The 71,929-nt window shown below is 34.6% G+C and overlaps 5 protein-coding genes across 10 annotated transcripts; 3 read left to right on the top strand and 2 right to left on the bottom strand.

Moving 5' to 3' along the window:
* The first annotated feature begins 8,264 nt into the window (after positions 1-8,264).
* LOC140880431 (small RNA degrading nuclease 5) lies at positions 8,265-14,126 on the top strand. 2 transcript variants are annotated; one of them, XM_073284865.1, is made up of 14 exons: positions 8,265-8,412; positions 8,998-9,054; positions 9,141-9,206; positions 9,786-9,919; positions 10,012-10,124; positions 10,309-10,434; positions 10,542-10,612; positions 11,141-11,200; positions 11,874-11,929; positions 12,420-12,480; positions 12,596-12,863; positions 12,950-13,131; positions 13,238-13,530; positions 13,870-14,126. In XM_073284865.1, exons 1-14 carry the CDS (start codon positions 8,317-8,319, stop codon positions 13,988-13,990), a joined length of 1,704 nt encoding a protein of 567 aa, XP_073140966.1. In that variant the 5' UTR covers positions 8,265-8,316; the 3' UTR covers positions 13,991-14,126. The 2 variants fall into 2 exon arrangements, with proteins under 2 accessions (XP_073140966.1, XP_073140965.1); XM_073284864.1 differs by having other exon boundaries at positions 10,306-10,434.
* A 1,640-nt stretch (positions 14,127-15,766) lies between these two features.
* Positions 15,767-20,186, top strand: LOC140881996 (ras-related protein RABC1). The gene is made up of 7 exons (XM_073287701.1): positions 15,767-15,948; positions 16,036-16,196; positions 17,345-17,413; positions 17,749-17,814; positions 18,801-18,922; positions 19,123-19,251; positions 19,625-20,186. The coding sequence occupies exons 2-7, from the start codon at positions 16,058-16,060 to the stop codon at positions 19,730-19,732; spliced, it is 633 nt and encodes a 210-aa protein (XP_073143802.1). The 5' UTR covers positions 15,767-15,948; positions 16,036-16,057; the 3' UTR covers positions 19,733-20,186.
* An 11,725-nt stretch (positions 20,187-31,911) lies between these two features.
* Positions 31,912-35,796, top strand: LOC140883007 (chaperone protein dnaJ 10). The gene is made up of 11 exons (XM_073289295.1): positions 31,912-32,114; positions 32,267-32,390; positions 32,708-32,767; positions 33,062-33,144; positions 33,240-33,393; positions 33,890-34,019; positions 34,150-34,308; positions 34,569-34,747; positions 34,867-34,947; positions 35,178-35,312; positions 35,580-35,796. Exons 2-11 carry the CDS (start codon positions 32,304-32,306, stop codon positions 35,658-35,660), a joined length of 1,149 nt encoding a protein of 382 aa, XP_073145396.1. The 5' UTR covers positions 31,912-32,114; positions 32,267-32,303; the 3' UTR covers positions 35,661-35,796.
* A 97-nt stretch (positions 35,797-35,893) lies between these two features.
* LOC140883042 (inactive protein kinase SELMODRAFT_444075-like) lies at positions 35,894-46,289 on the bottom strand. Its single transcript, XM_073289340.1, has 10 exons — positions 45,621-46,289; positions 44,948-45,087; positions 44,578-44,675; positions 42,519-42,871; positions 38,491-38,934; positions 38,134-38,294; positions 37,645-37,718; positions 37,419-37,566; positions 36,937-37,086; positions 35,894-36,374 (listed from the first exon to the last, which is right to left on the bottom strand). Exons 1-10 carry the CDS (start codon positions 45,826-45,828, stop codon positions 36,297-36,299), a joined length of 1,854 nt encoding a protein of 617 aa, XP_073145441.1. The 5' UTR covers positions 45,829-46,289; the 3' UTR covers positions 35,894-36,296.
* Positions 46,290-47,981: 1,692 nt separating this feature from the next.
* On the bottom strand, positions 47,982-57,906 carry LOC140882103 (uncharacterized). Of its 5 annotated transcripts, none has more exons than XM_073287864.1 (12): positions 56,873-57,906; positions 53,996-54,132; positions 53,232-53,329; positions 51,435-51,455; positions 51,100-51,347; positions 50,432-50,629; positions 49,988-50,359; positions 49,710-49,870; positions 49,228-49,304; positions 48,962-49,115; positions 48,668-48,817; positions 47,982-48,424 (listed from the first exon to the last, which is right to left on the bottom strand). In XM_073287864.1, the coding sequence occupies exons 1-12, from the start codon at positions 57,078-57,080 to the stop codon at positions 48,308-48,310; spliced, it is 1,941 nt and encodes a 646-aa protein (XP_073143965.1). In that variant the 5' UTR covers positions 57,081-57,906; the 3' UTR covers positions 47,982-48,307. The 5 variants fall into 5 exon arrangements, with proteins under 5 accessions (XP_073143965.1, XP_073143964.1, XP_073143963.1 ...); XM_073287863.1 differs by having other exon boundaries at positions 51,100-51,455; positions 56,873-57,111; positions 57,203-57,906; XM_073287862.1 differs by having other exon boundaries at positions 51,100-51,455.
* Positions 57,907-71,929: the final 14,023 nt, after the last annotated feature.

Genomic DNA, 71,929 nt, shown 5'->3' with positions numbered 1-71,929 from the left:
CCATAAATAGGGATCTTCAGATTCATTTTTGATTACGAAGTCCGACTTTCCTTCTTAAGTTATATAGTGTGAGATATACACTTGAGTGCCCTATCGGTTATTATAGAAGTTCTGGAATAACAAAGGTGTTGTTATAGTCATCCGGAACTAGCGACTCCAAAGGGCTTACTACGGATGAAGGTATGGTCCGGGAATCTATTTCAGTTTTGGGGGTACTTATTAGCTTAGTTAAGGATTATAGAACTTGCGTAGTGATACGGTGAACTTTTGAATATAGGCTTGAAACCTAGGACCCTACTAGACTTGAACTAGCCTAGAGGTACGTACACATTGACTGAGATTGCCAGCGAGTATGCATGTTTATATGTTGCATTTAGGGCTAATTGCATCCACACCCCTTGTGAAAAGTCTAAAAGGCATAAAACCCCTTAAGAAATATTAATAGACTAATGCATCCCTCAGTTTTTTAAAATATAGCACATTTCACCCCTATGTTATACAAACTCGGGCACATTTATACCCTCTCATAGGGGTTTTTATGCTAATTTGTTTAAAACATAGGGTCTAACATGATATTAATTTTACACAGGGGGTTTTATGTCTTTTAGACTTTTCACAGGGGGTGTGGATGCAATTAGCCCGTTACATTTACTTGATATTATTATGTGGCATGATATATGTTTTACCGTTTTCTATATTCATATGTCATGTGCACATACACGTTGATCCTATACCTTGTTATACCTTGATTATAGAGCCGCTCAGCTCTATACTTTATAGTCTGTCACTGGGAGTACCACGACGGCGGGGACGTGTATGTCTAACTACTCCGGTGTACTAGACGAGTGTGGTTGTACCCAGAGTTTGATCCGTGAGGTTACAACACTCATGTGGCGCCTGTACTGAGCATGACTTATCAGATGGCTGTAGTGACCCGTATCCGAAATTAACGATTAATGAGTAATTAATCGCATGATCATGTTTATATTAAGTAAAACATGATTAAGGAAATTTCAGATGAGTTAACGGAGTTTGGAAATGGATCCAGAATACTCGAAAAAGGTCCGAGGGGTTTCGGGTCTCAGGTGAGATCGGAGCTTCCGTTGGGAGAACGGAGCTTCCGTTCTGTGCAATCGGAAGCACACCGGAAGCAGGACGATCGGTGCTTCCGATAGGCGATCGGAGCTTTCGATCTGCCGTCGATGATAGGTGTGTGGTTTCATGTAATTGGATTGACACGTGTCCATCGAAGCTTCCGTTGCACCATCGAAGCTTCCATTGTAGCGAGAGATCGGAGCTTCCGGTGAATGAACGGAGCTTCCAATCATGCTCTATAAATATAGGTGCGAGGGCCTCATTTCAAACCGTATCAGTTTTCCTATCCTTCGCCCACGTGGATATATTTTAGGGCTTTGGGTACTCTTATTTTAGATTTGGAGTAGGGAATATATTTTAGAATAGTGAGACAGTGTCTGACATAGTAGCGGAGCTGTGCTCGTGTATCAGAGCCGTGCTCGAGACTATGGAGCTGCAGTAGGGGTGTGCCCCTAGTTGCGGGAAAGTCTCCATCGTGGGTTGACGACGGACGCAGGTATAGCTATGGTCTCCTTAAATTATTTAGGAGTATGCAATAGCTTAGTTAAAACTCTTAGAGCTTGTATAATGATGCATGGGTATTTGCATTGTAGAATTGATGATAGACTTGGAACCTAGAGTGGGACTGCTAGGACTGCCTGTAATAAGGTACGTAAGTAATGACTGAGATGATCAGCATGATATATAGTGTATGTGTTTCATGAGTATGTGCTACTTGTTTTATATCTTTTACGGCTTTAGCACATGCATGTTTTTACGGTAGACTACATCTGGTATGATGTGAGTCATTGACAGTTTCCATCGGTGAGGGGTTACTCCTTATGGATTCGTGTCTGGAGACACTCAGCCCCTGGTTTTGCTATCACTAAGAGCGGCCACGACGGTGGGTTTTGACGCTATAGTTTATAGGGGAATATAGGAGTGGCACCGCGGACTAGCTATCCGGCATTGCCCTGTATATTCATGGCACCTCTGAGTACTATTTTACTCTTGATTTAAAGTCATTTATGTGCTTCATATATTTTATATATCATTTCTTCCGTATTGAGCGTAGTCGCTCACGTCCAGTATTTTTTGTATGTCTGGACACCCCATTTGATAAGTGCATTTTGTGCACTTAATTTGTATTGATATTATTGGATAATTGTTTGGTTTCGAGCGGAATTATGTGGAATTTGTTGTTGTTTGTGTTGGATGTCAGGAGATACAACAAATACTGAATTTCTGATGGATGGAATCAAAGGAGTCAAGGAAACGGCGAAGCAAGCGAAGATGGTTCACAATTTGAAGAATAGATGAAGATGGACCAAAACTCCATGCGCGCCCGCGCGTGATCTGAAGAAAAGTGAAAAATATTCCAGAACTCTATGCGCGCCCGCCCTAGGAATGACGAGCGCCCGCGCGTGACCGAGATATTTGAATTATTGAGGCAGAACTCTATGCGCGCCCGCGCGTCGCTGTTTGTCTGACGAGGTGTTTTTGTAATTTTGGAAAATTTGGGATATCTTTGGTATTATTTTGGACGATTTTTAGGGGAGTATTTAAGGGAGTTTTCAGACTGAATGAAGGGTTCTAGCCGCCAATACACAGAATAAACTTGAGAGAAAATTTGTGAGAGTTTGGATCAAGATTTGAAGCTTGCTTGGAACAAAGACGAAGACTTTTCAACCGGACACGGAAGAAAGACTACGAATTTGTTATTCCTTCTTTATTTATTTCTTTTGATTGTTGAATTATGTTTGAATTATTAAACATGATTTGGATTGTTATGAATTTGAGTATGAACTAAACTTTTTAAGTCTAGAGGTTGATGTAGCCTGGTCAAGACATGTTTATGAATTATTGATTTTAATGATTTGAGTTCTTCTAAATTAATTGTGATTTTGGTTTTGAAAGCCTTTTCAATTTACTGGCCATAAATTGATTTGTCATATTTATTTAGAATCCGGCACTCGGGAGAGGGGATTTAGAATAGGATCGATAGAATTCACACTATTAATTGTTTATATGACTCGAAAGAGCTTATAACTTTAATAGAGCCTAGAAAGAACATTGTTTTACACATATCGTTACAAGTAGATTTTTAATAGGGATATTGGAATCGATCTGTAATTGATACACTCTATTTGGCACTCGGGAGAGGGAAATAGTATAATCTATGTGTTCTTGGTTATTAATTGAAATGAACTCATGAAAATAGATTAATTAAGAATGAATATTGTCGAGACCAGGTGAAATCTAAACCTCTAGACTATTTCTCTTTGATTGATATTCTCTTAAGAATTTTGTGTGTGCGTGTTTTTCAAACTTTATTATTTACTTAAGTTTTCAGCAAATCTTTAAAGCTTAATTTTCTAAATAAAATTAAGACTATTTTAATTACAAGTATTAAATATCTTCAAATTACTTCTTGTGGGATCGACACTCTCTTTATCATTATACTAAAACTTGACACTCGTACGCTTGTGAGTATTTTTCACAACACCATTCGACGGGTCAGGTGTAGGTGCAAGATTGAGAACCAGGAGCTTGGAGTAGCCAGTTACCCTTGAAGACGGCACGATTAGCTGTAGGTTTTATTTGCCCATAGGAATTATTAAATTTGATTGAGTTTTATATTGGTTTATTTAACCGGTTGTATTCTTCCAGTCCGCTTTTGTTTAAGTCTTCCGCAGCAATTTATTTAATCCATGCTTAGTTATGCTCTAAACTCTGATTAGATAGTGGATTCGGGTTGGGTCGCTACATTGACCCTTTACCAGTCATCACGGTTGCATGCATTGTATACATATGTTTACTCATGTTTATGTACTGGGCGTTAGCGCTCATGTTCTAGTTGTTATCTTGGGCACCCCATTCCACGGGGCTAGTCGCAGGATGGATGGGGTCGGTAGTTTGAGGCAGGACTAGGGATCTGGAGCTTTTCAGGGGATTTTATTCAACAAGATTTTTTTTAGCTGTATAATGTTTTATTTTAAATTATTTCAATATGGTTGTATCACTACTGGTAATAAGCTTGAAACTTTTGTACTAAGCTGATATGTAAATTATGGGTTATGTTTCCGCAACGTTTTACTTTGTTAAGTATTCATACTTTATTAAGTTTAATGCATGTTATAGTTGCCAGTTAGTAGGTGATTCATTGCAGGGTCACTACAACTGGAATCCTGGGAAGCTTGATAGAAAGGACCGGAGGGGTGGAAAGAAAGAGAAAGCGGTGCCCCTTCCTCTGGGTCGCTCAGGACGACCATTTCGGGTTCCTCTACAGCTTTTCTTTTACAAGAGAGAGGGGACGAGGGCTCAGTCGCATCCAGAGTCGGTTGGTCAGAGGCCTTGACCCCTGAGGCAATAGGCGCTTCGAGGTCAGGGGAAGGTTGAGGGGCCGGAAGGGCAGGGGCCACGGTGGGAGAGGAAATTTATGGATTCTAGGCCCCCTGAGTCCGACGCTCCTCAGCCAGTTGCAAGACTCGGGCTTTCCTCTTCGCCTCAGCAGCCCGTGCTTTTTCTTTCTCTTTTGCAGCCTCTTTCTCAGCTGCTCGCTTTTGTGCAAAAGCCTGCCTCATCAGCCCGAGTTTCTTATTTTTGGGGGCCGGTTCTGCTGCAAAAAAAAGTGGTGAAAATAACATAGGTTAGGGCTTAATAATGAAAATAAGGTGAGCAAAGTAAAAATAGTAAAGCGTACCGGGAGTTGAGCCCGGGGCTTCATACTCATCGATTATCCGGTCCAGCGGATCTATCACTTGGGCACCTAGCCCATAAGCAATCAAGTTTTTTTCTTCCAAAAGGGGGGCTGAAGGGAATTTTTCATTTTCCACCAGTTCTTGACAACAGCGGTATGGTTCTTCGATTTTGTAGTTCTTGGGGAGTTCAGGTTGGGGCGGAAGGGCTGTCAAGAACTTGGTGGGTTCGGTGCGGGTAGAAGGTAGCTGGATATAAAAGAATATTTCTTTCCAACCCTTCCAAGAGGAAGGAGTGTCCTCCAGAAATCGGGCATTCTGCCGGGCGTTCAGGGAGAAGGTCGCTTCAGTAAAACGGCAGGCAAATTAATAATGAAAGATAAGAGGGGTGATGGACAAATTATTCATTTTGAAAAGAACATAGGTGGCAGCCATCATGCGAAAGGCATTAGGGTGGAATTGGTTCAGGGGCACTTTATAAAAATTGGAAACTTTATAATAGAAAGGAGGAACCGGGAAGCGGAGCCCATTCCGGAGCGGCTCCCTAAAGAAAGTGTAGAAGCCCTCAGGAGGCTGGTCAGCCTGGCCCATCGGACCCGGGATAATGATGGAATAAGATGGGGGAATATTACCCATGACCCGGAGCTCTTCTAGGGAATCCGGGCGAAGGGTGCTGGTGAAACAGGAAAACCAGGGACCTTCGGGGTTTGGTTTGCGTGAGGGTGTAAGTGGTGGGGTGTGAGAAACCTTAGCCTTCCCCTTGTCCCTAGAAAGCCCAGTTTGGGTTTTCTTGGGGCTAGAAGAGGAAGGAGCCACCACCACTTGGAGGAGGAAGACACAGGGGGGGAAGAATCGTGATGTAATGCACCAGACTCAACACTTTGTGAGCCTCGTGCATTAGCACCCGAGGTAGAAGATGCGGATTCAGACATGGTAGAGTAAAGAGATGGGAAAAATGAAAAGGTAAAGAAACTTACACTCCCGTGAAGGGATCGCGGAGAGGAATGGAGGAAACTAGCCGGATGATGAATGAAGGAGCAGGAAGAAGGCACGAGAAGCAAAATGCGATAATGGTTAGAAGCCATAAAAATTGAGAGATGGTGAAAAGGAGGAAATATATATAAGTAGGGAAGGGAAATCTGAACCGTGGATTCCAGGATAATCGAATGGAGGGGGTTAGCATGGGGATTTGGATCGGGCAGTGTAATGATGACCCGGGCAGATGAAAGGACATGTAGCGTACTCTGATAGCTGCCCGTCACTTCAACTTTTAGGGTTGGCGTCACATGTGACATCAGCCCTAATGGGTTTGAAATTTGAAATTCAAGGTTTTACCGCCGAATAGGTAGGGATACCAGGGCTATCATTCGGGACAGCGAGCAGGGCTACTCGGGACAGCGAGCAGGGCTCTAGCCCGACTATTTTAGAAAGGAGTGGTGATACCCTGGGAAGGTAGGGGTACCAGGGCTATCACTTGGGACAGCGAGCAAGGCTAGTCGGGATAGCGAACAAGGCTACTCGGGATAGCGAGCAAGGCTCTAGCCCGACTATTTTAGGAGGAAGTTGTGATATCCCGGGAGAGCAGGGGTATCAGGACTGTGGCTCGAAGAGAAAAATTAAGGGTTGAAATGATTGAGTCAGTAGCTCAGGGCTGGGCTAATAACTTATCTCGGCTGGATATTTGAGGAAGAAAAGGCTGGAAAGACCAAGTCCTTGTGATCTAGTCAATACCTATTTTTCAGGAGCACGCTCTCCACGTTGTCACGACCCAGGGCATCCCTGCCTGGTCGCCCACGATGCAAGAACATGGTTAGCTTAACCATCCACGATCTGCATCGTGGCCACTATCTGGAAAAGACGGAGCACTCATCTCACTCTAAGGCACCGTTCTGTTCACCATATTACTAATATATGTATAACTCATCACATCACATCTCACGTTCTTTACATCATATTATTTATCCATATATTAACTATTTATTTTACATCAATCAAATCATTAATTATTTATCTCACATCAATCAAATCATTGGATTCAAATTACTATATTATCCTTTATAAATAATATAAATTTTATTTTATTTATTATTAAAAGGACAAAATAGTCATTTAACAATTTTATATAAAATTTAATCAATCAAATCAAATAAACCATAATATATCAATTAAATCCAATACTATTTTAACTATCATTTTTTATTTATTTTTATTACATTATATTACTTATCTATATATTACTTATACCATACCCCAAACCAAACGGTGCCTAAGGCTTATAAATACCTTCCGGCAGGTATTAGCAAGGGTATGTTCACTTTGATATAAAAAGAACTAAATTTTACTCTCTACTCTTTTTAAGCTCACTCCTTATTTGAGTCTGACTTAAGCATCAGAGTGGCCCCGTCGAAAAACCTCCCGGCGCCTCACTAACATGCTTTTGGTGCATTTTTCCTGTGCGCAGGTACCATCACGCAAAGGAAAGTGGTAAAACCAGTAGATCAGCCACCTCATAATCTCATCAGTCCGGATTTATCATTCAGACCCACTTTTCTATCCTGATAGCCCGGACACTCAGTTTAACAAGACTACATCAGTATGTGATTTAGTTACCGAGTTTTAATCTTATTGATTGATATCTAATTATCTTATAGATAGAGAACAAATATAAAAATTTTCATATATTTTTAAAATATATTATAATTAGATATATAATTTATATTAAAAATTATTATACAATATATATAATCATAAAAGAGCATATATACGTATTCATTATAATATAATATAATTTTAATTTTTTTTACAATTGTAATATATAAAATAATCTGGAAACATCTATAATGGAAATTAACAATAAAAATAATAATCGGGTCTAAAAGCAAATATAGATTAAAGATACAATTGATTTTTCAATTAGGTCAAATACCCGTCAGTCTTTTTTACAATAGTTTCTCTGTGACTTATTACTATTTATATTAAAGACGGGATATCATATATATATATATATATATACTAACCACATTGATATGACCTTTTATCAAATTATTATAATTTGACTTTAAATAAAATTATAATATCATCCCTCACCAATTTTTATAATTATGATATTACTATTATTTTAATATAAATTAAATTAACGATAAGAAATATTAAACTCCAAAAAAAGTTATGAATATTTTTTTTAAAAAATGTACAAACATGCAACATATTCGTTCGAATACTAGTTAATTTATAATGGCTCGTAAATTAGAATATTTTTTTACTTTTTTTCTTAAATACTTTTGACTTTTTACTCGTACTGGTATTTTTTTTAAAAAAAATTGGTAGTGAAAAAGGACATAAAATAGTTTTATTTACTATAAATTTATACATTCCTCCTTTTTTTTTCAAAAAAAAAAAATGTTTTTATGAATTCCAAAAACAAATCAATTTTTTTTGGCTTTAAATTATTAAGTGGAAAAAGGCCCTTCGTTTATTGCATCTGCGCTGAGAACCCAAATCGTAAATTCTCATTGTTTTGAGTTCCTCAATAAAGCTCGGCGGCATGAGTTCCACAAACGACGAGCCCGAAACTAACGAAGAAGAAAACCCCGACACCAGTGTTAATGCAAACGCCTTCTTCGATGTCTATGGCCCAGAGGTAATTTATTGTTTCTTAGAAATTGTTGGACTGGGTTTTCGCACCAGTAGATTTGGTGGACTTCTTGCTATGGTTATTATTATTATTATTATTATTATTATTATTTTCTTGTTTTGCATCAAACATTGCTGTATTTACTCAAAGGTGTTTTGCCCCGTTCCCCCTTGTTGTGGGCCTTTGGCTTCTGTTTTAGTTTTTTTGTGGCGTGAGAAGTGAAAGTGTTGTGAAAAATGTGCTGAAAATGGAGTTGAAGAGATGGGTTTTTGGAGATTTTGCCACATGGTCCGGTGTCTTCATGGATGGCAACTTTAAGGGCCTTTTTACGCAATGAATTTGGTATTTAGTTTTTGTTGCCCAGTCTGAGGTTCTGGGGGGATTTTGTTTTTTAATAGGCTTAGTGTTATTGGGGGTTGTGATATAAAACCATTTAATGGTGTTTGTTGGAATCCCTTTGATCATTTGAATTTTAGCTGCATGTGTGAACCGTTGGATTTGCTGTGCTGTTAGATGATTTTCTTTAGCTTTCGTAGTTTCTTCTAATGATTTAAGTGGTACAATAATGACATTTGGCTGGCTGAGATGCAGGCCAGAGCGGACGTTGTTTTCAAGCAGCCTGAAGCAAATTCAACCTTAAATCTACTTGTATGTCTTGATTTCCTGATCTGGAATTTAAATTTCTATGTAGTTTGTTTCAAGGTCTTAAACTATGATGGGCACGGATGTTGCAGGATGTCCAAGGACTTGTCAACTGGGTGCTTGCTGAAGGCTTCATGCCATCGTGGGTGTTTATTAAAGTAAAGGAAATACTTTCGACACCCTTCTTTTCTTGTTAGGTTGTCTTATTATATGTATATGCTCATATATCCGCATCTTGTATGACCATGATGAGAATTGAGGATTTGAGGTTGAATAGCTCATTCCTTTGTGGAAACACTAACGTCTGTGTGTGACTTCTCTGTCTCATGGTTTTGATGGCTGTTGTGCATTTTGTATTTGTGTTATTGTTGGCTTTGGAGAATAAAATAACCTAATTACTCAATACAATGTACTTTAGCACACTGTTCAGATTTAAAATTTAAAAAACTAGCAATTTGAATTTATATTATAGTGCTAAATCAACCCCCCACCATCTACTTGCGGTTCTCTCTTTCACTCAAATTACTATCCTCTGCACGGTTGAGCTTCGCTTTGAACTAATCTCTTCTTGGTTTGGGTTAACTTGTTTTCGCTGGAAACTCTTCCTATTCCTTTGATTTCTATCTTATCATTTTTATTTTTTTTCTATCGTTCAAAGTTCAAAATATTATGTAGTTTTCTAGGGATGAATTTGATTTGAGATTTTTTCACCGAGTTATTGCTCTTTTGATGTGTAGAACAAGCCTCTAATTTCAAAGGTTGTTATGCTTTATGTGCCTGGCCTTGATGCTGCACTGTACTTATCTCAATCCAAAATACTAAAAAGTTTTAAACAAAGTTGTGGCATTCCCAGGGCAGTTTTAGCTCTCAGGTAAGTAGTTGTTATACTAAGTTTATGCAAATGCGAACTGCCGAAGTCAAATTATTCTTACAATTCGGTTTCCCTGTTTCGTTCTGTGCTAGCTGTGTATCAGATGGAATGCAGACTATTGATGCTCTTCTTACATGCAAAGTGAAAAGAAAAAGGGACGAGACTGAAGTTGTTAGAAAGAAAGCAGCCCAAACATCTAATCAAGGTTCGGTTTTGCACCCCGAAGCATCACTACCGTGAATGTTTTATCTAGATTTTACAAAGAACTCTGAGTTTGTGTTTTTGGCATTAACCGCTTTTTCTAATTTTCTAGTTTATGATTTAACCAATATTTTATTTGTGCTTTTACTGTAGTCTTTACTGAAGATTATTTTTAATACATCTAGCAGGAACTTGTTCTCTATTGGAGAATTCATCTCCTGCCGACTTAACAAAAAACTTGCCATTCCCTTTGACATATTATACTCTTACAGTAAAGCAATTGGAAGATAATGGCTACTGTTTCAATAATCCTGGTGATGCCTTGTAAAAGTTTTTTTATTTTATTAATTTTTTTTTTTTGCATTATTCTATTTACTTGGTTTAGACTTACGTAGCTTTGTACGATCTTTGGCAAATGCAGACTTTCCTCCAACCCTGCCTGCTCCATCTGGAGCCCCACCACATAAAATTTTAGCTCTCGACTGTGAGATGGTATGTATGTCTTTATGTAATCTCACGTGTTTTTAATGCTAAAATATTCCCACCAGGAGCTATTACTTATTCCAGGAGTTGCTTATTTCATATATTCAGGAAGAGTCTTAATTCAGTGAGTGCAGGTGCTCAAGCACGCTAAAAGAATGAAATTAGCCCATCTTAATACTAGTTAATCTCTAGGATAGTTCATTTTATCTCTAACGGGTTAGATTCTCAACTCCATAAATAAGAGGAAAGAATCATTCAAGAACGCCAGGGTTTTTATTTGCTGGGTTTTTTCATTGGTCTTGCACTTGGACGGCTCTAGGAACTTATTTTTTCCATGCCTTTTGTACATCATGTGTTTAATTTTTGCTGTAAGTATACATCTTGATCTATTTCTTATTAAAGATATAGTCTCAGGTAAAAAAACTCGACCTAGTATCCGTTTTACCTGTATTCTTGATTTGGAAACTTTATATTTTAATGCCTCCTTTAGTGTTATTAATTAATGGTGCGTTTGTTGATGCAAACTTTGGTTGTCAGTGCATTACGTGTGAGGGTTTTGAGCTCACAAGAGTGACTCTGGTGGATATTGCAGGACAGGTATATTACTATATTCACAGTCAACATTGTTTCAATCTTCTATCATTTGTCGTCTGCGTGCTTTTAATGTCAAATGACAGTTTGTTGTGGTCACTGTAAAGAAAAACACATGTATGCAAAATTTGCAAATTTGGTCGAATGCCATTCCCTCGGACAAAGAATTCCATTTCCTTGGACAAAGAATGCCCTTCTTTTAACAAGAAATTCTGGAGGGCTATATGTTGATATAAAATGGGAAATATGTTGAAGTAGCCATTCTCCATTTCATAAATGGAGATTGAAATTTGTAGCAATTTAGCTGATGTGTAGTAACAATTTAGGCTTCTACCTTCTGTATAATAATATTATTCTAGTATGGAGAAAATATATACTTTGATGATTGAAATATGAAAGCATCTGGAAAACATTTTTTTGGGTTACATTTTAACATAATGGGCATTACACCCTGTTAAGTGGTTATCATCAGTGGCATGATGGCTACTGCTGAGTGCATGTAGTATTTGAGTTTAGGCTCGAGTTTTGATGTCTATATTAAGTGTAACACAACTTCAAATAATAGGAATAGGTCAATTATCTCGAAGATTAATTGTATGTATTTTTTTTTGTTTTATCGATCACTTGTTTTGATTTTCTTTGGTGATGTATAATGGCTAATTTTCTCAAATCTTTGCAGGTATTGCTAGATAAATTTGTTAAACCAGCAAATGCTATCACTGATTACAACACAAGGTGAGGTTCAATGGTTAAAGAAACTTGAACGCCCAGTCGAACTTAATTTGAGCTTAGCTGAGATTTGAGCTGCAAGAATCACTTATTCTCTGTGAATTATTATGATCGATTTATCTTTTGTTAAAAAATACGGATTAGAAACTTTGGTTCTTATTTGAAATTGTTAATTATGTCATTTGAAAAGATGATGTAGCCTTTTGAGAAGATCCCCAGGGCATTTCATGGGATATCATATATTTACTGCTTTGAGAATTTTTTTTCTTTGAATTTATCTGCATGAGTATGCTGCCTTTTGTTCTGTGGACATTGCTTGATCATGAGTCACTTGGTGGAGTGGCATAACAAGACTACAAGAGGGAGGCACGCTGTTGTATTATGTCGTTTGCCTTGAAAATTTCATTTATCTTAGTTTTGGTTGAGAAACCGGGCAGAACCTATTATCAAGGTTTCGTGCAAGGCCTCTACACTCTTGTAATTTTGGGTGTTACAGGTACAGTGGAATCACACGTGAGACGTTGAGTAATGTGACCACAATGCTTAAAGATGTTCAGGTTCAGTTAGAACCCTTGATCTTTTACTTGCCATTCCTATTAATGCAAACTAAAAACTATGGAATTTGACTCCTCGGATACTCTTTCTAAAATTAACAAATGCTTCATTTTTCAGGAAGAATTTCTTCAACTGGTTCACAAAGAGACCATCCTCGTTGGACATTCATTAGAAAATGATTTGTTAGCATTGAAGATTCGACATGACTTGGTGATTGACACGGCTATCTTATATGGGAACCCACGTGGTCGTTCTTATAAACCAGCTTTACGTGTGCTAGCCAGGAGATTCCTTTTCAAAGAAATACAGGATTCAGCCAAAGGGCATGATAGCGTTGAAGATGCAAGATCCGCATTGGAGCTTGCATTGCTAAAAATTAGGCATGGTATATTCAAATACACTCACATTAAGTTCAACCTATTATTACTTTGTGCATCGAGGCATGTGCTTAACGTAATATCCTGGAGACAGGACCTGGGTTTGGCGTACCTTCAACATTTTTAAAGAAAAAACTCCTGACTGTGTTGAGCGAATCTGGCAAAACCTCATCTTTGATCGATAGTGTATCTATAGTGAAGCGATATGCCTCTGAGGCATCTCACTCAATTCCAGTCTCTTCTGACGATGAAGCTCTGTTGAAAGCCAAAAAAGAGGTAAATCTTGACTATTTGTTTCTTACAAGAAGAATTTGAGGTGTATGATAGGACAAGAGCCAGCCCATGGATCATCTCCCTGATTAAATTTTCTGGTTATTCTCAGGTAAAAAACAACAGGGTGCATTTTATTTGGACCCAATTCACAGAATTGTTTTCTTATTTCAAGAAACAAGCGGAAGATGACGAGCACCTAAACTCAAAGCTAGCAGAGATGATATCGTTGGTTACGTGTAGCAAATCTACAAGTCAGAAGAGCATCATGTACAAAGTCACCTCAGAACTGAAAGATATTCTGAGTCGGATTGATAACCGAGTCAGCAGCTTATATGCCAGTCTAACTTGCAACACTATGCTAGTCATCTGTACCGGCCATGGAGATACTGTGATGGTACAAAAGTAAGTTCAAAGTAATTTGTATCCAGCTTAGAAGTTCATAGAAACATCGTCAGATATTTTAAGCAAGTATAATATTATTCAAGCACACAAGAGCCGAGTCAAGCTCGACTCAATTGAGCTGTACCACCACACTAATATTGTATTCAAGTTTGATCGAGTTGTCAAGTGATGCGACTCGAAAACTCTCACATGCTTGTCGAAGTTGTTTGAGCATGAAAAACTAGAAGCAACTGATCTTTATTTCAAATCTTTTATAGAATCAATTGTCAGCATACAAGTATTTTTACTGCTAAAACAAATGTATATTACTTGAGCTAAGTTGGCATAAATTTTGTGAAGATTAAGGAAGATTTTGGAGCAGAAGGAGACAGCAGTTTGCCGAGAGAAGATAGTGAAAGTGCTTGAAGAGCTGCAAGCCCAAGCTGAAGTTGGCTTATGTTTTGTTGGTATTAAACACTAAATTTTTTTTGTAATATAATCTCAAATATATTAGGATTTTGTTTTTCAAAATGTTTAGGTTTATGTTCTACTAGAATAATATATTGTTACTTGTGTTCTCTTTATGGTTCCAAGAAAGTGAAATAACATTCTCCTCTCTATTTCATGCCACATAAATATATATGGAGTAATACTGTTACAGCCACAAATTAAGAACTCAATTTATTTTGCAAATGAAATAGAAATATTTTTCCGGAGCGAGTTCAGTAAACCCTAGCGGAAATGCTAGTATCCTCTAGTAGAAGCTAGTTACAAAATAAGAGCAATAACTGAATGAGAAAAATAACTCCCTCCCTTGTGTCTTTATCTATTGTCTTCTCTCTCGAATCTTCTAAAACTTTTGTGCTATTTGGATCTAGACCCACCATCTAGAGACTATTGGGCCTATTTGGATCTAGTAGGCCCACCAACACAACACTATTTGGATCTAGACCCACCATCTAGAGACTCTTGGGCCTATTTGGATCGAGTAAGCCCACCAATAACAGGTACAAAACAAATACTTTGTGAGATAAGTGCACAAAGCGAGTTATCTAATGTTAATGTTGATCATTCCGTGAGCAAAGCGGCTCGATTTTATTTTTTTTAAAAAAAAATAAAATTTAAAATGAAAAATGATGGTCAAACGTGGAATAAATCGCAAACAAGAACAAACTAAAAAACAAATAATAATTAAAATATTTTTATATAACATAGTTATTGAACTATCTCCTTAATTATTTTTACTTATAAATATTTTTATTGAATAACTGTCCAATCACTTTCATATTCTTAAAACAATTTTTAAAATTTTATATAAATATTTGTATAAAACTAAATAGAGCTTTGAATTAAATACAGAATTCAAGTCCTTGCAATTTCAAATCCATTGATTTCAAAATTATTTTAAAACCAAAACAACTTATTTTAAATCCTAGGTTATAAAAAAAAATTCACAAGACATTGTATAAAATGCGTGTTTCACAACATTTGTTTGTTTGTTATATATAATCCAAATACACTATAAGACTAAATACTGGTAGTATTGACATTAGTTATCACAAGGAAAAATCGTGGTAGCGTGGTAATCTCTCAAGCTACTTCCTTGCTCTAACATAGCAGAAGACCCTCCCTGATAACCTGCACGTAAGGAATAACTCGTGAATGGATATCGGAAGAGTTTTTTGGTGTGATCATTTCGACGCTCAAGTTACTATTAGACTCACGAAATTGAGTATAAAATTCTATAAAATGAGTAATATTGTTTGAGTGAATCATGTATGTATTACGTATGAATTTTGTGTAGGAATGTAAATGAGCCGAATAATATCAAGCTCGAGCTTGGCTCATTAGCTCGTTTATCATTTATACTATATATAAAGCAAGAACACTTTAGTGGTTTTTTTGGTATGCTCACTTCTAATTTTTTTTTCCAAAAAAAAAAAAAAAACCCCATGCAAAAAAAAAAATTAAAATCAAATACTTGAAAAAATCTATACTATATATAAAGCAAGAGCATCTTATTGGTTTTTTGTTATGTCCATTGTTAACTTTTTTTTCAAAAAAAAACCTCATGCAAAAAAAAAATTAAAATCAAATGCTTAAAAAATATTAATTTATATTATATACACACAAAATATAATATTAGACACGCAATACATGTATATTTAGTAATGTGATTATATACATTTCAATGTCACGTCATCATTAAATTGATTTCATATGTTTATCTGTGGTTGTTTCTCCACCGCCTACAAGCACAACAACTAGAAACAATTCTTGGCTTTCTTTTTGACATAAATTATTATTATTTGTAATTAATATTATCATACATTTGCATAAGAAACCTCTACACACATATTTACATTTGCATTTGATTACGTTGGGTACGTTGCGTGTGCGTGTGCCCATTTCAGATCTCTCCATCTTTCTGTCGATCAGGTTCGCTATCTGGGATTTGATTTTTAATGTTTTTCGTTGATGGGTTTTGAGAATTGTGCATCGCCGATTTGAGATTTTGTGTCCCAGGTTCTTGAATATTGACTCAATTATGGATTCATCTTCCGGGGCATCGCCAGAATTTGATTATTTGTTCAAGCTGCTGTTGATTGGTGATTCCGGGGTTGGGAAAAGCAGTCTTTTGCTTAGCTTTACTTCTGATACCTTCGAAGATCTCTCTCCTACAATAGGTAGCTTCTTTCTTTTCTTTTTTTTGTAAAAAAAAAATTATTTTTCTTCTTTTCTTGCGTATCTTTTTTTATTCGTTTGTTCCTGGTTCACTTTTGGAGTCAATTTTGTTTAGTTTTGTTTTTTTTTTCTTTGTTTTTTTTTTGTGTTGTGTGAGGGATTATGGCGAAGATTTGTGGAAATTTTGGTTCATGCATTTTGCGAAGGATCACATCAATTTTGTTCCCTTTTCTTTCTTAGGTTTAAGTTGTTGGATTGTGCGTGTTTTAAAAACGTGACCGCTATATTATATATCATTTCATCAGAACACGAGGTGCCTGCCATATAATGGTAGCATAGGTTTGATTGACTTAAGTTTTATGGAAGGCGCCTTACTGATTTTTGTTTCGAAGTGTTGATGGTTTAATTCTATTTTTTGACATTTTTGGGTATTAGAAGTATTTAGTCTTAAATAACCATCTGTCTTTCGAGGAGGTGGCTTATACGATGGTGTTGACATTAAAACTGATCGTTTTCTGGCATTTTGTTTTCGTCTTAAAAAGCCATCAAGGAAAGCAACCACAACCAGTATGGGTTGGCTTTATGTCCCTGGTTTTTATATAAGATAAATTTTCATATGAGCCACTTAGTCTGGTCATACTCATCCTACTGAGTCTGTTTATCTTGACTTTTTCTTCTAATATGCATGCTCTGGTTTGCAAGCGTAATTCATAGTTTGCTCGCATTTTTTGTGTTTGTATATTACCTCTAATGTGTCGAGGTAATTTATCCATCCTCCCCACTCTTTGATGCCTAATTTGAGTTAGCGAAGATTGAATCAATAACGGATTCAATCTAAGTGGTGAAGCTTTGTTGTTTAATAGTTCTTATGAACTGGTTTTTAACTGACTCATCATTTTTAACTGAAAGGTCACGAGCTTCGTAGTTGAATGAATTAATGTGCAGGTTGGCATTTATAAAAGTAATCTGAACGAGTAACCCCCAATTTATATTCTTAAAAATTAGGTGTATGATGGTGTAGTAGATGTTGACCAATGATAATTCTTATAAAATTATTGTTTCTTCAATTAAACTGGTCCGTAGGTGCTCTGTATTTGGCATTTTTAATTTGTTATTGGCATTGCTAATTTGTTATGTTGGTTGACTACAGGAGTGGATTTCAAGGTGAAGCATGTCACAGTTGGAGGGAAAAAGTTGAAGCTTGCAATTTGGGACACTGGTAAGAGCTGTCATGGCTTTCTGTGTTATCATTTAAGATTGGCTAAAGAAGTTTCCGTTTCAATTTCCTATCTCAAAAGGATCTCAGATTTATTTTCAAATTCGTGTAAGAAAACTGAATGGTGGTACTGTTGGTATTTTACCTTCTTTGCATCAATCAACACTACATAGAAGCTTGTTTTGGACAGTCTATTGCCCATGTGGTTATAATGAACGAACTTAGAATTTTTTGTTTGCGTCTCTTTATGGATGCTTTAGACATGTATTATATGCCGCTTTTCTTAAGTCGTTCAATATGGAAATGATTTGCATAATCAGACACTTCTTATTTTGCAGCTGGACAGGAAAGGTTTAGAACTTTGACTAGTTCGTATTACAGAGGAGCACAAGGAGTAATCATGGGTACACTCTCTTATCTATTTTTACTGCCATTTCTAGAATGTGAATTTTGCAAGGAAATACCCAAAAAATAAGATAATGAGAATGAGTTCAGAAGTTATCGCTGCTTATTATTTGATGCTAGAATTGTGGCTGTATGTGATGGTCCTTTTGAGTTCTTTTGGTTGGATGACAGTTTTCTAGTTGTCAGCTTGTCATGCATTTATAGTCTAAAATTAGGATGTAATATATGTACATTAGAGGATGTTGATACTTTATGATATAGACGCTCTTGCATACTCGTTTTGAAGAATGGTAAAGTCAGAAACCTTTGGCAATTGTGTAAAACAAGAATATGTCAACCTCCTTGCATGCATATTAGGACTTTATGATCTCATACAAATCTTTGATTATCCTTTTCTTGGTGAACCTGATTATAGACCTTGTTAATCAAAGAGAGAGTAGATGATGATTTCTCTGCAAATTGTAGTTATGACGATTTATAGATTGATGTGAATGTGCTGACAATTACTTCAACTTATTTTTAACTTTGAATCGTGAACTTTCTTATATGCTAGTAGGAATGATTTTGTCTGCGACCTATTTCCAGGCCCTTATTCTTCTGCCTCTAAAATAGATGTTTATTGTTTTAAAATATGTTTTTCCACCTTTTGTTTTGGAAAAGTGGATTACGGCTGGAGACTGGTACTTCACCTTCAAGTCTCTTTTTAATATATAAAAAAGGTATTCTGCATGATTATTAATTTCCTAGTGGAATAGCCCTCATGATCTTGTCCTTGAGCATTCTAACTTGACTTGTGGGGTTATGTGCCATTTTTTAAATAATTATAATTATTTTGGTATGGGGGTCCAGCTACCCCACATTGCCTCTACTGTGCCTTGATTCCAGACCACAGCTAAAAATAGATAGATAGTTTTTTTTTTTAATCTCTTTAGTTGATTTTATTCTCGGATGAGTTTTGAAAAATTGACAAGTTGTTTTGCTACAGTATATGATGTAACAAGGCGAGAAACCTTTACTAATTTGTCCGATATTTGGGCGAAAGAAATTGACCTCTACTCAACAAATCAAGATTGCATTAAAATGCTAGTTGGGAACAAAGTTGATAAGGTATCTTCTCATGTTCTAGAAAACAAATTTTATTTATGTTTTTGAATTTTTTGGTGTGATGTTTCTCTCTAAAGCTTGCCATATTACTTGACTTGTGAGTATACCCTCACTGGCTCACTCATCTTCGTGACAAATAGATTGAAGGTGTTACTCTATTGTAATTCTGTATAAATACATTCCAAATGCCATCTCATTTGTAGGAAAGTGAAAGGGTGGTTAGCAAAAAAGAAGGAATTGACTTTGCAAGGGAGTACGGATGCCTCTTCATCGAGTGCAGTGCCAAAACTCGAGTTAACGTGGAGCAATGTTTCGAGGAACTTGTCTTGAAGGTTAGTGTAATTGCATTCATGGTGTCAAATATGGAGCAAGCCATTTATTATCATTGAGTTGGGTCATACAACTACAAGAGGTGCCACTCTACACCATAATGCTGGTACTAGGAACAATTTCTTTCACACCCATTTCTTTTTATTGTTTTCTGCTAGGGTGACATCTACGGTTGTGCGTTGCCTACCAATCGAAATTGTGTTTCAGCTTCTTTGTGATAACACATATCTCTGCACCACCACATCTATGCCATAAACTAGCCTATTTTCGTCCTTTCCTTTTAATTTGTGTAAATATGTCTTGTTGCATTATTATACCAGCCATATTTCGCAGCAAACACTGATTCTTTTCTTCTCAAATGATCTCTATCCACAGATATTGGAGACACCGAGTCTGTTGGCAGAAGGTTCAGCTGTCGTGAAAAGGAACATCTTCAAACAGAAACCTCCAGAATCCAATGCATCCACCAGCAGTTGCTGCTGAATCTACTGCGCCTTCTTCGATATAACTTTTCAGATACTTTGTTTCCCTTTGTCACGTCCCAGTAGTTTGTGTGGTCAATCTTTGGCTTAACTGCTTGACGTTTGTCTAACCAACATGTTTCACATCGATCTCATTTACGTTCTTTCGTATATTGCATAGCATGGTCAAAAGAATCGTTTTCGGGTACTACCGTCCCATCGGATTCTCTGCTATCTGCCTATCTTTTTTACGTTGTGTGTAACACGAAATGTTCCCAATGAGTTCTGCATTTGAATGGAGGGCATCACCTTGGTCTTGAAGAAATATTTGATAATCATTTTATATTTTTTATATTTATATTGTATTATGTAAATAATAAAAGATGCTTGTATATTTATGTACTTTAGTTTTCTTTTTAGATACGTGTATGCATCAAATTTATTCAATTTCAAATCAGGGAGATTAAATTATTATATATGTTATAAACTATGTAATTTGTTGGTATCTATATTTCTATGCTATCTAATTAAACTTGAGACTTTTGAATAAGAATCACGTGCGAGACACGTGAACAACGTATTATTTTATTAGATATAATATAAAATAAATTTAAATTTATTTATATTTATAATAAAAATAAAAGTAAGGGTTCGCTTAATACTCTGTCACAACATGCGTTTTTTGGGGGTAAAAAAATAAAAAAAATTTAATAATAATTAAAATTTCAAAGAATCTATTTGTTTTATTTGTTTAGATGTATTAAGTTTCTAAAAATTGTTAAAGATTTTATGTTTGGATCTTAAATATTATTTTCTCTAATGAATTTTTTTTTTACTTCTATTCACATTCTTATAGATAGAATATATTAAATACAAATTATTTTTTTTATAATTTCAATGAAAGATATTTTTTTTTGCTTTTCAAACATATATTCATTTTTATACATCAGTTTTTAAAGATTTTATAAGAATTAAGAAAATGTTCATGGAATTAATCAAAATTATATATAATTTAAGGGTAAAATACAAAATCCACAACGAAATTTTTTCTTATTTTGTTAACATTTTGTCATTCTATTCATATTTTTATAAGTAATAATAGATTAAATATAAATATATATATACATTATATATTTTGAAGTAACATATATATATATATATATATATATATATATATATATATATATATATATATTCTCCTTTAGTGCTTTTAATTAATGAAAATATATTTTTATTATCAAACATCTCATTATTTTTTCTGCTCATTATTTTTAGATTTCTAAAAATTATATTTCAGCAAATTTTTATTTCTCTAATGTATTTTTATTATCAAATATCTATTTAATTTTGACGTATCATTGTTTTCAATTTTTTATAATTATGGTATAACCAAATGTTATTTTTTTATAACTATTTTGCTCCTCACATGTTTTGATTTTGTTGTTTAAATTCATAGAAAATACGCTAAATCAATCAAGTAATTGAAAGCGAATTTGTGTAATAAAATAAGAGGTGAATTGATACGTTATATTTTTTTATAGTGAAAAAACTATATCAAAATAGTTTATTTATTAATTGCACTCATGTTACAATAGTATATGTGGTTAACTTTACGATGCATTATGATATTTTGAAAACCAATTAAAATTTTATTTTTAATGAGTTAAAAAATAACATATATTTTTTTTTATTTTCTCTCTAATATATGTGTTTTTATTAGTATATTAAATTATGAAACTTATTCTTAATAACATATATAATGATGCTCTTTATCCATATATTATCTTAAATAAAACTTTTGTGGAAGTGAAAATATTGTTAATTTTTTTAAAAATGATGAGTTATTTTTATTGTAATAGTGCGAAATGAGGTTAATGATTTCAATAATAAAAAACTATATCAAAATAGTTTTTAATTGATTTGACTTATATTACAATAATATATGAGGTTAAATTTACAAATACAGTATGATATTTTGAAAACCAATTAAAATATTACGTTTAATGCGTTAAACTATTTTTATTTTCTCACTAATATAGTGTTCTTTTATTAGTATAGTAAATTGTGTAACTTATTCTTAATAATATATATATATATATATGTATATATATATATATATATATATATATATATATATATATATATAATCTCAAATGTGGATCTATAAATAAGTCTTCATTTGTGATGAAAAATACAATTAAGTTGAAAGAAAAATATTATAAAGTGTAGAGTTTGATATATTTTGAGTTTTGGAGTATTTACTTTATACCGTAAATTTTTACTTTTTCACAACACGTTATTAGCACGATCACTCGAAGGTTCTCTATAATTTCCGACGCTCCAAAATACAAGAAGAAGTCAAAAATATTCAACAAGTAAGAATATTTATTTCATTGTTTATTTATTTGTTGTGTATATATTTAATATATAATATCATGTTATTATCAGAAATATAAAAAAAATTAGTTTTTTAAAAAAACTTGTTATAAATCCTGGGAGGATGTTAAGACGACATCCCACACTCCCAGTAAAGGATACGAAAAGTATAAAAGTCTCTAAGGTTTTGAAACAATAACGTGATATGATATATATTTATTATGTATATATACTAACTATATCAATATATAATTTCATGTTATTATATAAGAGGTTGTCTAGGACACTGACCTTATAACAATGTGATATGATATATATTTTATTGCGTATATTTTATTATGATTATGATAATATGCATCACATGATTATCACGAATTTTTATTCAACACATACTCGATTTTTTTTCTTACTCCGACGGTAACAAACAGCTAGTTTTTGGTCTATAAATATGTTCACTCAAACTCATTTTCAATCACACCAAAATTCATTCTTTCTCTCAAAATATTTTCTTGTTTTTCAAAGATGAAGATGATGGCATTTCTAAGGCTATTTTTCATAACGTTTATGGTCATCATGCTCACGAGTTTTGTACTCACCAACGATTTTCCACCACATACTTTTTCTTTATTTATACACGCACTTGTAATCTTCGTTCTTCCATTATTTTGTATTGTCATATTAATGGAAATTAACTAATAAAATGCATTGTTATTTTTCTAGTACCACCATGTCAAATTTGGCAAAGATTGAATTCGTTGCGCTCGATATCACTGGAAAGAATTATATGTCATGGACTCTCGATGTAGAGATGCATCTTAAGTCATTGGGTCTAAGTGATACCATCAAAGAAATTAATATATCAACCTCACAAGATAAAACAAAAGGCAATGATTTTCTTACGCCGACATCTTGATGAAGGGTTGAAATGTAAGTATCTCACAGAAAAAGACCCAATGATTTTATGGAAAGGGTTGAAAGAAAGATTTGAGCATATAAGGGAAGTGATACTTCCGATCGCCCGTGATGAATGGAATACGTTGAGATTCCAAGACTTTATAAAAGACAGTGATTATAATTCTGCGATGCATCGAATAGTCTCGCAATTAAAATTTTGTGGACTTGAAGTCACAGAGATGGAAATGCTTGAGAAAACATTTTTCACTTTTCACGCATCAAATATAACTCTACATCAACAGTATAGAGTGCGTGGTTTTACGAGATATTCTGAACTAATTGCATGTCTTCTTGTGGTGGAAAAGAACAATGAATTGTTAATAAGAAATCATCAATCCCGACTCACTGGATCAATAACTCAACTCAAAAGAACGTCACGAACCACCCACCAAAAAGGCAGCATGAAAATACGAGTGAAAATAAAAATCACTCAAAAAGATCTGAGAGTGTTTGTTATAGATGTGGCACTCCAGGACATTGGTCACATATTTGTCGAACCCCTGAGCACCTATGTAAGCTCTATAAATAATCGACAAAGGGGAAAGGAAAAGAGACCAATTTTGTTGAAGATAGTGACCATTTAATTGGTTCAACTAGTTTCAATGCTGCATATTTTTTGAATGATTTCGAAGACATTGATTAAAAGATTGGTTCATCAATCATTCGATATCTTGAGCCTCAGACAGGCGATCTGTTTAAAGCACGCTTTGCTGATTGTCATTTTAATGAAGAAATCTTCCCAATGTTAGGGGGAGAAAAGAAACACATCGAAAAAGAAATCACATGGTATGTACCATCATTGTTACATTTGGATCCAAGAACCAAACAATGTGAGAAAGATGTACAACAAATTGTGCACTTGCAAAAAATTTCAAATCAAATGCCAGATGCATTTGCAGACACAAAAGGGGTAACAAAATCATATATACATGTTGTAAATGCCCCTGCTCGAATTGAAATTCCAAAGAAACAAATTGAAGACACTCATGATGTCATAAAACGCTTGAAACATGGAAGGCCAGTCGGTTCGAAAGATAAAAATCCTCGAAAAAGAAAAGGCATAGAGAAACACGATGATCATAAAATAGAAAATGGTGTTCCAGAAGAAACACCCGATGATGAAAATGTTCTGTCAGAACCACAAACTGACGAGAATCGTGAAATCTCTATCAATTATATTAATACTGGAAAAATATGGAACCGAAAAGACATAGAAGATATTGATGAGATATTTTCTTATAATGTAGCTTGTGACATCATAAATGAAAATGAGGATCATGAGCCAAAATCTTTTGGTGAATGTAAAACTCGTCATGATTGGGCCAAATGAAAAGATGCCATCCAGGTTGAATTGGATTCGCTGAATAAACGTAATGTTTTTGGACCTATAGTCCTCACACCTGAAGGTGTAAAACCTGTTGGATACAAATGGATTTTTATTCGAAAGCGAAATGAAAAAAATGAAATAGTCAGATATAAAGCTAGACTTGTTGCACAAGATTTTTCTCAAAGGCCTGGAATTGATTATGAAGAAACGTATTCTCCTGTTATGGGTGCAATTATGTTTCGATATTTGATTAGTTTAGAAGTGTCTGAAAATTTGGAAATGTGTCTTATGGATGTTGTTACAGCTTACTTATACGGATCACTTGATAGTGATATATACATAAAAATCCCTGAAGGATTTAAGATGCCTGAAGCACAAAGTTCAAAACCCAGAGAATTTTATTTTGTAAAATTGCAAAGATCATTAAATGGGTTAAAGCAATCCGGCCGAATGTGGGTATAATCGGCTAAGTGAGCACTTGATGAAAAAGAGATATGTAAATGATCCAATATGCCCTTGTGTTTTCATCAAGAAAACAACATCCGGATGTGTAATTATTGATGTATATGTTGATGATTTAAACATCATTGGAACGAATAAAGAAATTCAAGAAGTTATGATGTACTTGAAGGAAGAATTCGAAATGAAAGATCTTGGAAAAACCAAGTATTGTTTGGGTTTGCAAATCGAACAAAAAGAATGTGGAATTTTGTTCACCAGGCAAATTATACAGAAAAGATCCTTAAACATTTTAATATGGATACATCAAATCCATTAAGTACTCCAATGGTTGTAAGATCATTAAACATTGAAAAGGATCCATTCCGTCAATGTGAAGATGATGAAGTTATTCTTGGTCCAGAAGTACCATATCTAAGTGTCATTTGTGCCCTTATGTATCTTGAAAATTGCACTAGACCTGATATATTTTTTGCTGTAAATTTATTGGCAAGATTCAGTTCATATCCAACAAAGAGGCACTGAAACAGAATTAAACATATATTCCATTATCTACGAGGAATGACAGATTTGAGACTTTTGTACTCAAAAGACACCAATCAAAGTATCATTGGTTATGCTGATGCTGGATATTTATCTGATCCACATAAGTCACGTTCCCAAACCGGATATGTATTTACTCATGGAGGCACCGCAATTTCTTGGCGTTCACAGAAACAAACACTCGTAACAACTTCATCAAATCACGCCGAGATTATTGCATTACATGAAGCAAGTCGTGAATGTGTATGGTTAAAGTCAATGACCAAACATATTCAAATATCGTGTGGATTGACAGTAGACAAGAAGCCTGTTACACTATATGAAGATAATGCTGCATTTATTGCTCAAATGAAATAAGGATACATCAAAAGTGACAGAACCAAACATATCCCCCCAAAATTCTTTGCCTACACTCAAGAGCTTGAGAAGAATAAAGATATTGATATCTGTTACATTCAATCAAGTGAGAACTCATCAGATCTCTTCACAAAGGCACTTCCCACGACGATATTCAGAAAGCATATATACAATATTGGGATGCGCAATCTACGGAATATGTGAAGAATAACTCATGTTAACATGAGGGGGAGTTTATGTAGGGATGTATATGAGCCGAGCTTTTGAATGTTCAAGCTCGGTTCATTTATAAACGAGCCGAGGCCGAGTTTATTTAACGAATATATTCATGGCTCACGAGCTTATTCGAGCTTTTATCGAGCCTAAACGAGCTTAATATATTTAAACTATAAATTTAAATATTCATTAAATTAATTTAAAACTAAATTATATATTTGAAAAAAATATAATAATATTATTAAAATTTTTAATTTTATTCTAATAAATTAATTTTTATAGATTTTTCAATATTTTTCATAAGTAAAGTGTAAATTTATAAATTAAATATCAATATTATTATTTTTTCGTCTAATAGATGACTTACGAGCTTGTTAACGAGCCTGTTAACGAGCATGTTCACGAGCTAACGAGCCGAATATTGTAAAGCTCGAGCTTGGTTCGTTTGCCTTAACGAGCCTCATTAAACGAGCCCGAACGAGCTTTTAACGAGCCGAGACCCGAACAGTTCGCGAACTGTTCGTCTAATTTGAAAGAGTGGGTGCCCGGTTAGCCAACTTGTGGCTAAGAGCTTTTATGACTCTATGTAAAACAATCTTTTGTTTAATATAATTTATACTTTTATAATGATATTGACTTTATCTTTCTTCATAGTGTTATATGATGATATAATATTGTTGTTTTGATAAAGACCTTGAATATACTATAGTGTATGTAAGATGTGGTAGCACATGGGGATGGCTATCATGAAACACATCTTATAGTCACTGTATATTCTAAACTGTTTCTAGTCAATTGAGCCGTCCGCAAAAAGGGATAAGGATCGCTCGAGATTGAGACTAGCATTTGCGATGCCGAGTACCACATTTCATTGGTATGGAACATAGAGATGTTCAAAGCATGCAAATGGATATTCATATGATAAATGATCGAACTACCCTATTTGGGGTCATCAGGTGTCGGGATTGAGTACAGTTACGACACATATAGGAGTCGATGCTTTGTTGTCAAGGATTCATCACATACTTGCGAGTGTGGATATCCTATGCGATCTGAGGAGATATTAGTGTGTGAAGAATCTCTGGCCAGAGTACATGATGTGTTTTAGGTTAATGGGTTATCCTAGTAACACATGCGATGTCACTATTTGATCTCCAAGATGTAATGCATAGTTATCGAATCTCGAACGACTCTCGATGCACCAATGGTTGTTGATTCGATCGGGATATTTGGTTGAAGGGACCGTACTGTACGCTAACCAAAATCTACTGGTTCTTGCAGGCACTATCAGTAATACCTAGGGAATCATGGGGTGATATTGCTAGGCGCTCTTACCATGATTCGATGGGTAAGTCGGAAATTGTTGTTCCGAGTCACAAGGAGTTGTGAGCCCACGGCTAGCTGTATTCCTGAACCATTGAGGATTACACAAGTAATGGATTACTAAAACCCCGTAGAGATAGTTAAATTTAAAGAGTTAAATTTAATGAAAGAGAAGTTGGACTTTTTAACTAAAGGGAGTGAGATTTCCTAAAATGACATAGGGATGAGCATTTTTGGAAATCACTGAATTCGGATTCAGAAAAATTATCTTGACTCTAAAAGATGCAGAAATGGTTTCTGTGCACATTGGTGAAATCAGTTTATCAATCGGAGTCACGATGAATTTTATATTAATTTCTGTAACAACGGGCTTGGCTTGTTGGGCTTAAGTTATGGATTGTGGGCTTTAAGGAGTTAGAGTCCTGATACAATTATAACTAGAAATTATCTATAAATAGAGGTGTTGGGTTCGAAAATCAAACACATTGTGTCTTATAATTTTCGAACACTGCATAAATAATTCTAAGGGATTTTTCGAAAATTCCTTGCTCCTTTTTGAGAAAATTCGGATTGTGATTTTTGTGAAAAATTACAATTCTGAATTAACAGATCATATCTGTTTATTCTCTACGCAAAACTTCTGATTGATTTCTAGTGCAGTCAATCAGAGAGTTTCTGTTTTCTGTTCGTGGACCTTATTCCGGTGATTGATCGTGACGCCATCGGTTCCCGGGATATACAAGAAGAGCAGATTAAATTCTGTTGGAGTCCATAATCTTGTTTCGAGATTTAAGATAAAACATTAATTGTGATTATTTGTTTTACTTGTATGAATTTAATTGTAAAAGTTTTGATACCCAGATATGGAATCGTTCCATATTAATAAAATAAATTTTAAACTTCCGCTGCACCGGGTATCAATTCTAATTGATCTGAACACAGTTTTCTAACATAATTTACATCCCTAAGTTTACGTGGCTGCACTCTTTTATCCTTACTACCCACTGGGTTTTTCCTAGTAAGGTTTTTAACGAGGCAATATAAAATACGTAATGAAGACAGTCATCATATCACGATCATCATCACAAGGGGGAGTGTTGAAAAATATATTATTATTATTATGTTGAATATTGAATATTGAGTTGTAAAATGTGGAAAATTAGTGTGTGATGATGTATTAATTTTTGGACTAATCTCAAATGTGAATCTATAAATAGGTCTTCATTTGTGATGAAAAATACAATTGAGTTGAGAGAAAAATATTATAAAGTGTAGAGTTTGACATATTTTGAGTTTTGGAGTATTTACTTTTTACCGTAAATTTTTACTTTTTCACAACAAAATACATATATATATATATATATATATATATATATATATGAGATGATTCTTCTATCTACATATTATCTTAAACACAAATTTTTTTATAAGTGTAAATATTGCAAAAAAATTTAAATGATTAATTATTTTTATTGTGATAGTAGAAAATGACGTTAATAATTTCAATAATAATAAATAAAATATATCAAAATAGTTTATTCATTGATTGCACTTATGCTATATGGTTAATTTATAAATGCAATATGATGTAAATAAAACCAAAAAAATAATCACATGAGTTTTTTTTTTGCCTCTTTATTTACCTCATACTTCTACATTTTTTAAGATAAAAAAATATCACCGATAATACTCACCTATACTATTTAATAAAGCAAGAGAAGTGTATAAAAACTACTTTTGGTATTAATATGTGAAATTCCAAAAATAACCTTTAAATAATGAAAGAAAAGAGAAAATAACAAATTATACTGTAATTTCACTCATTCTTTTACCTTATTTATTGAAGCAGTTTTCAACACATTATTTTAACCGCAACCATCATTTTCAATCCACCTTTTTCTTTATGGTAGGGGTAAAATTTGTGTTCAATTTAATTTAATTTAATTTTTTTTTTTTTGGTTTTAGAAATCTAACAAATATTTTAATCGAAAATACGGGAAAGATGTCGACATTGTGAAAACTAACTAATTATGCTGTAATTTCATGACATTACTACATTATGGTAATTTATTATCTTGCACACAATGTGTGTGCACGTCGAGACAGTTTTCCATCCATTATTTTAATCGCAACTATCTTTTTCAATCCACCATTTTTTTAAGGTAGGGGTAAAATTTTGTGCTCAATTTAATTTAATTTTTTAGTTTTAGAAATCTAACAAATATTTTAATAAAAAATACGGAAAATATGTCGAATATGATGGGTATTTAATACATTGCCCTATTAGATGTAAAATATGATGGGTATTTTGGAAAGTTGAATGATAAAAATAAGGGCAATATTGTAAGTCAAATTATTTGGATATAATTAATCATTAATCATCCTAAATTTATTATATAGAATTTCTATAATTTATTTTTATCTTTTAAATTATTATTGACTCTTCTTAGCGGATATATATATTTATTTATTTATTTTAAGTTATTATTAGCATTATTATCGGTGATAAGTTTGTCTTCAAAATTGTAAATATCAACATGTGGAAAAATTGTGTAAAAATTATGGTCAATTAGAGATATTCAATTTGTGGAGAATCAATGTGTTATTTTTTTTTTTAAATTTGTACATTTATTTTTTGAATATTTGAATATTTTATTTTAATTGATTTTCATCATATTTCTAAAGTCATTCTAAAAAAAACATGTGAAAAAAATTATAGATATAAAATATTTCTATCATCTATATATATATATATATATATATATAAAATAATTTAATTTGTGCATTTATGTTTTAACTCATTGAATATAATATTTTAATTGATTTTCATCATATTCCTAAAGTTATTGTAAAGAAAACATGAGAAGAAAATTATAGATATAAAATATTTCTATCATCTATTTTTGACTCATTGCATATTACAGCATTTTAATTGATTATCATCATATTTCTAAAATCATTCTAAAGAAAACACGCGAAGAAAATTATAGATATAAAATATTTCTACCATCTATTTTTAAAAATAATTGTTGAATTTTCTAAGTGAATCATTCTTAGTTTAATAGTTACTAGGTGACGTGCGCACACATTGTAAAAATTGACTAATTATACTGTAATTTCATGACATTACTACATGACATTATTTTATTATATGTGCGTGCACGTCACCTAGTAACTATTAATGAATTATAGAAATTATATACAATGAATTTAGGATGATTAATGACATAATTAATAACACAATTACATCCAAAAAATTTGACTTACAATATTACCTTTATTTTTATCATCTAACCTCCCAAAATACCCATCACATTTTACATCTAATTGGGCAATGTAGTAAATACACAATGTAAAAACTTTGTCCACCATTCATACTTTTATAATAGAGAAATAGATGTTGATTTCATTGATTGGGTTTTTAATAATTCATTATTTAAGAAAACGTCGATTGTCATAAATTTGAAAATGCATTGTTGTTTATATGAAACTAAAATCGTATAAAAATCATTTGTGTTTTTATTTTTAGTTAATTTTGATTTTTTTTTTTAGATTTATTATTTTTTTTTACTTTTTTTTATTTATATATACACGCATCATGTATCAAAAATATTAGTCACTATTAAAGCGGAATATTGTTTTAGAAAATTTAAAAGAAAATTGTTAGGCCGATGGAGTGAGTATATTTCGATATTTCGGTAAGTTAGATCCTACCTATACAGGCACTGCCTTGACATATATCTAACGGTCCTCATTCATCAATAAATGTGGGGTCCATTATTTTTTAGTAGACCCCGCATGTATTGTTAAATGAGGACCCTTAGATCTATCATGGGATAGTGCCTGTAAAAGTAGGTTGAAATAAACCCGATATTTCATGTAATTGTAAGATGTAAACTTATGATGCAAAAAGAAATTATGATGCATCGAAATGACTAAAAGTCAGATAATGGAGGAAAAGTAAACTAGTATATACGATGAAACTTGAAAAGACATTTCAACACATTTTCTTATATCAAATTAACGGATTGTTCCATGCTGCCCATGGGGTACTACCCCATGGATAGCATGGATGCTTCCCAAATTAACCTACGTTGGATCCACTTATGGTGCAAAGATATAAATTTTTTTTAATAGAAATATATGACTTCGGTTGGTCTTGTACGCTCTCATGTAATTAAAGAAAACTTTGTGATATTTCATACTTTAATTTATTTGATCTCTATTGTTTGTGCTTCAAAATATCATTAGAAGCATAAAACACTGAATTTGCAGTATCTTAAACTTTTATTACTTGTTTAAAATCTTTAAAAATTGAATTATATATATATATATAGTTCTTTTATGGTGCCCAACATTATATTCCCACTTCATGCCCATTATGTACAATAGATGAGTTGACCGGTACAATAGATGAGTTGACTTGTACATGGTGGGCACGAAGTAGGCATATAGTGTTGGACACCATAAAAAAACTCATATATATATATATATATATATATATATATATAAAAGGATGGGGAGAAAAAAGAAGAAATGCTGGGCTGTCATTTGCACACACTAAAGAAAAAAGGCGCATTTTTGCAAAGGGAAAAAATGTATGTATGTATTAATAGAGGGCACGCACAAATGATCAGCGCCACAAAGTGACAGTTAAAATAGTGTTTCCTCCCGCTTCAAAAAGCTTCCACCAACTTTATTTATAACTGGAAAGTTGCCTCAATCTCGTGGGAGGCCAGCCCAACCATGAATTCCAACCAAAAAATCCATTCAAAATTAACATATATATGTTGAAAGTGTTAAAAATCTCTAAAGATATAGAGTTTATGAGATTTATTTAGTTTTTTATGTATTTTTTTAATTAAAAAAAATAACATTTCACATGCCTACTTCTATCTTCACATAGACACACATTCTTGGTTTCCCACTTTTTGTTTCCCTTTTTGTTGTTAAATCATACTTTGGTTTCTTGGGATCATTTATTTTTTCATTTTCTTGAAGAGTTTGATCGTCGGAGTTGGTGAGCAGGGAGTTGAAGATGGTTAAAGAAACTGAGTTTTATGATGTTCTTGGAGTTAGTCCTGCTGCTTCGGAGGACGAAATTCGCAAAGCTTACTATCTTAAGGTCTGATTTTGCTTGGATTTGAAACCCCTTATGTTTTTGTGTCTGAAGAATACCAATGTTTCAATGATGCAATAGAAAGATATGTATGATCTGTTGGAGCTTGATGATGTAGCGTCTCTTTTTCCAGTTTCTTCTCTTATTTTGAACTTTATTTTTCTATCCTTTCCTATCATCCTATGTCTCTGATGTTAAAATGGAACATGGCACCTTTTATTTAATATTCTGCAAATGCAAGTTTCATACTAGAAATATGTTCGAAATTTTTGGTTTTCTTGATCAGTTAATCGTTTTGTCTAATTTGTTTTTGAGTGGTGCAGGCAAGGCAAGTTCACCCTGATAAAAATCCTAATGATCCTCAAGCAGCTGAAAGATTTCAGGCAATTTTCTTCTGTTTCTGATTGTTTTGTTTTCTTGATTGGTTTGATCCAACACTTATCAAGACATCAGATTAATTAATCACTCTGATGAAATGAAACTGTGTTCATTTTTTATGCTTTATTCAAGGGATTAGATCATTTATTTGAATTATATATATATTTCTTTTCTTGAATGGTCTACCTAAATCAGAGCAATAAATCAAACAAAAATAAACAGGAAATTTGCACATATTTTTACCTCAAGTTATCACCACGTAATCCACTCATGACAAGCACTCTTGGCTTCATTATCAGGTACTCGGAGAAGCATATCAAGTTTTAAGTGATCCAGTGCAAAGAGATGCATACGATCGGAATGGAAGGAACTGCATTTCTAAGTATGTCTTTTTCACATTTCTGAAGTTCATAAGTTAATCAAAATTCTGTCCCATCTGATTTGGGATGAGTTCATTCGGTGTCTCTAACTCTATAGGGAGACGATGCTGGATCCCACAACTGTTTTTGCTCTTCTTTTCGGAAGTGAACTATTTGAAGATTATATAGGGCATTTAGCTGTGGCATCAATGGCTTCAGCTGAGTTATCTGATGATAATGACAATCCTGATAAAGTTCATGACAAGCTCAAGGTACAAATACGTGGGTTTCTGTATGTATGTATGTATGGATTTGTGTATGTATTATGTCGTCTATTTGCAATCTATGAGCACAGATTGAGTCACTGTCAGAATGTGGCTTCTGGTCTTACAGCAAATGCTCAAAAACTTGATGTTGGGGCACACTAATTGTCCCACACTAAACTGTAATGTGCCTTTTAGCACAGTAGTTGAAATGCCGAATGTGACTTGTTATATGGTCTATAACTATTGGCTATAACTTATAATACCACGGTAGATACTCCATCCTATAATATAACAATAGAGGTTGATCATCAGATGTCCATGGCAGCAAGTGTATCGACTAGATGATCATATCTACGTGTCTCATCCATTAATTGATCATGAAATGTTGCAGAAGATTTGTGTTCAATTTAAATGTGCTATTTTCAACATGCATGCAGTTTACTTGGCACATATATTTTTATCACAGAATATATAATTTAACATGTATCACTGATGAATCAAGGCTGTGCAAAGAGAAAGAGAAGAAAAGTTGGCCAGAAAACTCAAAGATTTTCTTCACCAGTACGTGTGGGGTGACAAACAAGGCTTCCTAAGACATGCTGAATTTGAAGCAGAAAGGCTTTCATCTTCAGGTCAGTTAAGTTCTACTTCTCCAGAGGCAGAACAGAAAAAAATCATCTCTAAAAATAAAAAAGATTTCAAACTAAACTCGAAAAAATATTAAGTCATTCTTTGGGTTTCTGTGTTCCTGATAAACAATAGCTTTTGGAGCTGAAATCTTGAATACGATTGGATACATATACACAAGACAGGCAGCACAGCAGCTGGGGAAAAAGGCTTTATACCTTGGAGTTCCGTTTTTGGCCGAATGGGTTCGCAATAAAGGGCACATCTGGAAGTCTCAATTAACTGCAGCAAAAGGTATTCATTCATTTTCTCAAAGCCTATTTGTATAAGATCAGCCGATCAGGTTCCAACTGGTAACTGTTAAAGTGTGTATGGATTCTGATTTTGCTCATTTAAACAATCGGTTAACAGCCAACCACTTTATCAGTGGTGTTACAATTTCGGTACATGAACTAGACATCTAGCACATGATACACTGACCAAGTCTTAAGAATAAGTTATGGACATGTACGATTTGGTTGAAACTTGTACGATTCAGTATGTGAACTATTCAGGTGCCTTTCAATTGCTTCAACTACAAGAAGATATCAGAAGACAATTCAAGATGGAGGGCAGTGCTGAAGAAAACAATGTTGAATCACATCTAAGACTAAACAAAGATACAGTGATGAATTCTCTATGGAAACTTAATGTGGTCGACATAGAGATAACTCTATTACATGTCTGCCAAATGGTTAGATGACCATTTTTTTTTAATGAAGTTTTTTACAAATTCGAAGTTGGTTAATTGAATTTAAACTCTATCTATCTAGCCTACCATTTTCTTGAAATTTTTTATTTGGGGATTTCCAGGTTCTGCAAGAAAGCAATGTCAGGAAGGAAGAGCTCAAGATGAGAGCAGCGGCTTTGAAAATTCTGGGAAAGGTTTTTCAGGTGACTTGTACTTTAAACAATTTTAACCCTTGTAATATCTTCGGCTGTCATTCTAATCTATCTGCTAATATGTGTTGTTTCTAATTCGATCCGTTCTAGTGCAAGTAACCGTTCTAGTGCAAGTAACCTAGATCACATTCATCCTGTGGACCATATACCTTTTTGAAGAATACAAATTTTGCATTACTAACTCTGTATAAATTGAGAAGAATAAATGTGTTCGTTTTCAGAGCCAAAAGGAACAAAATGGTGGGACTTCAAGGAAGAAGATTGCTTCAGCAGAGGCAGATGAAAGTAGTTCTGACAGTAGTGACGAAGAAGACTCACCAGGAATTCTAAATTATCGAACTCCTTTACTCACACAGGTACAATGGTCGAAACATGGCTACAGATATATCACATGTTTTCATGAATGCAAACTCGTGTTGTATTGTCCCACGAGTTTAATCAGGATAGCACCAACCCTTCGCAGCTGGGTGGATCTAACAGGGCAATCTAGACCAGATTTCACTCTAACTAAAAATTCAGAAGTTCTGGTCATTTGTCTTGCCCATGTTTTTAACAAGTTGTTTTTAGCAGTTAGAATCCGTGAATTGCCCGACTTCATATGGTTGTTTCTTCTGCTGTGACAGGGCATCGGCAGACTCTTTAGATGTCTCTGTAACCCAGCATTTGATGTAGACGACGAAGAAATTGTGTATAGAGGAAGATAAGAGTATGAACTATCCGTGTGTGCTGGAGAGATTGTACTAAATTCAAACATGTCTGAAATAGGGCATTGTATTTACTGTACTGAACTTTTGAAGAAAACCCAAAAGGAACCATGATCTTGTATGCGTTTGTAAACAAACTGTGCAGTTTTTAACACATGATGTTGATCAACTAGAATTCTGAACTAACTGATGTTCTATTGTTATCTAGTAAGTTGCATCTATAAAAGCAGAACTCAACTGTAATCCATGCTCGATGGCTCTTGACTGAGAAATAAGGGAAAAATTTCATATCCAAATGTAAGAGTTTTCTGAAACACAGCAAAGCCTATTCAAAAGGTACAAGGTAAAACACTCTTCATTGGTTAGGAAGCAGCAATTGTTTTCAGATGAACATATTGCTTCCATTTGAAAGAGTCGTCCTAAACAGTATTCAATGTCGAGCCAACAGCTTTTTGTTGCCTGTTGAACTGATACTTTTGACCATGTACAGACACGATGTTTCTAGAGCTGATGATGTCTAAGTATAGAGCATACAGTCTTTCCTGTTATTACTTGCTGTAATGAGATATAAATTGCTGTCCCTGGCGGGGTATGCTGCTGTTCTCCCAATCAAGACAGACTTGGTAGTAATCATCCTTACTTGCTATAATGTGGTATGAATTGCTCGGTTAAACGGTGGATATTATTGTTATCGCCCTCAAGAAGCCGTAAGACCTGCAGCCATTATCATGATGCGATGAATGAAGGTCGTATGACAGATTAAAATAACTTGAAAAACAACGAACAAGTGAAAACAATATGACATTTTCACATGAATGGACATGTACAGATGAGCTATCTATCTATCTACACACAAACACACACACACATATATAGTGTGTGAAATTTTCGAAAATTTCAAAATCTAAAACCCCCACCCCACATCCAAACACCACCCAAATGCCCATTGTATTCTCCATGAGAATCTTGGGTCTGCATATTATGATAAAAGTTGGAATGTCCTAGAGTTCAGCGGGCAGATGGATACAATTATGATTTTGAAAGAAGGTTAGGTCAAATCTTATGGAAGGTAGAATAAATTATCCTGTAGTTGAATATGGTGCATAAAGATGCTAAGAGAGCAAGAACATAGATTTATGATACTTATAAAACAGCAATTGTTCAAATGCTACTGGTCTTAAAACGACTCAAGTTTCAAGAAACACTACCGTTCTTCCAAATATAACTTTTATGGCTAGGCAATTGTGAATAATACTGAAAGCATAGAAAAAATCACCTCTGCCATTGACGGTCGCATCTCAGGATCAGTTTGGAGGCATAAATAGGCTGTTCTAGCCATGTGATATAGCTGATGAGTGTTATAAGATTCTCCAAGACGAGGATCAGCTAGCTCATGTAATGCAAGCTTCTGAATCAGAGATAATGCCTGAGAATGGATGATAATTTTTCTTTAAAAAATTATCCCAAAATAGGAAGAGAGGTATAGCACAGAGAGACGCTCCGTAGATAATAACAATTACTTTCCAGAAAAAGATGATGAAACTTTGCTAGAGGGAGTAAAGAAAAATCTCTGTTATAAAGCATCTTGATTTGTGAATAATTAAACCCGGTGAAAATAGATTAATACAATATTTACGTGGTTCGACCACAAAAGTTACATTAATGATATCACCCCATAATCTTATTGATCTTAAGTCCGATTTGAGAACAAAGAAATTAATTGATCGATAACAAAGCAAACACAAGCAAAAACCATACCCATTGTCTAAGAGATGGTTGATAATCCTCTCTAGTTAAATCCACGGCCTTGCGCCCAGATATTAATTGTATCAGAACAATGCCAAACGCATAAACATCAGTTCGTACGGAAACAATGCCATTCTCTGCATATTCGGGCGCAAGATATCTACAGAACGCCAAGAAACCTCAAGCCCAATTTATTAAAAGACGTATTCAACACATCAAGTAAATGGCATATACTCACCCAAGAGTGCCTAAAATTCTAGTCTGTATATCATCAACGTTTGTCGTCCACTTTGCAAGGCCAAAGTCCGCAAGCTGTATATGGAAAAAGAATAAGGAAAGCCATTAAAGGCACAACAGATTCTGGCATCCAAACTCAAAAGTATGTTCACTTTTCATCAAAGAAAAATTGTATAGTCAGGAAAAAAATAATAGCCGAGCATCATCGATTTTATGCTGAAGAAGAAAACAAAGTTTTGGTGTATATATATATATATATATATATAAATATATGAAAGGGTAACTGATTTAAATCCCTTTTTCATGACAGAGTGTTTGATAGTAAAGTTCATGCTAAACTAGTTTGATATTACCAGGTGTAATTTCAAAGAACAATAGTATACAACAGAGTGAAAAAAAATTTTGGATGACTAAAACTTACTTGCCATTATAAAAGGCCAAACTATATAGATTAATGCAACTGGGAAATATATAGGATCCAAGAATATACCATGGGAACAAAGTCATGTGTTATCAATATATTGCTTGGCCGCACGTCCCGATGAATAATGGGACTTCCTCGACACTCTTCATGGAGGAAACGTAACCCCGTCGCGGTTCCAATGGCAATGGCATGTCTTCGATGCCATTCAAGAATTTGATTAGGATTATCTGTCAATATTGACATCACCACCATAGACCCAAAGAAGATTATATTTACATATGAACAAATTGAGAGATAGAAGCCAACAGAACTTAAGAGATGTGATTTTGTATCAAATACACTTTTTCTTTTTTTTTTTTCTTAATAAAATCATGAAATTAAACGGTAGGCATCAGAATTTCAAAAATTGCAGTATTTACTTACCAAACAAATGCCAGTCAAGTGAATTATTGCAGATGTACTCATAAACCAATATGTTGAGGTTTTCCTTGCAACAATAACCAAGAAGCATCACTATGTTTTTGTGGCGTGCAAAGTTTAAGACATAAACTTCAGAATGAAATTCTGAAAAGCCTTGTGTACTAGCTTCCTTTCGAACCTTTGCAGCAATTTGCTGCCCATCCTTAAGCTCGCCTTTATATACACGACCATACCCACCTTCTCCTAGTAAATTGTCTGATGAAAAATTGTTTGTGGCAAGCTGAATTTCTGAATAATTATATTTTTTTGAGTCCAGCTCAGTCTTCATTCCACAAGTAATGCAGAGAGCAGGCACATCAGAGGATCTCTGTCGAATGGGTTTTCTTCGTTGCTTTAGTATCATAGGTGGAGAAACCTTATATTTTACATCCACCTTAGTATGGTTACCTGAGAAAAATCATCCATTTTGGTTACAGTCAACGCCTCTTTATATAAGTAAAATATATTGAGATATATGGCAAATATTTCCTAATATCATATTTGACTCTATAATTTATTATTTGATTTCTAACCAACAAAATTCTTATGTCTTAAGCCACAAAGTCACAAGCGAGTAAGTGATGTAAAAATTCAACATTTGGACAAAGATATTCCGGGACAAAAACATCAATCAAGATGTGAGAAAAGGCATCCATTTTTTTTAATGAAAAATGATCTTTATTAAAAAAAATATTAAATATATAATTGATGGATAACACGTCCTTCATGCCAATCTTTCGAGGAATAAGATGACAATTCAATTCGGTCATCAAGTCTCAACACAATTATATGACAAAATTATGGACCCACACTAAAGTAGGTTTCAAGCCATTTGATAATGAACTAAAGGGAGATTTTTATATATCTTTGTCTACATGTGCTGCAAGAGTAATAAAATATTTTCCAAAATTGAGATCCTTAAAATATTTGTTTGTAACTTCAATGTTAAAATTGTGCTCTTTACTAATTTACTCTTTGGGCCAAATTAAGATAGAATATGCCGAGCAATCTCATTAAATTGTTTATATTCTCCTCTTTTACTTTCAAGAAGAACAAAGTGCCTACAACAAATTGAAGGTGTAAACATCCATTTAAATGTAATGTTAGGAAATTTTAGGCTCCATTTGAACAAGTACTTTAAAAACGTTTTTTAGTATTTTATAAGTGAAAAAAACTTAAAATATGTGTTTGGATAAGATTTTTGTAAAACATTATTGAAAATATTCTAAAAATATTCTTCAAGTATAGTTTTAAAAAAACAATTGAAAGATATTTTGTGATGATTTTAGAATTAAAAATCAGGGGTTGAACGAAAATCAAAAGGTTTTTATAGAATAGTTGTCCAAAAACCTTCTTAATTATTCTTAACTATAAAATTGTTTTCTTAAGATAGTTGTCTAAACACCTTTTCAACTTTAAAAATATTTTTATAGAATAGTTGTTCGAACACATTTATTCATAAAACAACTTTTAAAACATCTTACAACAATTTTGTAAACACATTTTTATAGAAATGCTTTGTAGGTAATTGTCCGAACGGACCCCTAGTGTGGACCTAGCTTAACATGTAGAACAATCTGGAAGTATGTAGCCTAAAAATCTAAGCATTGAGGAGTCAAAAGTAAGCAATCGTAGAATGAGCAGCAGATTAGTAATTCCCACATGTGTTGAACAATCAAGTAAGCACTTGGGGAGCTCAACTATCAGTAACGTAGTCGGTAAGCAAGTAACTGGGGCTTGGTTTTAACTCACATGAAAAACTTGACACCTCGAGAGTCAGGAAGCCTACAGTTAGATATGGGTTGTTTCGCAATGTGCAGGTAGTCTAAGGACCTAAGTTTTGAAGATAATCTGAAGTATGAAAACTACCAAACTAAGAAGGTAGTCTAAACTGCAAACCATGGGAAGCATTATAGAAAAGAAAATAACAGAGACAATTAAAAGGAAAATAAATATGCCATGTTTGGCAATAACTAATGTGACATGCACATGCACCAAATCTGCAGAATCAAATTCCTGAATTGATTAGAGATTATTTGAATAATAAGGGATTTTTACAGAAAAAACCCAAATAAGAAAATTCTTGATGTGCTAGATCCTTGTTCTTAAAAATAGAGGATTTTATTTCTAATTATTGTAGGACTTTGCCACGATAAATGTAGGGCCTTAGGTCAATCTAAGATCAGAAATTCAGCCTTCTATATTTCACAATAGAATACAAGTATTTTATATGTAGAGTTCAAGAACAATGCGCAAGAGCGTGAGCGGTAGAGAAGAGAAAAATTCAGCAGTTCAAAATTAGAGTTTGGATTAACATAATTCTCCATTATGAATATGAATTAAGCAGTAATTAAGAACGTTCTGAGCCAAGATAGCGGATCAACGTCTGTTCTGAACCCGAGCTTGCCGGTCAATTCCATCTAATGTGACTCATTGTCGTGAGATAAATCAAACATAATTCATGATCCATCGCGAAGTACACAATCTCAGTCTGTATATCCTAAGATAAGTACTAATGATAAAGCCACTTGGCATTATATATGTTCTCTTTTTCCTAGCATGCATTATACACGTTTATATTATGTGTTAATGCTTGACATTCTCAATTTATTTTCTGCAAATGTACTTGTGCTTTGTTTAAATACTCAAAGTTGGCAGTTCATACTTTGTCCTGAAACATGCATAGGTGTTTCAGATAAGGCGTTACATGAGAAAGCCTCGAGATTGGACAGAAAAAAAGACAAGTAGGCATAGTTAGTTTGGGTAGAGGGCAGTTATAAGTTCAAATAAACTACTCAGTTGAAGTTTGCTTCTGTAGTGTTGAGACAATTTTCATTATGTTCTTCAATTGTAATAAAATCCTTCCTTAGGCTGTTATAACACTTCCTACTGCATTCCAACATTGTCAATAATACTTGTTCGGCTCAATTTATACTTTCACATATTTTATCTCATCCAACGTCCCAATTGAGAGAACATTCAGCTCAACTTGAGTTCCTAGTTAAACCCTTCTATGATAATATTAGGATATAGAATTTTGAAATCTTGATATAGATATTGGTTTCTGATGCAAATTAATTCTAAGTGTGTCAAGATCATTGTGATAAGCAGATGGTCACAATGGGCGAACCGCCAATGCTATTTTGGGATTTTGGTGAGGTGGGGGCATCGCATAGGTTTGAATTCTTCATTCTTCTTCCCACTTACATGCACTCCAAGACCCCAGTGTCCTCTCCTTTATCAACTATTCAACTCAAAACATCCACAAGGATGGACAAAAAGGGTGATTATGGGTCCTCTTGTCTTACGTTAAAACCCTAATTTTTTCCATCGGCCTCCTATTGATCATTATCAATAAGATACAAATCGAATGTATCTTGAAATCAATTCTCCATCTTTTGCCGAAACCCTTTATCCGGAGTACAAAATAAAGGAAATCCCATATGAATAGTCATATGCTTTCGCAAAATCTATTTCAAGTACAATTTCTAATTTTTCTTTGGAACTATAATTTTCAACCATTTCATCGGCCACAAGAACCAACCATGTCCAAAACTTTTCTTCCGATCACAAACACTGGATAAGCTTGAGATTTTGTCCCTTCCACGGTTCCTTTTATTAGTCCCACATATTTTGGAGTTTATTTTGTATAGGATGGTAATAAGAAATATCAGTCCAAGATCATACTTTTGAAAGATCTAAGTTTCCTAGGGATGAAAGAGATGCAAGTCTCAAGCATGGGCAACACAATGACCATTATTTTACAAAGTGACAAGTAATCTTCATCTACAAAAGGGGAAAAAAGTGAACAAACTGACATGTCAAAAGCTGCAACGATTCATTTACTTTCACAGTCACAAAAGCATAACTAGGATGTCCACAGGTTGAAGGTAAAAAACTGTTAAGCTGAGAAATTAAGTAGGCAGCACAAGGACTGCAACGGGCAGAAGTAACTAAAATTTCAGTATTTCAACGCAAATAACCTTTCTAACCTGGTTCCTCTTGCTTTTGATTTGGCCCGATATCTTCCAGTGATGAAAAGCTGTGATTTCTAGAGTTTGACGCAAAAGAAGATGACAAACTACTCTTGGCCATATCATAGCTTGTTTCTAGAGAATGAACAGATCCTGGGTAGCTCTCAGAAATTTCAGACTGCTCGTGCTCATTCTCTTGCATGGGTGGTAGTGGGACGGGCTTGGATAGTGTATAGAACTTTTCTTCATTGTACTCGGTTTCCTTATTAGTATAACAATGTCTTAACACCTCCAACGACAAGTTATCAAGGACTAGTGCAACCTTGCAAGATATGTGTTTAAGATAAAACCTTGTTTCCTTTCTTAGGGACCTGCAAATGTAAAATCTCAGTTCAACCAGTGAAAATATGGTAGAAACTTGACGTATATACTGAAAATTTACACATTCATGAGTTAGTATAGGAAACACATTCATATTAGCATGCAGTGGAAGCATACTTCTTGAACATTTTATCCTTAAAGAGCCACACAATTACTTTCTTCAAATAAATAGATTTAAGTCCAAGAAATCCAACATTAAAGCCAGCACATCATGGAAGGACAAAGATACATGCCAATGGAAATTTACAGCGTGGATATATATGTTAGGAATTTTAGTCCATGGGGCTTAAATGGTCAAGAGGGTGATTTTGTCATGGGCCATAATACATTGGGCCAAATTCATTATGTTGTTATGACGAGAATTCTACGAGTGCCTTGGGAAAGGGAAAAGGGTAGTATAATAGTGGGTAGTCGGATAGAGGTAAACATGCTGGTTATTTTTCATTGTTAGTTTTACTAGCCGAGGCCAAGGAAGAGAGAAAGTTTTTGTACAGATATTATTCCTTGGGTTTAATTCAGCACAAATCCATTTTAGTCATCAATTGTCTTTTTATATAAACTGGGGTCACAACTATACCATTTTTCATCAATTCCTGGTGTACTTTATAACATGGAAGGTTGAAAGAATCAATCTGATTTTCCCAACACTAGAGGCATTAAACTGATTTTAAAAAGTAGGCTCAATAGACCAAAAGAATTTGAAATAAAACATAACATCCAAATCCATGTTGTAAATGGTGGGAGGCACTGACCGCCCCGCCTCGGCCGCCCAGGCGGTTGAATTTGTTTAGCAAATTTTAATAGGCAATTATCTATAATCATGCAATGTAATTACAAATAGTCAAATAGTCAAAAGTTTTTGTGTAATATATGTAATTAAATAATGTTTATGCCTAAAGAAGCTTCATACAATATATACAATCTAGACAAAGTCCAAATAAATATATAAATGCAAACTAACAAGATAATTAAGGTGGTGGCAGATAGCGGCAATGGCGGAGGGCGGGTGGAGACGGTTTGAGGCAAGTGATGGCTGATGGTGGAGGACATTTGAAACCAAAAGTAAATACAAAAGAGAGTGAGATGTGTTTTTATTATATCTAAGGTTTTTCAAATTGATTGGCTTTCAATGGTTTTTAAAATTATTTGACTTTGATAGTTGACTGGAATTTTGAAATCATTGACCGCCTCGGCCGCCTGCTTGCCCGCCTCCGCCGCCTCGACCGCCTGTTTGCCCGTCTCCGCCGTCGGATGGCCTCGGACCGCCTACAGAGACCGCCATAGACTAAGGTGGGGCGGTCAAGGGCCGCCTACTGCCTAGGCGGCCGCCTCGACTGCCATTTGGAACACTGATCCAAATCGAACGTGAACCACATTTGATGGTGCTTTAAGCTTCATGCAGTCAAGATCACATGAAGCCACTCCCGATTTAAATTTCTAGCCATTTGTTAATGTAAATTGAAAGGAACAGTTCTTGCAGTGAGTATAGTAAAGTAGCGCCGAATCTCCTTACCTCATTTTACACGTTAACATGTCTAGGCAAACATTTTATTTTCTCTCATCTTCATCAAATAAAAATAGAAAACATAAAATGAATGAGTTTCTAAAGAACACTCGTTCCTTAATCCTTCCAAAAAGATCGACACTTGACTAATAAACCAAAAGAACTTCACAAATATTAAAAATATAATGTTACCTATCAAGAATAACCCATGTTGCATTGGAAGTAGCAACTTCTTGTATGGAAACCTTCCTCATTGGATTTCCAGCAGTGATTTTGACTTCAATATCCACCTGTAATAGAGGACTATGTGAGAACCGACTCTAAAGATACAGAACCAAATGCAAAATACATATACTCTTCTAGCTACATTTTCTTACGACATGTAATTTAGCGTTGGAGATAATATTCCATGCACTAATGCCATTTTCCCCTAGACTGAATAAGGGTATGCTTCTAAATTTTAGAAACAGGTCTATGATCTAGATGTTTTTTTACACTATAAGCATGAAAAAGTATATGTTTCAATAAACAATAAAACAGAGTCATCAAGCACGTTATTTACCCCTTCACCGTCACATTCTTCAGCGCTATACTGGAGCATGCCTACATACAAATCAACCTTTTTCGATACTTCTTCCTCCATTGCACGTATATGTGATGTGCCAAAGAAGTTATCGGGGGCTACTTGCATTTGGTAACCCACTGTGAAAAAATGGTAAATAATAAAGCAAGAATAATAACATTAGCATCAAATCAATTACATTATGTACGAAGCAATCAAACTAAATACATATAAGCACCATTTACCTCTTCATTCAACAAAGTTATATGAAGTAATTGTATTTGATAGATTGTATCAAAAGGTAATGAATTGCTTAACCGAAGTGACAGCAAAACGTCATATAAAGGCATTTTCACTAAAAGGGAGAATCTAATAACAAGTTGAATAGCAATTACTTCAAATGACAATTGCATATTGCATTACATTTAACAAATCATCCCCAAACTGTATATATGCTTCTTTCTCAGTGGCTGATGAGTATAAAACACATCATCTCCCATAGGTGAAAAAGAAAGACAATGAAAACCACTTGCATTATCACTAGAAGTAGGCAACATAAAAAGCTATAAAACCTGAAAATCCAACCTCAAAAACGGCATAGAAAGAACTGAAAACTAGTACTTCAATATGCAGATAATCTGAACCACTTGAAATTAAGAAGCAGGAGACTTACTGGGATGCAAGACTTTGTGCAACACTCCAAGAACCGTAATTGTATCCCCCGAACGTATGATTCCACCATACATCCGAATGTTATGAATAGTATGCCTAAACTCGTCCTTATTTCTATCTCTGGTAGCATCACATATGATCAGAACACGAGATGGCATCAGAGGATTATCCCTATACCTATAACTATTGCTGGTATTAACACCCTCCATTGTCAGGTAATTTTTTCAGAAATCAGAATCCCACAAAACCAAAGTGTTCCTAAACGCAATGCACCTACTCAACTACTCCAAATGCTGCAGCACACTTTATAAATGGTCAAAAATGAAAACTTTATTGAGAAGGAAATCTGGGAAACAAAATCCCTCACAATATATAAACACCCCTTTTACTCCAATCCGACACTGTTTGTCTCGATATGCTTGGGCGTATTTCTTGACGAGGAAGAGTACATTTGGCGCATATTTTCCAGGATCATTCTGGAATATTCGAAAACCTGGATGTGGGGCAGTGAAGTCATCCAGTAAGGATTCATTAAAAAACGATGATTGCAAAGCCATTGAAGACATGATCAAAGAATCCATTTCTTGATCATTTCATGGCCAACATATGTAACCTTGGATTTCTCCGAAATCCTGAAATAGAGTTGTACACTCAGTTCAAAATATCTTGCCGTTTGACCCCTGAAGTTTCAGATTCATCTCACTTTAATCATTTCAATTTTTTTTATTATGTATTATATAAATTTCTAGTATTATCACAAAACTATTAAATATATTTTTGTGTGAACAAATCCATCTTTATTGGATGAAAAAAAAACCATGTACATGGGAAGGGTGTTACGCAAAAAAACATCCTATAACCCGGTGTTTTATTGATACTAACGTCTCGGTTGTGTGCTTGTATAATCATGATTTTGTTTTTAATTTATTTTATTTCATAAATTTTGTAATTAAATTATAAAATAAGAATATTTGTAAAAAAAACAAAAAAAAATATATAAATCAAAGTTTGGAAAAAAAACTAAGAACAATATTGATGTATTAAAAAAAAACCTCATCAAAATTCAGTTACTATTCATTTTTCTCCCTTAATTAATAGCATATATTTTACAAATTTATATTTCAAAAATTAAACATAAAATTTCTTTAAAAAAAGATATATATAATCTTTAAAAATACATTAACTTTTATACAAGGGGTTTTTCATATTTCGCATTGGTGTGTCCAATTTTGGCTGGAAATTGCTGAATAGGTTGTAAATTCAATCATAGGACACAAATTTGGGGATTTTGTCCTATTTTTTGAATTCGTCATAATGTTTTTCAGCGTGCTTTTTTTAAAAAAGAATATTTTATAATTTTGATTTGACATTATGGAGTTTTAGGTAGCATCCTACTAGGATTATTTCTCGCCTATTGAAAATCTTCGAATTCGTTGTCATGACATTATATTTTACAGTATAGTCAGCAATTGTTAATTAGACACTCCAGTAAAATTCGTATCAAAATAGCTAGAAGATAAAAGTTAGAAGACTCGTACTCAACATGATTATTTACATGACTAAAAAAGAAAACATGTAAAATTATATAATGAATTTGATTTTTTTTTCACAAAAACTCCTGTGAGATGGTTTCATGAATCAATTTTGTGAAACGAATCACCTATTTGAGTCACTCACGAAAAAGCATTAACCAAAATATTACTTTTTATTGTGAATATGATCACTATTGATCCGTTTTACAAACAAATGCTTTGTAACACCGTTTAACAAACAAATTATTCGTGACACCGTTTCAGAAGAGACCTGCTCAAATTCACCGACAAAAAATAAAACCAGAACACTAAACTTCCGACGCGGGTGGAAAGCACATTCGCTGAAAATAAAGGAAACCATCTTGTCTGCATTTTCTAAGCCATCTACAAAGAGTTCCTTTCCGGGTGGATTAGAACTTTTAGGGTAACGGATGCATGCAATTCTAATTTAATTCCCAAGCTGAATGATCCGATTTGCTGATGAACAACAAAATAATCGAATCTGATTCAAGATAAAACGGGAAGCAATGACATTACAAACCATTCTGAAATAAAGTTTTGAAAACAAAACAAACAAAACAAACAAAGCATGCACAAATCCAAAATAGGATATTTTGATCCCATGACCCGCTAAAACTACGAAAATGAAAGAATCCGCCATGCTCATTGCGTTTATTGTTGATCCCAAAGCTCATAAAACACCAAAGACTAATTTTCGAGCGGAGACAATGGTTCTTTTTGAATATGAGGTTTCAATCATGACGTAGTTGAGACAAATGGTCCTATATCATGCATATTATGAGATATGTAGCAAACACCAATTACAAAAGTAAAGAAACAACTTAATATTATTGAAAATACTGGCAAGTGTCGTCGTAGAAGAATCATCCAAAAAAGTACCAAGTTTCAGTATCCATAGTGTTCTTTAATAAGGTTAGTGAATCTAAGAAACTCATGTATATTCAAGAAAATCATCAACACAATCTGTGAATTAATGATGTATGTCTTGGCCAAATAGCTACCAGTAGTTCTTCACTTCCAACTTCATCGGCCAGTTGATCTTGTCGAACCATCATAGATAAAGAGCTTGACTATAAGAAAAATATTTGGAACGGGGGATTCCCAGTGGGAAATTGTATCAGAAGAAATATTGGTCTCAACCAGAACCGCAGGTTGTCAATCTACTTGTCGTCTGTTCGTATGCAATGTCCTGTTTCATTTGTCCTGTCAAGTGCTCTAAATGCGCGCTTTTCCCCTCAAGAAGGCGCAGAACCTGTGGCAGAGGGAAATCATTAAAATGCCGACGGGGAGCCGAGAACTGGTGCTATCAATGAAGAAAATCAAATATTTTTAGCAAGTTGTAATGCAATAGTTTCTCACATTGAAGATTGTTTTTGAGGAAGAAAGTAACATACCTTGATTATCCAGGTATGGACTAGACAAACCATTTACAAAGAATTAAAATTCGATTGAGAAAGTTTTGGGAAGATAATGTACTCAATGAATCATATTTCACCTCTCCCATGGATGGGCGCATCTCGGGGTTGGTTTGAATACATAAGCATGCAGCACTAGCCATGTTGTACAGTTCATAAATGCTATACGAGTCCCCAAGTCGAGGGTCAACAAGCTCGTCCAATGCAAGCATCTGGATTAGTGGCAGTGCCTGTAACACCGAAACAAGTGAGCAGCAAAAATAGATGAATATGAACTCATCGATTTTACCATATGAATTAAGTTCGAGGAAAATTTTGTTTATTTTAAACTTGTTTGGAAAATGGGCAACAGCCGAAAAAATTGCCACACTTACCCACTGTACGAGTGACTGATTATTGTTACTTCTCGATAATTCCTCTGTTTCACACCGTTGTCCTGATATTAATTGTATCAGAACAATGCCAAATGCATAAACATCAGTTTTAATGGAAAAGGTTCCATTCTCTGCTAACTCCGGTGCATGATAACTGCAAAAGGGAAAAAAACTTGAGATCAATGTACTGGATAACAGTTAAGGGGCACTGATATCCACGGAAATGCAGCTATATTTTTCATCATGAGATAGGAACCAATACTCACGCAGTAGAGGTGGCGTGGGTGGTTGTCGATTTGTTATCCTTGCATGTTATCAAGTTTTTGAGGCCACAGTTTCCGAGCTGTACATGAATTAGAATGAACAAAATTTTAATTAAACATGAAGAAACCTCAAAAAAATGTTCAAGCGATGAAATCATGTAGTTTAAATAGCGCTTAATGTAATGAAATATAATAGCCTTTTAAATCCGTGATATCATAGAAGCAGAGATCTAAGTAGCTAGGGAGATGACATTCCAGAAAATCAGGGACAAAAAAGGAGATGACATTCCAGAAAATCAGGGACAAAAAAGGAGATGACATTCCAGAAAATCAGGGACAAAAAGAACAGGGAGAAATATATAATGTAGAAGATTGAAATTATCTATGACTATGCTTGATCAAGTTGAGTATGTCTTAGAGCATAAAAAATTTCAAAAAAACAAAAACATATGAAGATCATAGCATAGAGGTAAACAGCGATTTACCAATGGATCAAAGTCATGTGTGAGCAATACATTGCATGGCCTCAAGTAACCATGAATTATTGGACTTCCCCGACACTCTTCATGTAGAAAACGCAGACCTTTAGCGATTCCAATGGAAATAGAATGTCTTCGGTGCCAGTCAAGAACATGTTCTGTGTTACCTGCATTACAAATTTATAATACCACTGAAAAATGAAACGAGGGAGTACAAGATTGGTTCCTTCTAAGATAGAAGGGAATCAACTTAGTTCACTTCCACATACAGCAAATTTGCTCACCATGTAAATGCCACTCAAGTGATTTGTTGCAGACGAATTCGTAGACCAAAATTTTAAAGTCTTCATTGCAATAATAACCAAGAAACATCTCGATGTTTTTGTGGCATGCAAACCTCAGGAATTCTGGGATCCCTTGTGTATTTGCTTCCTTTTGCACCTTTGCACTAATAAGCTGACCATTCTCGAGCTGACCCTTATATACAACTCCATACCCCTCTTCATCCAGTAGATTATCAGGTGAGAAATTATCTGTTGCTATATTTATCTCAGAATAGCTATATCTCATAGAACACAGTTCCATTTCCAATCCACTAGACGTACTGAGAACAGGCGCAGATTCAGCATGTTTGATTAGTAATTCAGCATTGCTACCTGTGGAAAGCATTTAATACAGTCATAAAGATGCATGGCACTAAGATCAGGACCATTATTGCAGTTCCAAACCTTTCATTGCATTTTCAGATGAACATTCAACTGTAGCAATCTCTATCTCAATATCGACATAATCCATTGAATTTTGAAAACTCTCCATCTTCTTATCATTACAAAGAAAAGGGGCATCAGAATAACTCAGCAGACTCAGCTGTTCTAGCATCACCCGCGGAGAATCATAGTATTCAATTTTCATTTCAGCATCAACACCTGTGGAATTCAGGACGGCTAATAGTTATGCTATCTATTTTAGCCATAACAGCGAAAACAAGTTTATAAAGTCAAGATAGAAAAAATCAGCTCAAGCACCTCATTTTGTATTCTCAAGGTGTTGTGTTTCACCGAGAAAGAGCATGAACCATAACACCAACCACCATATTTGACAAGAACTGGAATTAACAATTCTTTAGGCAAGAAGACACGACATGACGTTTTACTCAAGTACCCTCCACGGACCAAAGGAAAGAGCACGAAACAACCCAAGCAATTTAGTTAAATTGTCTCCTCGTGACTAGGCCAAATTTATAGTGATATTATAGAAAGTTCACTGATGGATTCCATGCTATGATTAAGCTAAGAGCAGCGATGAAACAAAAACTAAGATCAGACAAAATTAAAGCAAGTAGCCAAGATTGTGCATGTAAAATCCAAATTGTTCAATGTATAGTAACCTTTCTAACCTAATTTTCCTTTTGGAGAATTTGAGCCAAATTCTTCTTGTGAGGAAAAATCAGGTTCCTTGGAGTTACAAGATAGCGATGTCACCAAGATGCTCTTCTGAATCCCAGTATTTTCCATAGAGTTCATAATTTCATGGCCAGCAGAAGAAATGACGGACCTCTCGTTGTTCTCAATATCTTCAGTCGGCGTCACCAAAACAGGCTTGGATAGTGAATACACAAGTTCATGTTTAGGAACACCATTGGCACTGTCAGAATAATAGGGCCTCATAACATCTAAAGTCAAATTTTCAAGAACCAGTGCAACCTTGCAAGGCACGCGTTTAAGGTAATACCTCAGTTCCTTTCTTAGGTGCCTGTATAGCAAATTATCAGCTATCCAGTGAAATACTTTCAGAGTACATGTTTCAGGAAGTATCTAAACATGCCAAACTAAATGTTTGTCATTAAATTAATTAAAATTCCAGTATAAAAAATCAAGCTATCTACAGTCTACCGATTAAGTTAATAAATGAATCAAAATTTAGAGAACCAAACCGAGAGAAGAAAATGTGAAGCTCGTTTTACTGCACAAAGTAAATAAAGGAATTCCTAACATCAATTATTTTCTTTAGCAGCTGAAGCATAACAATGTGAATGCAACATGAATTCTGGTATTGTCAAAAAAAATTAGAAATTTACGGACATCACAAATTTGAAGTTAAGTTGACTAGATTCCCCAGGATATTCAAAGGGAGTGAAAGCATAATTTCTAAAAATTCTCTGAATTAGAAAATCACAAAAGTTAAAAGATGTGACTGATAGAAGGGGGGTGTCTTTTTCAATGTTGGGGACGTTAAAGATAGTATCTGTGCAATCAATGCAACTTTGCTAAAATAGTGAGCATATTTTAAGTTACCCATATATGGAGCGTAAAGTACTTATGCTCAGGCAAAAAAGATCAACCAAGAATATGTGAGAGCCAAAATGACAGTGGAAAAAGAAAAAAACAAACTTATCTGTTATTCTACTTTTGTCACTAAAAAGCAAAAAAAAAAATTCCGAGTAAATAAATTATCTATCAGAAATTGCATCTCATGGTTAGTGAAAAGTAAATTTGTGAGACATGTGATATATTTGAAATGAAAAAGAAAATGTAATATAACATTGAAGTTTAGAAACTTGACTATGCACACGATAGTTCACAAGTTTCTCACCTTCTTTCAGGAATAAAATCCTGCACGAGCGAGTAACCTCCATGTATTGAAAATTTCAGTTGAAAAATAGACAGTCTCCCATCAACTAGGTATAAAATATGCAGACATCATTGTATATTTTCCATTACTTGCATTAACGAATGATTGCATCATTCTGGAGGCACCCATATGAACATCATGAATCATAGAATCACAGCTAGTTTCTTATTTCATACAACCTAGTCGATTTATCATTTGGTAGTGCAACAAGGGAAAGGAGAAATTTCATCAAGAGAGACATCAAATTGCGATAAAGAATTCTATCACTTCATTATCAAACTTCAACCTGTTGGTTCGGAGCCGAACAGTTATTGACCTTCATTGCTTATTAATAGTGGAATGAAATTGAATTTAGCATAAGAATTCCTGTATTAGAACTAAGGCGTTTTTGGTTATCTTCAACTTAAATCTAACAACTAACGAGTGCACTATTTTCAATAGAAAGAAATGTATCGTAGCAAGATAAAGCATTACCAACTTAAGCGGTTTTGGATCTCATTTTCAACCATTTATATCCTCGATCAATCTTCATTCCCAGTTTTCATTGTTTGATGAATTAAATACCAAGTCCCATTTGTATCTAGAAAATTGGAGAGAAAAGTAAAAGGAAAAGAAAATTTTATTTTCTGTTATATTTTCCTTTTGGATGACACAAGGAACTATACAAACTATATTGATATAGTTGGGATATTATTAGAAACAAACAAAATCACCTGCATATATAAATATATGCACATTGATATATCCAATTCCACTGGTGTATCTAAAATCCAAACAAATAATAAAGAAAGAAATCTATGGGAAGTAAAAGAATTAATAAATTATAGCCACATCGAATAAATAGCAAATTCATTAAATAAGCCAGATGAGAATGAAATAGTTAAAATCAGATCTTACCAATCAAGAACAACCCAGGTTGCATTTGAAGCAGCTACTTCTTGTAAGACAACTTTCTCCACCGGAGCTCCAACGGCAATTTTGACTTCAATATTTATCTACATAAAAAATAGATTAGTGTTAATGCAATGTAAAAATACATCCATTCTACCCTTTGATTTTTTGACACCAAATTAAATTTAAAGTAATATGACATAAATTAGTGCAAGTTGATTTGTTATTAGGTACCAATTGTCCAAATGGGAAATCTAACGCCCAAGCAACTATAAAAACTGAAAAGACAGTGCTCATTCCAAAACAGGGAACTCCGTCTACACCACATTGTTCAGACCGAGTCCATAAGTACATTTTTAAATTCATTAAGCTCCCAAAACTCTAAATTAATTTAACCCTACAGTAATCATATTTTCGTCAAAATAATTATAACCTCGGAAATTTTCAAAGTCTTTTAGAGAATTTTATTTTGGATTTGCCAAAAATTCACCAACTACACAAAGGCCGCCGCGTGGCTAGGTTTTGTCCAGCAGAGTGTCATTCAATATCTCTATATCAATTAGCTCATATTAAATGGCACACTGAAATTAATAAACAACAGCAAATCCCTAAAATGACTTTATCTGAGTTTGGAAAACAAAAATGTCACGACTTGACTTCAACACAAAGTTGCATCTGAGGTTTCTTTAGATGACAAAATAGCAATATTCAGTATAGCAAATTCAGGGTTCTCCAATTTTGTAACAAAGATAAATATTGGTTCTTGTTACCCCATTGCCTTGACATTCATCAGCACTATGCTGGAGCATGCTTATATACGCGCCAAGCTTCCTCGAGGAATCTTCCTTGATTACACGTGCATGTGTTCCAAACAAAGAGTTGGAAGCTATTTTCATTTGGAAACCCACTGTGCAGATATATGGTTAATAATGAAGACAGATAAACATATTTTAACTATGAAAAATGAAAGAAAGGTTGAAGTAAATGAAATTAATAATCCATTAAAAATCCTGTCCAATTTCCCTTAACCATATTGTTTAACTTTTTTTAAACATCCATCTTAAGCAGTGTATTCTCCAGTAAGTAATCTGTGACAGACAAACTTACATAAGCTAGATAAAGAATCAAAGGCTAATTTCCAATTTCCACAGTAGTCTATGAAAAATAAAGAATATCTAATTACATAACAAAAATGTCCAAAATCTTCAGTGTTGCTATTCTATTCAATTTTATCATTTTAGAATTTGAAAGCCTTGGACAGGAAGGAGTTTATCGGTATATACCCTTCACAAAAAATTCACCCTCTCAAGATCAGTTTTGGTTAGAAAAAAAATTCAATCCATGTCAAAGTTCTCATAAGGATCACATCAACTATCGAAGTTATATCCAAACATCTCGAAATTATGTTCGATCATTTTTTTTTTTAAAAAAAAAACAAATTATGTTGGGTTGGATTCAAAGCCAACCAAACGCTCCCTTAGAAATTTCCTATTGAAACTGTAGATCAATAAACAAGTCCTAGGCCCCAAAAAAAAAAATAGATATGGTAGCAGAATGCTCTCTCAAAAATCTGAGAGAAATCATGGAAAAGCTACTGGAAACAAGCGGGTTGATGGTGTGCTTGGGAGGAATTTTAAAAATCATGTTTAGACAGCAGGCTTCAAGAAACAAAAATCAATATTGTGTTTGGTAAGAAACTTTTGAAAGTTGATGTAATGACCCAAAATCTAATTCGAATAAAGTACTATTTAAGACATGATTAAAGACAAATTGATTGATTGAGGATCAGCAAGTTCGGACCTACCGAATAGCTTGGATCCGCCGAATTAATAATCGGACCACCCGATCTTCTTCGGATTATCTTGTCCCGAGAAATCCAGTAAGACGAATGAGATTTTGACACGTGGCGGATAAGGTTAAGTTCGGACCTTCTGAACTAGTCAGATTGTAGCCTATAAGTTGAAGCTAATTTCATTAGTTTCCTCGCACTGTTTTCTCTCTTCTTCTTTACCTCGACTCTCAGCCATATACTTAAGGTTTTCTAGCCAATTTCTAGGGCATTTTAGTGTCGGGAAGCTTTTGGAGCTAGTGTTGACTCGAGGAGGGGTCATTGACACCCGGGACATGCAGATCGAGACATCGTCAGCGGTCTGATGACGAACACAGATATAACCCCAAAGCCCTAAGTGAGTTAAAAAACATGTTTAGGAATTCTAGATCTGACATGATAGTGATTTCAATATGTTGATATTGTCTAGGTTCAGACGAGTAGGCAGATTGGTTTAGTGATGTACGTAATGCAGTGACTGAGATGACCAACATAGTATACATACTTATATACTGCATATTTATCTGTTGCATGATATATGTTTTATCGCCTTGATTCTTATGATGCATTACATGATCATGTTGAGCTTGTTATCCCTTGAGATAGCCATTCTGAGTAGGGCCACTTGGCCTTAGTTTTTCTTGGACGATCGGGTATCAGGAGCCACCCAATGGTGCAATTGCGCAAAGTGCTACGATTACCCAGGACTTTGTAGTTCTAAGATTGGTCATGTGTGGGAGCCACCCACTAGTGCTTCGGCGCAGAGTGCTCCATACATGGGGTGCCACAATTCTGAGCATGTAATTCTAAATTTGATCCTTACTTTTCGAGCACATTGCATTTACATGCATCACATAGGCTTTTATACTCGTATGATTACGAAGATTGTCACTTACAGGCTTGTTTTCATCTCGGACACCCGATTCCACGAGACATGTCTTAGGTTGGACGGTTAGGACGGCCAGGGCAATGGCTAGAGCAGATTATTGTTCAATGGTGATCAAGTGGTGGTTTAATTTGGTTTCTCGTATTTTCTTGTGGGATTATGATTTCAATGTAGTTGTATTGACGTTTAAGATTGAGATTATTGTTTTGTTTTTCATTTGGGTCGTAAAAGCGTTTAAGATATTGTCCCACGATTTAATTGTATTATCAAGTTTGAATATGCATGCTTATTTAGTCTATTTAGTAGTGGCTCGGGTAAGAGCGCTACAATTGATGAGAGATTTTGTAATTTCAACTGAGTGTTTGGTTTGGTTTTTAATGTGGGTAAGATATATTCAAAGTCAAAATTTTGTTTGAAAATATCAGGAACTAGGTAGGGATGTCACCTAGTGTCTACTCCTTGCCAAACGAACACATATACATTTTCGATTTTTGGAGGAAATTGCAAAATGTAAAGCCACTCTAGTATCAAACCTCTGTTAAAATTTAACTAAGTTTTCCACGGTGCCAGACAATACTTGGTTAATAGAAAAATGACGGACCAAAAGCAAGTCTAGTTCACAGCGGTAGGAATATACTAGTGAAAGTAAGATAACAGTTAAGCAGGAGGCAGTTCAAGATTTTCAAACACATTGTACCCATTACACAATTTTGTCAAAGACATCAAGATTACCAGATTTCCCATATGCTAACTCATACACTAAGTTGCTGTTACATCACTTGTCCACTTCTGTAAAGAATTAAAAATCAATACGAGCGAACTATCTCCATCTTATAAGGCCACATACTATTGATAAATTATGATTCAGATCATATCCCAAAAATGTGTTTTTCAAGTTGAAAGTTGCAGCATTCTTTAATTACATATACTTACTAGGGTGCAGTACTTTATGTAACACTCCTAGGACGGTAATAGTATCCCCTTCTTGAATCATGCCATCCTGCTTCCTTATATTGGTAATAGTGTCTCTAAACACCTGACTTGTTTGATTTTTAGTCGCGTCATACGCGATCACAACTCGCCCTGGCATGAGAGGAGTGCTCCTATTACTGAAGCTGCTCCTTTCAATCGATGATGCCATCTAAATAATTCTGATCAAAGGAATCAAGGTCCTGTAAAAATTTTACTACTTCACTTGAGTTCAATGCAACCCTCAATTGAATTCTTAAACGAACTTCAAGATATCTGTAAGATTACACCGACTCTGATTTAATCTTTCTGACTACTTTTTTCTTGGATTCAAAGTACCCTCTGAGATAAATAAAACAGGGATCCAAGAAACGGGCAAGATTGCAAGCCCTTTCCCCTATAATTCTTGAAATGAAATATTTTCCCAACTTTACAGCATACTCATTTTGATCTTTTAGTCGATCCTCCCGAGTCCTCGTGCGTGGTCCGGGGAGAAAAAGAGGGAATATTTCTGGGGCATTGAATTGGGTGTTATAGGCCGAAATGAGACTGTAACAAGAACAACAGAAAGCATCCATGGAAGAGCGACAACGTAGATGATTACGAAGCAGATGAAAATAATTGAATAACATCAAAGAATCCATTTTCGGAAACCTCGTGCAAGGTACCAGATACCAATTGCATAGATTTCTCCGATGACCGGGGCGTGTCTTCTTGTTGCACGCCCACTTCTAAACTAAGCTTTTGCTTTGCTGTGGATTGGATTTGGATATGTCCGAAGAATCCAAGGATCCAATCATTGCTCAAAACTTGTCTGTTGAAATGATTCACTGGGAAGACCGTCGCAAACATGGCTACATGCAAGATGAACTTAGTTTTTTTTTCTATCAGCTCCACCCACGCAAACTCGGAAATCATAGTAGTTATGGATGGAGATTTCATTCTACAACTCAAGCAGAATCATCGATAATTATCAAATTTTACGAGCAAAAATGAGAGAGAACTTATAATCACGACTCATTTCTATGATGTAATAAATTTCAATCCAAACTTAGAACCCAAACCCGGATTGGTATTTTGTTCCAGAAAAAATTAATAAAAAAAATCCAATTTCATTTTTGTCAACTATAAAAAACAATTTGATAGTGTTAGTAAAAAATATTCACATTCTACGGTTTTTATTTCATAAACGAATTCCGCCTATTTTCACATCTATGATTTATATATACAATATAGATCACCGTCAAGAGATAAAAGAAATAAGTATTCGTCCCACATAATTGATCTATAAGACTATGGTAGTAGTGTTTGAGATAAGAAGAACTTTGTAATTTTTTTTAACAAAATTTCACAAAAAGTCAAAATTTTGTTAAGAAAAAATTGAGAAGTGCTTTATAAAATCTCTCACAAACACTATCTGTAAGTTTTTGTGATTACATCATAAACGTCAACATTATGAGACCATCACCATATGATTATGTGATTGTGATAGAGGTGGAATATTTCAAATAACATTAAATATATTAAAATTTTAAATATATATAAACATATATAAATAGTTTATAATATAAAAGTATTAAGCTGAAAAACTATACATAATGTAACGGTGCATATATTTTAGATAGTGACCAACTTTAATTGAAACTTGTGATGATTAAACATGAAATGTGTAATATGGAAAGTTGGAAAGTTTATTTAACATAATGCTCCACCGATTACAGAAAATACTCATATGTATAACTTATAGTCTTGTACTATAAAAAATTTTATGCAATACAAAATTTATCAAAGTGTACAGTACAAAATAATAATAATAATAATAATAATAATAATAATAATAATAATAATAATAATAATAAATACACTCGTCGTCGTTTTCTTTGGCTCTTGTTGAGATAACACCCGAAAGCCTTTCTGACGATCTCAACGACTTTTTCTATCATCATTGTAGAGACATGTTTCCTTGATTTAGGAATTACACTCGCTCCAATTGAATACATTTTCTAAATATGTGGTTTATATTTACCTGTTTGGAAGTCTCGACAGTCAGAACGTAACACTGTTCGCCAATCCAAACATCGTGATACGATCAGAAGTCGACCTACAACTTTTAATATAGTAGAAATGTCGGGTTTTTATCGTGTGAGTGATGTTTTTTTCTCCGATCTCTTTTCTCTACAATCGACTTAATTTGGGTTGGAATGAACAAAATTATGGAGATTTGTGGTTGAATTTGGAATGAAAAAAAAAAAGAATCAAATGTTGGTATTTATATTCGTTCGATTTGTGTAAAATCAACTAGTCTACCGAACGCGGCCACTGTGTGTGTATTTTTTGGAGCATAGCTTCAGTTTACTCGATCTTTGGAGATTGTTTATGTTGACCAAAAGTTTTCCCGTCAATGCCAAATTAAAAGTTGTGCAAGTTGCTTAAAATAAATAAAGAAATACAATTTATGCAAGTACCTATATATTTTTAAAAAAAAATTATGCAATTGAATTTTCAAAATATATTCAATTATATTATGACTTTGTGAAAGAGAAATTAAAATCGAAAAGTCCCTATAATAATCAATTATTTTTTTAGAATTATTTTTTTGTAATTTAATTTTAATAATTGAATTTGTTTGGAGCAATAATTGCCCTGCGAAATGAACAAAGTGTGGCGCTATACAGCTTAACGGATTGAACTGTTTAATTTTTGTTGAGTAGTAGCGCATCGTGTCATATACAATGGGAATTATCAACAAAAATAGAATGAATTTTTTTTAAAATTTTATTGAAATTTAATTTTGAAATTGAATGATATAATCAATTTTTGAAATTGAAATGATAGCAGACAATATAAAATAGAAAGAGATAATTTGTTAGTAAAATATAGTAATATATTAAAACCATGTTTAATAGTATGGAGGGTATTTTAGGAAACCAAAATTTATGCTATACTCTAATTTATTAATGTAGGGTGTCAACGTATATTTATTAATAGTAACATGGGAGAACTACCATTTTTGTCCTGTTATTTGCATTTTTTCACTTTTTGTTATGTTAACTGTGATTTTGTATTTTTTTTCTTTTTTTTTTTTTTGAAAGCCACCATCTTGCACTTTATTAATCAAAAAATAAGTCTTGGATTACAAGATGAATCAACCACAAAAAAAAATCTCCAGTCTCCCACACAAACTGGGAAGAGGAGGAGATAGCAAAAGCAGCAATAGAGTGAGCCACCCTATTAGCTGAGCGCCGCACATGGCTAACAATAATATTACTATGTAAATCCAACTGACATATAACATCATTAAAACAATTGATCCTGCATAGCTAAGATTCTTTTCTGTCTTGGTGACTGCTTGCACCGCAAGAAGAGAATCTGAAATGACTTGATGAAGCTGAAGATGACGTGATGAAACAATCCTGAGTCCTTCCTCCACTGCTAACAGCTCAGAACACAATACAGAAGGTGACTTATCAATTCTCCGACCAAAAGCAAGCACCTGTTGGCCCTCATGGTTCCGCACTACCCCTCTAAGAGCAAAGAAATTCGAGCCTACATTATGAGCTGCATCAACATCCATTCTGAAAGAATTTATTGGCGGGGCAGCCCATACACTCGGGGAGTCAATCTGTATCTTCTCTATAGTTGGAGCTATGGCATCCCGAGCCTGTCGGAAATCTTGGAGCAAGACATCCCCCAATCTGCTCTCAAACTGCACTGTCGAGTAACCTCATTATGTACCACCCGAAGCCTCTCACTCCACGTTGCCCATGCTCGCATAATAAACATCTCAAACTCCTTTTTAGTGAGTTGTTCTTTAAGACATAGGAATATATCCAGCACTTCATAAGAAAGGACTTGTTTTAGCAATGCTCAAAATTCCGATCCCTTCCAACAAGATTTTACAGACGAGCACGAGAACAATGCGTGACTAGTTGAGTCATCACTCGAGTTACAGAGCGGTCATATTCCAGAAGCCGGAACATGATGGGCTATTAGATTCTGTCATGTCGGAATAATATTATAAGCCGCCTTCCAGCAAAATATATGAACTTTCGGAGGGACCGATAAAGCCCATAGAAACTTCCACCAATTTTTCAATTGAATTCCCGAGGTCGATTCCAGAGGATCATAGAATCCCATTGCTACCTTGTAACCATATAGAACAGAGTATTTACCTTTAGAATCAAACAACCAAAACCAAAAATTCTCTTGAGGAGTGGATGCAATAGGGATAACCAAAATATCACTTACAATGTGGGGTAGAAAGAGTTGATGTACCAACTGCTGGTTCCATCTACCATTGGATAATAGGTTACTGACTCGGTGGTGTACCATTGGCTCCTGAACCGTTGAGACCCTCCCCTTTACAGAAAGGGTCCATCTATCCTTAGAGATATCAATCTTTTCACCATTACCCACCTGCCAACACACTCCCTTATCAAGTAAAGGACGACTCCATAACATTGAGCGCAAGATAAAGGAGGGATTACTGCCAAGTCCAGCTTCCATAATATCCTGATGTCTGAAGTAGTGTGCTTTAAGAACACGAGCCACCATTGAATCCGGTTCCACCAAAATACGCCAGAATTTCTTTGTCAAAAGATCTCTGTTGAAATTTTTCAACTTTCTGAATCCAAGACCACCAATACATTTTGGTTTACATAAAGAATTCCAAGACTTCCAATGCATTCTTTTCCTCTCACCTTCCAATCCCCACCAAAAGTTAGAGCATATCCTCTCTATCTCCTCACAAACTGTGAGAACCTCGGTACTAATCATCTAATCGAGAATTAATCAATTAAAAGCATCCAAGAGCCCAGTCAATTTTTTTTGGGAGCGGATGTGCCCTGGACACACCACCCTCTCGGGTGGTTTGGGCGCGGGTGCGCTCTGCACACCGCCCTCCCCTCGATCAAATCGATGCGGCTCAAGTCGAACTTTAATCTGAAACCTGGAACAATTCCAACTCGATACCTCGATCAAAGACTCCAATAAAATTAGTTCAACATACATCAAAACGAGGTATAAAATACAACATGTTCGCCAAACATCAAAGTTTGACATAATTCATTTCAGGTACAAGTATAAGCATGCTTCTATAAGTTATACAACTTCAAATACAAACGAGTTCAAGAATCTTATTCAAAAGCTAAACCGACTCCTCACTTCTATATCTCAATCCCGAGCTAATCATGACGTCTTTGACCAGCTCCTGCCCCACCTGTTACCATGCACACATACAAAGCAAAACAACAGTCGGATAACTCCGGTGAGAATAAATCCCAGTAAAAATGAGATAACATGCAATATCAAATAGTATATCAAAATCATGATATAACAAGAATATTCTTCAACGATAAATAAATATGAAATGCATGTCTTTAAAATCGGGATTATCAAATCGGATAATCAAAGGAATAGAGTTTCTTCTTTTGGGATCCCGAGGTCAAGATATCATAACATTCCTACCTACTCTCCCGATCGGGGTGGTGTTACGTACCTCAATCCTCTAGACTTTGGTGCAACTATTAGAAGTCTTTAAGCGCTAGGCAATATTCGACGCTAGGTGTTACTCGAAAACCCAAACCACTCGATTATAGTTGCCAAATCGTCTAATTCAAATCTCTGGGCGACTAGGCCCGTTTCAAATCAGGAATTCAGGCTCAAGATGAATATAATTATGAATCGAAGATGCATTCAACTAAACAAGACATATAAAAATCATATAAGAGCATATAATCAATCAATTCTTCAAATTCTCATTCAAGATCAAATAATCATGCAAGTTTGTAATTTCAGAGAAATCGAGATTCAAATCTATTTGAGTATTCATCCCCATTTAATTCGATGTCAGCTTTTACCTTATTCTCGATTCAAGGCTCCAACTCGGGACAAGCGATCACGATCAACTCTCTATTGGTTAGACTTCTGATAACTCCGAGTCCAACAACCCTCAAAAAAATCTAAAATAAGGTGAATAAGAACTCAAGATCAATCATTCAACTCAATTCAATATCAACTCAAACAATTTCCCCAAAAATCAACAATTCTCAAACCGACGACATAACGGCTATCCGAAAACCAACAAACAACCACACAACTCTCCAATTCAACTCATAACAACATCAATCCATACAATTCTCATCAAATAAACGTCCAACTCAAAAATCCCAAAATTTTACAAAATCTAAATAACTTCATAAATTCATAACAAATTCAAACGCTGCTATTTTTCCGATCCGACTTAGATATACTATCGCAGCTATCTCAAGAACAAATATATCCAATCAAAATCCAATTCCAATAATGTTTCAAATTCAAAACATTTTGGATCACAATAAAACTTACGGTATAACAAAGCCCTCGAAGCTGTGATCGCAAATATACGATTTATTCTGAATTCTGCAGGACGGATCGTGAATAATCGGAGCTTTGAGAAGAAAGAAAGTGGATGAAAGAGGAAATGACACATTGGAGGAGAAGAAGATGATACACACACGCCTATACATCTATATAAAATACCAAGACTAAGTCAAAAATAGAGAATTTTCACTTTAGCCCTCGGAATTCTTAAAAAATTACAATTCAGTCCCTGATCAAATTTCAATTCAATCCTCACATTTCATAATATCGGAATATCAATATCAATCTCAATTAAGATAATTTTGGGGCATTACACAAATTGACTTAGGAATACGAAAACATGACATAACATAACATAAATAGGGATTGATTGCAAATTACAATACAAATTTAATAAGAGTTTCCTTACCCCCAATCGAGAATGATTTGTTTCCCCACCCCTGAATCCTCTTAGCCACCCTTTCCACCAAATATCTAAAATAAATATTTTTATTCCTGGAAAAGAACACCGGGAGCCCTAGATACACCTCATGTCCCTGTACAATGGGGATAGCCAGACGAGTTTTGATACTTTTCGCCAGCTACATATCAGTGTTTGGGCGGAAGGACAGTGAGGACTTCTCAAAGTTAATGAGCTGACCAGAGGCTTTTTCATAATAAACAAGGCACTGACGGAACACCAGAAATCAATCGTCTCACCTCCATAGCTAATAAAGCCGCCGATAAAACTTGTTTACATAAAACAAACAGATAGGGAGATAGAGGATCTCCTTGACGTAAGCCTCTGCTTGGAATAACATTACCAACAATCTCACTATTCACAGAGAAAGAATACCTAACAGATCGTACACAATTCACGATCTTCTCCACCCAAATTTGTGAGAACCCCAATCTCATCATCATCCCCTACAGGAAGCACCACTCTACTCGGTCATAAGATTTACTCATATCCAGCTTAAGAGCACCATAACCCGTCTTGCCCTGTTTTCTGTTTTTGATCCAGTGTAATGCTTCAAAGCTCAGCATAATATTGACAAAAATCAATCTTCCAAGGACAAAAGCACTTTGAAAGTCATTTACTATCCTTTTAAAAATCAGAATCATCCTATTGGTCAAGCATCGAGCTACAATTTTATAGTAGACATTACATAAGATAATAGGCCGAAAATGCTTCATCATCATAGGAGTTTGGATTTTCGGCACTAAAGTCACTACTGTAGAATTCCATTTATCAAGAGAAGCCCCATCATTAAGAACATGTAAAATGAATTTGTCACCTCCATCCCTACCACATCCCAAAATTTATGATAAAAGAAATCTGACATACCATCAGGTCCAGGAGCTTTATCCGGATACATGTCCAATACCGCCTCCCTCACGTCCTCCTTCGAAAAAGGAGCACATAGGATTGAGTTCATATGATCATAAATGGTAGCAGACACATCATTCAAGATCCGGTTCATGTCAACATCAATGAGTTAAAATATATTGTATAAGTTCCCTACCACGTTAGGGTTTATTAATGAAAATAAAGTACTAATTGAAATATCTCACAATTCCTATAACTTATTTTTTTTCATTTTTATTCATGTTACAGTGAATTTTAATTTTTAGTTTTGTAACTGAAGAAAAAAAGGCTCGGACAAATAAAATTGGAAGCAATATTTTCCATTCTATTTTTCTTATTCTTTACACAAACATGTACACTACAATTATACATGATGAGCCTAACTAAAGAATGGTAAATTGAGAAACTCTCGGCTATATGACATGCTAATTTTATGGCTAATTTAACAAGATAAATCTTTCACATATAATAACAAAATATTACATCTCATCTTAACACTCCCCCAAAGTTGGAGCATAGATGTCTTGAATGCCCAACTTGTCCAATACTTGGTAGAAAGCTTTGCTCGAAACTACCTTTGTTAAAATATCTGCCAATTGGTCTTCTGATCTAACAAATGGTAGCTTGATAACCTTCTCATCAATGTTTTGTTTAATGAAATGTCTATCCACTTCGATGTGTTTGGTGCGGTCATGTTGAACAGGATTGTGAGTTATTGCAATTGCTACTTTATTGTCACAAAATAAATTCATTTCAGTAGTTGGTCGTAACCCAAGCTCAGTTAGTAACCTTTTAAGCCAAATAAGCTCAAAAGTCCTTTAGAAATTCCTCTAAATTCTACTTTGGCACTCGACAATGCGACAACCTTTTGATTTTTACTCCTCCATGTAACTATATTTCCACCAACAAAGGTGAAATAACCAGAGGTAGATTTTCTGTCCAATAGATTTCCAGCCCAATCCACATCAGTTAACCCATCAACATTGAGGTGGTTGTTCTTAGAAAACGTAAGTCCTCTCCCTAGTGCAGATTTCAAGTATCTAAGTATTCGAAGTACATCTTGCATATGATCTTCACTAGGATTATGCATGTATTGACTAACGATACTAACTGTATAGGCAATGTCAAGACGAATGTGAGATAAATAGATAAGTTTGCCTACTAACCTTTGATATCTCTCTTTATTCGCTGTCACTTGATCATAGTGAATTCCAAATCTCTGATTTTAAACAATTGGTATATTTGTCTGCTTACAATCAATCATGCCCACTTCGGATAACAAATCCAATATGTATTTTCTTTGGGAGAGGAATATCCCTTATTCGATCTACATACCTCAATACCTAAGAAATAATTTAGGACTTTTCATCTCAAACTCTGAACTCAAATACTTTTGAAGCATGGATATTTCTTTTGCATCATCCCCTGTAATAATCATGTCATCTACATAGATTATCAAAGCAGTTAACTTCCCTTGTTGCAGCTTGAAAAATAATGTGTGATCTGAGTTTCTTTGTTGAAAATCATAGTTCTTCATCGCCAAGATAAATCGACCAAACCATGCACGAATTGATTGTTTCAGTCCATACAATGCTCGTTTTAATTTACACCAGCTCCAATATTAGATGTTGCAATATAACCTGGTGGGATATCCATATATACATATTCATCAATATCTCCATGTAGGAAAGCATTTTTCACATAAAATTGGTGCAATGTCCAATCTAATTTTGTCGCCAATGTTATCAAGATTCTTACAGTATTCAATTTTTCCAACAGCGAGAAGGTCTCTTGATAATCGACACCATAGGTCTGAACGTATCCCTTTGCTACAAGCCTTGCTTTGTATCTTTTGATAGATCCATCTGCATTATATTTAATTTAAAACACCCACTTACATCCAATTTTTTTCTTTTCCTTTTGTAAGTGTACAAGATCCCACGTGTTGTTCATTTGTAGAGATCTTATTTTTTTTCCTGAATTGAATTAGACCATTTTGGATTTGCTAAATCTTCCCGAATCCCACATGGAACATCCTATGATGATAGCTTGTGTACAAAGGCTATGAAAGTGTTAGACAACCTTTGAGTGGTCACATGATTAGAAATTGGATATTTTGAACTTTTCCTTCAATATCTAGTGAATATCGAGAAGGTGACTTTCCTCTATTATGCTTGAAAGGTAAGTGAAAATCAACAGGAGTATCAAGAAAAATACTAAAGGGAGATACAGAAGTACTTAATTCTGGAATATTCTCTGAAGAATGATTATCATTGTCGGGTACATATGAGAGTGGGATTTTTTCTTTGTTCACTTCAGATTCTGTCCCATGTGGTTTCATGGTTTTCTTGAGTTGCATGAATTGTTTCATTTCTTTGTATATCATCATTATGCCCCATATTTGAATGAATTCCCTCAAAGGTTGGACATTCCCACCATTTCTGTTTTTCATCCCAATTCTCCCCCTGAAGATGAGAATTTTGTATTGTTGAAGAGTAAAAATTCTCAAATTCTAAGAACGTGACATCCATGGTGATATAAATAAGCTTATCTATTATAGCATAACACCGATAACCTTTTTTCTTTGTAGCATATCCTAGCAAGATGCATCTAATAGCTCAAGGATCAATTTTTGTAAGTTGGTGTTTGTATATGTGTCAAGATCGAAAAGCTACTGCTGCTGGATTAGAACGAGTAGTGAGCTGATACTGTTCTAGAACTTGTTGCATGAGGCAGTAGATGACTGCTACTAGTGAGTTCAGTAGTGTTAGATGTTGAACTCTTTTTTTCTCTTTGATCTCCGAGAGTCAACTAACAAATATACGGTTGTGTGGAAAAAGGTCAACTGGGAGATTAAACTTGCATCAGCTGGCTCTACTGGTTGTGTGTGTGTGTGTTCAGCAGAAAGTAATCAACACAAAAATTTGTTTTTGAATGTTCGGAGACACAACTTCTCTTACGTCACCCATTTTTCTGTTTTCAAAAGGTATCACTAGAAGACTTTGACACAACGGCCCACCTCAACCAGGACTTAACCCACTGCCTACTGTTGAGACTCCTAGTTACTCTACTAGTTTCAACCATTTGTGCTGAAATCAGGTTACAGAGGTTTTCAGTACCTCAACTGTTACAAATAAAACATTTTTACAACTCAACACTTAGCACAATATGATCCTAAAAGATCTGATAGACTTGATGCATGTGCTGGTGTTCTTCGGCTTTTGTATGATCTTCTATGTACGAGTTTGAACTCTTTTTTTTGTGGATATGAACAAATGAAAGTGTTCAGTAGTTCTTTGATAAGTTTTAAATGATGGTGAGTTCTTGGGAGCCGGACAGTTCTTCTGTTGGTCGTGATCTCTATTTATAAGTGCAAGATAATAATCATCTTTATTCAAATACATCCATTGGTAACTAGCTGTTTTCTTGTCTTTTAGTTAACTGTAATAAGATACACTTAGGTTGAGTAGATCTGAGTCTAATCAGTGTACTATAGATCTTTGGTTAATAGCTTTAACTGGTTCATGGAGAGCATCTGCTGATCTGCTCTTCTGTTTCTTCTTATGCTCTTTTTCTTACTTCTTCTGATCTGCTCTCTCTTCTACTTATGTTTCTGCTTCTTAATCTGCTTCCAATTGTTAATATATCAAGTTGATGTCTGAAGTAATTTTTTTCAAACAATAAAACTCAGATATTTGATATCCTAACAATATGTGAACAAGCGCAACACATCCAAAAATACGAGGCAGAACAAGAAGCACCAAAGGTAAAGCAACATGTTTAAACAAATTCTGTAATAGTGTTTTAAACTCCAACACTCTTGAGGGCATACGATTAAGTAGGTATGTGGCAGTAACAATTGCTTCATCCCAATGCATGTTATGCACTTTTGCTCCAATTAGAAGGGTACAAGTAGCTTTTAAAATATGCCTATTCTTTCACTTGGCCACTTGTGGGGTGTGGACGCATGAAGTCTCGTGAATAATTTCATTAATCCAAAATATTCTTGAAATTCTTTATTTATATATACTCGCCCGTTATCAGACATAAGAATTTGAATTTTAGCCGAGAATTGATTTTTAACCATGGCATGAAAGTACTGAAACACATTAAAAACTTCATATTTGTGCTTCAACATGTATAACCATGTCATTCGAGTGTATTCATCTAAAAAAGTCACAAACCAATGAATACTGGAAATAATTGTAATGGGTGAGGGTCCCCAAACAACAGAATGAATCAAAGAGAAAGGCACATCTCTTTATTTGAACCAGTTGGAAAATGCACTAGATGACTTTTAGCTAAAATGCATGTTTCATAATGAAAATCTAAGTGATTTACATTTGTGAACAATTGAAGAAATAAATGTTTCATATATCCAAATGAAGGATGTCCCAACCGTCGACGCCATATCCAAATCTATTTTTTTTTTCTTGGTATTAGTTGAGTGAACGACATTGATCCTACATGTGTTGAAATCATCCATATAGTATAATTCCCCTCTCTTAGAACCACGCCCAATGTTCTCCTTGGTGAGAATATCCTGAAAGAGACAAAAATCTAGATACATCAGTGCTAAGAAATTCATTTCTTTTGTCACTTGTCCAATAGATATTAGTTTGTTTGAAAGAGGGGGTACTAGCAAAGTATTAGATAATGAATTTTGGGTGAAAGATTCACTCTTCTAGCCTCGGTAACTGGATATGAAACTCCATTAGCATTGACTATGTTAGTGCGTCTTGGTGTTGTAATCTCAACAAAATCCTCCTTTGAAAACGTCATGTGATCTGTTGCACCAGAGTCTACTATCCAACCATTATATTCATATTAATTAGGGACGAGTAATGCACAAATATTACCTTGGTCATTAAGAGTGGTTGCTTTATTTTCAGAGTTGACATGTGGTAGAAGAGATAATTGACACTCGATGTTCACTGGTGATGCTCGTCCAGTATTGTCTCTTTGTTTTTGTGCTTTGAGTTAATTCCACCATCCTGGATATCCATGTAGTTTGAAGCAAGTATCACGATTATGTTTGGGATTCCCACAATGAGAACGACTTTCTCCTTCTACATGTTCTTTTCATTTCGAAGAAAAATAGGATTTTCCACCATTTTGAGAAGGCAGTACAGATTTCGCAATTTTGAGTGAAGGGGCCCGTTGAGAATTTTCCCTTAAACCTTTAGCAGTCATGGCTAAAGCAGATGTCGTCTCTGTTTCGGATAGCATCATTGTCCGTCGTACGTCTTCTCGCCGAACATGAGAATAAGATTTCTCCACAATAGGGAATGGCTTTATTTAGAGCACATCACTTCTAATATTATCAAGTCTATCATCTAATCCATCAATGAAAGTATATACTCTGTCTTCTTGAAGAAGTGCATTATATTTTTGTATATCATTTTTGCACTTCATTGGATTTGGACGACGAAAATTAATCTCCATCCACAAGCCTTGGGGATTGTTGTAGTCAGATTCAATGGACCCTCCAGCTTGTTTCAACCGTGTCACTCGTCTCGTTAACTCATAAACTTGTGACGTGTCGGTTCCATCAAAACATGTCATATCGATTGACTCCCATACTTCTTTGGTAGTTGGAAAGCGAATGAAATTAGTGATCAACGGCGAATACATAGAATTAATTAGTCATCCCTTGACAAGAGCATTCTCTGTTCTCCATCTTATGAAATTTTGATCTGTTGGTTCAGGTTGTGGGAGATCACCTGTCTCTTCTTGATATGTAAATCTTGACAACCTGGGACCATGAAGCATAATTTTTTCTATCAAGTTTTATTCCGATTTGTATGGAAGGAATATCATATGTTGTTGTAGAGATACTTGTTGGGTTCTGTGTCAGGATTTGAGTTACTTTGGTAGATAGTGTTGGAAAACACGGCGATCAGATCAATTAGGATTGATACCCGGTGCAGCGGAAGTTTAAAATTTTTGTATGGAACGATTCCATAATAGGTATCAACCTTACGATTAAATTGTGTGTGTAAAAATTAAATAACAATTATAAAATTTTTACCTTTAATCTCGAATCGAGATTTTGGACACCAACAGATTTCTCTGCTCTCGTTGTATATCCCTGGAACTGATGGACGAACTGTTCTTCAATCAGGTCCACGAACGGATATTTAATCCCTCTGATAGATTGCACTAGAAAATCTATCAGAAGTTTCTACGAAGAGATTAACGAATTTGATCCGTTAAACCAGACTGTAATTCAAAATCACAGGCTGGATTTCTTTTCGAGCAAAGGGAGAGGGGGCGGCCACCTTTTAGAAAATTAACTAGGGTTTTCGAAAATTCTTGTGACCTGTTGTGTGTAATTTCTGTACTGCAATAACTTATTTATAATGTAGGCCACTAACAGCTTAGGGCCCATTAGTCATAAGTTCAAGCCCGACAAGCAAAGCCCGCATGTTCAGAAATTAATATAAAATTCATCGTGACTCCGATTGATAAACCGATTTCACCAATGTGCACAGAAACCATTTCTGCACCTTTTAAAGTCAAGATAAATTTTTCTGAATCCGAATTCAGTGATTTTCAAAAATGGCCATCCCTATGTCATTTTAGGAAATCTTACTCCTCTACTCATAATTAAGAAGTCCAACTTCTTTGTTCATTAAATTTAACTCTTTAAATTTAACTATCTCAATGGGAATTAAAAATCCATTACACTGTGTGACCCTCAATGGTTCAGGGATACAGCTAGCCGTGGGCTCACAACTCCTTGTGACTCGGAACAACAATTTCTGACTTGCCCATCGAATCATGGTAAGAGCGTCTAGCAGCATCGCCCCATGATTCCCTAGGTATCACTGATAGTGCCTACAAGAACCAATAGATTTTGGTTAGCGTACAGTACGGTCCCTTCATCCATATATCCCGATCGAATCAACAACCATTGGTATATCGAGAGTCGCTCGAGATTCGATAACTATGCAATACATCTTGAAGATCAAATAGTGACATCGCATGTGCTACTAAGAAACCATTTCTTAAATCACATCATGTACTCTGGCCAGAGATTCGTCATACTAATATCTCCTCAGATCGCATAGGATATCCACACTCGCAAGCATGTGGTGAATCCTTGACAACAAAGCATCGACTCCTATATGTGTTGTAACTGTACCCAATCCCGACACCTGATGACCCCAATAGAGTCGGTAAACGAGTCAAAGCACAGTACTAGCATATAGAGTCTCAATGATGTTTCAAGTAGTAAGGACTAATGGTGTACAACCAAAACCGCGGACTTTATCCACTCGATAAGTGATAACCACTTGGAAAGTCCGGAT

Source organism: Henckelia pumila, chromosome 2, assembly GCF_033568475.1.
Source record: "Henckelia pumila isolate YLH828 chromosome 2, ASM3356847v2, whole genome shotgun sequence".
Classification (NCBI taxonomy): domain Eukaryota; kingdom Viridiplantae; phylum Streptophyta; class Magnoliopsida; order Lamiales; family Gesneriaceae; genus Henckelia; species Henckelia pumila.
Note: the sequence above shows the minus strand (reverse complement) of the source record. Positions and strands in the feature narration are given on the sequence as shown.

Excerpts from the sequence above, each read along its gene's own strand:
- LOC140880431 (XM_073284864.1), top strand. The coding sequence starts at position 8,317 with ATGAGTTCCACAAACGACGAGCCCGAAACTAACGAAGAAGAAAACCCC. Across the intron at positions 8,413-8,997 it reads TCGATGTCTATGGCCCAGAG|GCCAGAGCGGACGTTGTTTT; the intron begins GTAATTTATTGT and ends GCTGAGATGCAG. Across the intron at positions 9,920-10,011 it reads AGGGCAGTTTTAGCTCTCAG|CTGTGTATCAGATGGAATGC; the intron begins GTAAGTAGTTGT and ends GTTCTGTGCTAG.
- LOC140881996 (XM_073287701.1), top strand. The coding sequence starts at position 16,058 with ATGGATTCATCTTCCGGGGCATCGCCAGAATTTGATTATTTGTTCAAG. Across the intron at positions 18,923-19,122 it reads TTGGGAACAAAGTTGATAAG|GAAAGTGAAAGGGTGGTTAG; the intron begins GTATCTTCTCAT and ends TCTCATTTGTAG. Across the intron at positions 19,252-19,624 it reads TCGAGGAACTTGTCTTGAAG|ATATTGGAGACACCGAGTCT; the intron begins GTTAGTGTAATT and ends CTCTATCCACAG.
- LOC140883007 (XM_073289295.1), top strand. The coding sequence starts at position 32,304 with ATGGTTAAAGAAACTGAGTTTTATGATGTTCTTGGAGTTAGTCCTGCT. Across the intron at positions 32,391-32,707 it reads GCAAAGCTTACTATCTTAAG|GCAAGGCAAGTTCACCCTGA; the intron begins GTCTGATTTTGC and ends TGAGTGGTGCAG. Across the intron at positions 34,748-34,866 it reads TATTACATGTCTGCCAAATG|GTTCTGCAAGAAAGCAATGT; the intron begins GTTAGATGACCA and ends GGGGATTTCCAG.
- LOC140883042 (XM_073289340.1), bottom strand. The coding sequence starts at position 45,828 with ATGGAGGGTGTTAATACCAGCAATAGTTATAGGTATAGGGATAATCCT. Across the intron at positions 37,567-37,644 it reads AGAATTTTAGGCACTCTTGG|ATATCTTGCGCCCGAATATG; the intron begins GTGAGTATATGC and ends GGCGTTCTGTAG. Across the intron at positions 36,375-36,936 it reads TGCGACCGTCAATGGCAGAG|GTCTTACGGCTTCTTGAGGG; the intron begins GTGATTTTTTCT and ends TAATGGCTGCAG.
- LOC140882103 (XM_073287862.1), bottom strand. The coding sequence starts at position 57,080 with ATGGCATCATCGATTGAAAGGAGCAGCTTCAGTAATAGGAGCACTCCT. Across the intron at positions 50,360-50,431 it reads ATCTGAAAATGCAATGAAAG|GTAGCAATGCTGAATTACTA; the intron begins GTTTGGAACTGC and ends TGCTTTCCACAG. Across the intron at positions 49,116-49,227 it reads ACCCACGCCACCTCTACTGC|TTATCATGCACCGGAGTTAG; the intron begins GTGAGTATTGGT and ends TCCCTTTTGCAG.